Source organism: Solanum dulcamara, chromosome 10 (genome assembly GCF_947179165.1).
Source record: "Solanum dulcamara chromosome 10, daSolDulc1.2, whole genome shotgun sequence".
Classification (NCBI taxonomy): domain Eukaryota; kingdom Viridiplantae; phylum Streptophyta; class Magnoliopsida; order Solanales; family Solanaceae; genus Solanum; species Solanum dulcamara.
In genome coordinates this window covers 67,516,002-67,588,090 of record NC_077246.1, presented here as the reverse complement: position 1 = coordinate 67,588,090, position 72,089 = coordinate 67,516,002, and the positions used below count along the sequence as shown (strand labels likewise).

The following is a 72,089-nucleotide window of genomic DNA, read 5'->3' as shown; positions in this document are numbered from 1 at the left end:
ATCAACATAAACGGCGAGTATAACAAACTCTGATTTCATTTTTTTAATAAAAACACATGGACAAATGACATCATTTATGTAGCCTTCACTTATCAAGTACTCAGTAAGACGATTATACCACATGCGCCCTGATTGTTTTAGACCATATAATGATCTTTGCAATTTCATTGAGTACATCTCCCAGGACTTATTACATTTTTCAGGCAATTTTAATCCTTCTGAGATTTTCATGTAAATTTCATTATCAAGTGAACCATAAAGGTAAGCTGTAACAACATCCATTAAATGTATTTTAAGATTGTTATGTACAACTAAACTGATGAGATATCAAAAAGTTATTCCGTCCATAATAGGTGAATATGTGTCTTCATAGTTAACTCTGAGTCTTTGAGAGAATCCTTGTGCAACAAGGCGTGCCTTGTATCTTATAATTTCATTTCTCTCATTTCGTTTTTGGACAAATACCCATTTATAGCCAACTGGTTTTACACTTTCAGGGGTTTGGAATACAGGTCCAAAAAACCTCACGTTTAGCAAGTGAGTCTAATTCTGATTGAATTGTCTTTTGTCATTATGTCAAATCACATCTACGTCGACATTCTTCGACGGATTTAGGCTCAAGACTTTCACTATCTTGCATGAGGTTAAGTGCAACATTATATGCAAAAATATTATCAACCGTGATTTTCAATCGATCTAAATTTATATCATCACCGGTAGAACTTATTGAAAGTTCTTCATTCACTTGAGTCTCAAATTCACTGATTTCTTCAGGAATATCAGGATTACTCAAATCTTGACCTTCTTCGAGAGATTCTTGTGTTGTATCATCTTTATAATTCCTCACGTTTCTCTTTCTAGGATTTTTATCCTTTGAATTCAATGGTCTACCACGCTTCAGGCGTGTTTGAGATTCAGAAGCTATGATACTAGTAGATGTTCCTTTGGGGACATTAATTCGGATATGCACATTCACTACAGGGGCATATGACTTAGTTATCCGTTTCAAATCAATAAATGCATCTGGCATTTGATTTGCTATTTTCTGTAAGTGGATGATCTTCTGGATCTGTTGCTCACATGTGCGGGTACGTAGATCAAAATGAGATAGTGATGAAACTTTTCACGCAATTTCTCTTGCGGGTTCCTTTATCTCTCCCCCTAATGATAGGAAAGTTGTTTCATCAAACCGACAATCTGCAAATCGAGAAGTGAATAAGTCTTCAATCAACGGTTCAAGGTATCGAATTATGGAGGGTGATCAAACCCAACATAGATGTCCAACCTTCGCTGAGGGCCCATCTTTATATGTTGTGGTGGTGCTACAGGCACGTATACTGCACAACCACAAATTCATAAATGGGCTATATTTGGCTCATGACCAAATACTACTTGTGACGAAGAGTATTTATTATAATGTGTCGATCTGAGACGTATAAGTGCTACTGCATGTAAGATAGCATGACCCCAAATAGTAATTGACAATTTTATTTTCATTAGTAAAGGTCTGGCTGTCAATTGTAGGCGCTTAATAAATGACTCTGCAAGGCTATTTTGAGTATGAACATGAGCAAAACCAAGTTCAATTTTTATCCCAATTAATAAGCAATAATCATCAAAAACTTGGGATATAAATTCTCTAGCATTATCAAAGCGAATGGCCTTAATTGGATAATCTGGAAATTGCGCCTTTAACTTTATTATTTGTGCTAACAACTTCGCAAACGTCATGCTGCGAGATGATAAGAGGCACACATGAGACCATCTAGACGATACATCTATTAAAACCATAAAATATCTAAACAATCCACTAGGTGGATGAATAGGTCTACATATATCTTCGTGTATAGCCAGGAGATTCGATGCCAACCTTCAGGGTCGATGGTCTGGCAATTAATTTGCCTTGATAACAAGCAGCACATGAAAATTCATCATTCGTAAGAATCTTCTGTTTTTTAACGGATGTCCAGTTGAATTTTCAAGGATTCATATCATTATTGATCCAGGATGACCTATTCGATTATGCCATAACACAAATGTATTTAGATCAGTAAACTTCTGGTTTACGATCATATGTGCTTTAATTGCACTAATTTTTGCATAATATAGGCCAAACGACAAAGTTGGTAATTTTTCCAAAATTTATTTCTGGCCTGAGACACTCTTGGTTATACCAAGATATTCAGTATTCATTTCATTTAGTGTCTCAACATGATATCTATTTCTGCGGATATCTTTAAAACTTAACAATTTTCTTTAGGATTTAGAAGAGAATAGTGCATCTTCTATAATAATTTTTGTCCCCTTAAGCAAAAATATAGTAGCTCTTCCGGAACCTTCAATCATATTTGAATTATCAGAAATTGTAGTAACATTTGCTTTAAGCAAGTTGGAAAAATATTTCTCGTCTTTAAAAATGGCCCTAGTTGTTTCACTATCAATTACACAAATATCCTCGTGATTGATCATTGATCCAAATAAAATTTGAGGCATATCCATACTTTTTTCTTCAACAAGAAATAAAGAAGTAAAAATTATCATTAAAACATGGTCCATTACACAAATTATATTTATTTACATGGACTAGAAAAATACAAACATAATATTTAGTACAGAGAAATAAAAAAAATATTTAAATATTATTAGGCTTATCAATATTCATATTGTCTTCTATAAAATTAAAAAAACCAGCTACATCCAGATGCATAGGCTCAATATTATCTTCAGAGATAAAGTTTGTCTCTGAATTATTTTCTGCTCTCATCAAGGATGTCTGATATAGTTGAACCAGACGTTTTGATAACCGGCATGTCCGTGACCAGTGCCCATACCTCCACATCTATGATATGTACTTTCTAAATTTTTCTTTGGTAAAGTTTATGGCTTTTCACTCTTTTTTTGTATTGCTGATCATTTATCGGTGCTAGCCGAGCATCATGATTATAATTTTTTCTTCGATCATGATCACGACCACAACCACGATTGGGCCATGATCTATTTCTCGTTGGTTATAATTTGTCTGATTCACTTCAGGGAGTGGCAAAGAACCAACGGGCCGACTATCATGATTTCTCATTAATAGTTCATTGTGACGTTCAGCAATCAAAAGGTGAGAAAGTAATTCAGAATATTTCTTAAACTCTTTTTTGCGATTATTTATTTTATTGAATTTTCGATTTTCTAAAAGGAAAAAAGGCAAAATAGTAGATTATCTCTTTTTCTAACAGATAAAAGAATCTAAAGGAGCATATTCGCGGGTGAAAATGTGGAGTATGTTTTTTCAACTTTGTCTCGCTCAATGATTTCTTCTCCGCATAAATTCATTTGAGCTATAATTCTAAACAAGGCAGAATTATATTTAGTTATATTTTTAAAAATCCATTAATCTCAGATTTAGCCAATCATGACGTGCTTGTGGAAGGATGACCAACTTCAGATGGTCATATCTTTCTTTAAGATTCTTCCACAGTTTAAGGGGGTCCTTTAATGTAAGGTACTGTAATTTTAATCCCTTGTCAAGATAATGGTGGAGAAATATCATGACTTTGGCACAGTCTTGACTAGATACCGTATTGTCATCTTTGATGGTGTCTGTCAGACCTATCGATTCTACATGTATTTCGACATCTAGTGCCATGATTAGTAGCCTTTTCTAAAAATATCAAGAGCAACAAATTCAAGTTTTGAGATATTAGACATTTTAAGAAAATAAAATTCTTACCTTTTTTTGGTACCTTCCTAAAAATAACTCAAAGTGATGGAGGCTCGTGCTGATAATGTGTTGTAAAGTAAACTAACTTAGCAATTTAAGAAGGAGAAAATAAGAGAAAGAGAGAATAGAAAAAGATGAGAGAAACGTATGTATCTATGTGTATATTTTTTTTCATTGCAAAACATTATCTATTTATAGCCAAATAAAGAGTACAAATTAAATGCAAATTGCTTAAGTGGGTCCACAACAATGGACATCCACTACTACTTTTCATAATAAGATATAGTATAGAGAAACAAACAAATCAAACCAAGTCTCCATAGTTGACTCATCTGCTTTTTGTTAGGCGCTCGACTCCATATTTTTTTTAATATATGCTTCAATATAATTCACAGATATAATTAATAATTTAAGAATTAACGATTCATTCATTCAACGGCTATGATATATTGATTCATATATTATATTTAGGAGATAGGAATTGAGGAAAGGTAAATAAAACAAAATTCTGAAAAAATTCAAACTTGAAAATGATTTTCCTTATTCTTAAAAAAAATGAGGGGACAAAGTGATTGATTATTTAAAGAAATAAGTTAGATAAAAAGTTTTATAAACTACATCTTTTTTTAAAAAAATTAAAATGTTTAATAATAAAAATGTGGAAGGAGAAAAAAAACGTTACTCCCTCGGTCCATATTATATAATGTTTTTAATTTTTATATTTAATTCAAAATAAATATTTTTTTACATAATTGAAAAATTAAGTTTACCCTTATTTAGATATATGAGTTTTTACATAATTTTTTTTAAAAACATATTAAACTTGTACTATTTAATTAAGAATATTTAGAGATGGGATGGTGAATTTTTTAAGGGGTGTATCTAAGCTAAAAATACCATATAATATGAACACTAGAGAGTATGATTAATATAACTAAAGTGGATGATGCAATTCTTCCACACATCTAATTCAATGAGTCTTATGATTAATATAAATAACGTGGATGATGAAATTCTTCCACACATCTAATTCAATGAATCTTATGATTAATATAAATAACGTGGAAGATGCAATTCTTCCACACATCTAATTCAATGAATCTATGTACTTTATTCAATATTCCATCAAAAAATTGTGACTAATTTCCAATGGTTCTTGACTTCTTAAACCCTATAAAAGGTGTTATTTGCCCCGTTTCAAATTACCTGTCATGATTTTTTTTGAATTATTTGTCAGGATTTAAAAAAAATTATCGCAAATTTAAAAGTTCAAAACCTTTTTTTTTATCGATAGACTTAGTTATTATTGTACTTGACGACTACAAGCACCTCAATTATGGATGAGGTTATGATTATTCAAATACCAATAAAAATAAAATAGAACCTCTCCCAATTAGTAATATTTCAAAGGACGTGTAAAAGAAAATCACAATAAATAATTTGAGACAGAAAAAATACTATTATTCTTCACATTTTAAATAACACACTTGAATTAGACAATATCCATAGTCTTACTTCCATATTTCTTGTCTTCATTTTTATATTATTCCATATTATTCTATTTTACTAACGTTTAATTCCTTGAATAGTATCAACGTTATTGTGTAAAGTGGAGTAATTTCAAGTGTCAAATATTTTTTTTTTGCTATGATTCAATCATTTAAAAGTATGCTTAGTATAAAGGATTATAGCTATAACTTTATGCAATTTATTCGTACTGTCGACTTCTCTTTTAATAAATATAAATTTAATAGTTGAACTAAATGTATTAAATCCGAATTTCAAAAATCGTTGTTTTAACTATTCTTTCCACCCAAAAAGGTGTCCACATTTTCTACATCTTAAACGACTTTTGGTATTTGAGTACAATTTGAACAATTCACTAATGATTTGAAATAAACATAAATCATCTTTATCAAGTCATCCAAACTTTTGGATCGTCAACTAAAATACTTTCATCACTATATTGGAATCCTAAACCACTTCGATTCTTTAGTAACGATATAGTTGCAAGTCTTTTTTTTCATGATCTTATAGAGATTTCAATTCACAATTAGGATGACGAGCATTTATGTAGTGTTCTAATTTCATTAAATATCCATGTCTAAAAGTTTCATTATCTCCTCTCCAACCATTAACACACAATTCTTTTAATCCATCTATAAGAGTGAGTTCCTCTTCTGGAGTCCATACCGTTCGAGACGAAGGTGTTGATTTTCTTGCCCTCTTTTTGGACATGTTAGACATTGTAGCTGTGGGACTAGCCATTTCAATATGCAAAATTATAAATAAAATCACAATTAATACTAACTTACAACTTACTAGTAAACTATTTTAATTATAACCAAGAAAACTGTAATACAACTAGATTGTTCTGGAAAAAAAATAATGTGACACATATACACAAATTCACTACTTATATATTCAAAAATATATAGATATACATTGAGATTCACTACTTGTCTCTACAAACAACAATGCGAGACATACAAAAAGAGATCATTCGTTTTCACAAAGTAATTAAAGCTATTACATTTTAGAGTGAACGAAAATCAAAAACAAAAGTGCATGAGCACGACAAAAATAACCACATAGCTTAAAATTATAAAGATTGATTTCCAGATCTTTCATTCCACATAGAATGAGCTAGTTCACCCCTCCAAGCGGTCCACTCATGGATGTTTCAACTGTGTTAATATTTTCATGTTCATGTTGATTCTCCATGTGAAATTTCATTTCCACATCTAAGGGGTCAGCTTTCATCTCTCTTCGAATGAAATTGTGTATCAAACAACATGCACTAATAATTCTATTATGAACCTTAATTGAGTACTACGAAGAACTTCTAAGAATTTTCCAATGTCCTTTTAATAGACCAAATACTCTTTCAATAACATTGCGCGCCCTAGCATGCTTCAGATTAAAGAGCTCTTATCGACATCGAGGTGATGGATTCTCACCCTGCCAATCCTTTAGCCAGTATCTATATCCTCGGTAGGGAGACACAAAACCATTTCTATTTGTATATCCTCCATCGCATAGATAGTAATTGCCTAAAAATGTAAACAATGATATAATTATTTTAAAATATTATTCTATTTTTAAAAGTTCTGGAAATAGACAAGTGTTTGTGGTTTTAGCATACTTTGGGGTACTTTCAATCCATTTCTTCATACAACAGCATCTCGCAATATGCGACCATCAATGGCTGATCCCTCCCAACTAGGTAATACATAAATACAACAACAATCCAGTGAAATCCCACAACGTGGGGTCTGAGGTAATACATAAATGAAGTTGAGATTTATATCACAAACCCCCAAGACATTAGTTGCTATATTTTGTTTTCATGTTCTGTACCTTAGCTTATATATTGCTTCAACTCTAATGGAAATGTAAGTACCATCCAATGCACCAAGACAACCATATAAGATAAATTCAACTCTAAATACTAAAGGACAATCAAAAATAAAAATACTTTCATCATAATATTTCAAGTCTTTTTTGTAGTAAATCAAATGTTAGATGAAAATTTACCCACTTTAAAACCATTTCAATCGATCATCAATATCATCTTCGGGCACCAGATTAGATTTAACAAGTAACACTGGAGTTAGTTTAAAAATAGCTCTTAGACATTCATTAAAGGCTCGACTTACACTCCACCCCAATGTAACAACCCCTAAAATGTTGTATGTCGGTATTTCAATTCTCGATGAAAATAATACAGCCTCTGTATTTTGGGCATAACTTTTCATATATTGGTCCAAATTAGGTGATTCAAATTTCTGAGTAACCACAACATCATTACCTACAACTTTTATGAATAACATATCTTAAGATTCAGAGTATAAGTAGATCAAATAAATTAATCTTTGCAAGATATAATGTTGTGACGGAATTAAGTGTTTATAGAAAAAAATTCATATCTCACTATAGGATACTCCAAATTGGTTGATTCTTAAACGATATGAAACTAGACTTCCATATCTACAATTATTATGAAGAAACCAAATCCTAATAAGGAATTTATCTTATTCAAACGCAGCTCCGAAAAAGAGTATTCTGTTAAAAAGAACTCATCTTACCTACCATGGAAAGATCTAGATACATTTGACATCATTCATGACATAAATTTTCCTCCATTTAACATCATCCATGACATCAATATATTCTATTAAATTTTCAGATTTCTTTATAATTATTTTATTTATTGTTAGGTCCCTTTTTTCCACCTATAAATACCCATCTTATTTTCTCATTTTATTCATCAAGCTTTCTAAAACATTTCTTCTCTCTATATACTTCTTCTCAAATATAATCAAGAGAGGTTGAGGACTGCTCAAAGTCGTCAGAAATCCTACACTGATGTTAGAAGAAGAGATTTAGAGTTCGAAGTGTACGATTGGGTATACTTGAAAGAGTCCTAGGGTGTCTATGAAGTCGTGTCTAGTAGAGTCTTGCCTATAGGTGTGTCGTGCACCACACTTATAATCAGGAGGCTATAGGACATTAGGAATTATTTCACTTCTTTCATAATCTGAGTTCGTGCGATAGAGTTTAACTCTATAAAAGCTTCATTTCTAATTCGTGCGTTTACACGTTTCAGATATGCCTCCTAAACGTTCAGCTAGTCAGAGGAACACTGCCAGCACTGAGGTTCCACAATTAGTGATGCCTCCATGGAGAACTAGGGGCCGACCTGCAAGGTCTACTGAGGTACCCCAAGTACCTACTGTTCAGACCACTCCTATTTCTGAGGAAGATTTTCGAGGAGCGATTGCTATGCTCACCCAGTTGGTGGCTGCTCGAAATAGTAGCCAGAGTTCACCAACTCCTAGCTCTAGTTATCAAGAGTCATCTGCTGCCACGAGGATTAGAGATTTTATGAGAATGAATCCGCCAGTCTTCACGGGTTCCAAGGTTGATGAAGACCCCTAAAATTTCATTGATGAGATGTGGAAGATACTAAAAGCGATGCATGCTACAAAGATCGAGGGGGTTGAGTTGGTGTCTTATCAGCTCAAGGATGTGGCAAATGTTTGGTATAACCAGTGGGAAGAAAGTAGAGGTGAGGATGCGAAGCCTGCTCTTTGGGATGAGTTTGAAAGAGCATTCCTTGATAACTTCTTTCCCCAAGAGCTACGTAAAGCAAAGATTGAGAAGTTTGTGAACCTCAAGCAGGAAAGTATGACTGTGAAAGAGTATAGTTTGAAGTTTATTCAGTTGTCCAAATATGCCCCAGAAATGATTCCTCATATGAGGTCTAAGATGAGGAAGTTTGTCTCTGGCGTAGGCAAACATGTAAAGAAAGAATGTAAGGCAATGCTAATGATTTCTGACATGGATTTTTCTAGATTGATGGTGTATGCTCAACAGGTTGAGGATGATAAGAAAAAAGACCGAGAGGAACACCTAAGCAAAAAGGCTAAGTCTGCTGGGCATGAGAATGAGCAGAAGCAAGGGAAGGGAAACAAGTCTTTCTTTCAGAAAAGGTCTTCCAATTATGCACCTTCCCCAACAAATGCTTCTACACCTAATACCAGGTATGATCAGAGATCGCTAAGTCACCAAAACTTCTGAGCTCAGAGTTCTCAGTCCCAATTAAGTGTGGCTCAAGGTTCTAGAGGGAAACCATCATGTGCTAGATGTGGGAGGCTCTATTTGGGAGAGTGTTGTGTGGGCACCAATGCTTGCTACGGATGTGGAAAGACAGGTCACTTCCAGAATGAGTGTCCTTCAAAAAGACAGGGAGATGGAAGTAGTAGAGCTCAGTTTTCTTCTACAGCTCCACAGAATAGAGGTAATCATAGAGGTGCAGCTTCAAGTACAGGTAGGGGAACCAACCATCTGTATGCTATGGGTAGTCGCCAAGACCAAGAGAATGCACCCGATGTTGTTACTAGTATGCTCCGAGTCCTTTCTTTTGATGTGTATGTATTACTTGATCTGGGTGCTATGTTATATTTTGTGACTCCTTACTTGGCTAGTAAATTTGAGATCCTTCCTGAGTGTCTTCTTGAGCCTTTCAGCGTGTCTACTCCTGTTGGTGAGTCTATCTTAGCTGAGAGGGTCTATAGAGATTGTACTGTGTCAATCTATCATAGGGATACCATGGCTGACTTAGTTAAGTTAGACATGGTTGATTTTGATGTGATTCTTGGCATGGACTGGCTTTATTCTTATTATGCTTCAGTGGATTGTAGGACCCGAATTGTCAAGTTTCAATTTCCAAACGAGCCTATCTTAGAGTGGAAGGGGAATTCTGTAGTACCTAGGGGTAAATTTATTTCCTACCTTAAGGCTAGAAAATTAATCTCTAAGGGATGTATATATCATATAGTCCGAGTCAAAAATATTAATGATTAGGCTCCATCTCTTGAGTCAGTTCCCATTGTGAATGAGTTTCCTGAAGTCTTTCCTGAGGATCTACCCGGAATCCCTCGTGATAGAAAGATAAACTTTGATATTGATGTCCTTCCTGATACATAACCTATCTCCATTCCTCCTTATAGGATGGATCCTGCTGAGTTGAAAGAGTTGAAATAACAACTGAAAGACCTCCTAGATAAGGGGTTTATTAGGCCAAGTATCTCACCTTGGGGCGCTCCTGTCCTATTCGTGCGAAAGAAAGATGGGTCCCTTAGAATGTGCATTGATTACCGACAACTAAATAAGGTTACCATTAAAAACAAGTACCCTCTCCCCATGATAGATGATTTATTTGACCAATTTCAGGGTGCCACATGCTTCTCTAAGATAGACCTCAAATCAGGCTATCACCAGTTGAAAATGAGAGAATGTGACATCCCGAAGATGGTTTTTCGAACCCGTTATGGTCATTTTGAGTTTCTTGTTATGTCCTTTGGATTGACAAATGCTCCAGCAACTTTTATGGACCTCATGAACTGAGTATTCAATCCATACCTAGATACGTTTGTAATTGTCTTCATTGATGATATTTTGATCTACTCTAGAAGTAAGAGTGAGCATGCTAATCACCTTAGGATTGTCCTTCAAACTCTTAAGGAGGAGGAGTTGTATGCTAAGTTTTCAAAGTGTGAGTTTTGGCTTGAGTCTGTAGCATTCCTAGGCCATATTATATCTGGGGATGGAATCCAAGTTGATACTCAAAAGATTGAGGCAGTTAAGAACTGGCTCCGACTCACCTCTCCAACCGACATAAGGAGTTTATTAGGTTTGGCTGGTTACTACATGAGGTTTGTTGAGGGATTTTCATCCATATCCTCACCATTAACTAAGCTGACTCAGAAGAAGGCTAAGTTTCAATGGTCTGATGCTTGTGATAAAAGTTTTCAAGAGTTGAAAGCTAGATTGACTACTGCTCCAGTACTATCCCTACCCGAAGGAACAAATGATTTTGTAATCTATTGTGATGCTTCAAGAGTTGGGTTGGGATGTGTATTGATGCAGAAAGGTAAGGTCATTGCCTATGCCTCCAGGCAGCTTAAGACTCATGAGAGAAACTACCCCACTCATGACCTTGAGTTGGCAGCTGTGGTATTTGCTCTTAAGATCTGGCGTCACTATCTTTATGGTGTACATGTGGATGTGTTCACAGACCATAAGAGCTTACAATATGTATTAAGCTAGAAGGAGCTGAATTTGAGGCAGAGAAGATGGCTAGAGTTGCTCAAGGATTATGACACGAGCATTCTCTACCACCCAGGTAAAGCAAATGTAGTTGTTGATGCTCTTAGCAGGTTATCTATGGGGAGTACAACCCATGTGGAAGAGGAAAAGAAGGAGTTGGCAAAGGAAGTGCATAGACTTGCGCGTTTGGGAGTTCAACTTATTGACTCTAGTGAGGGTGGCATAATAGTACGAAATAGAGCTAAATCATCTCTAGTTGCAGAGGTGAAAAAAAAGCAAGATCAGGATTCCATTCTTCTTCAACTAAAGGATGAGGTTCATAAGCAGAAGGTAATGGCTTTTACCAAAGGGGGAGATGGAGTGTTGAGATATCAAGAAAGATTATGTGTTCCAAGTATTGATGGTATTCGGGAGAGAATCATGAAAGAAGCACATAATTCTAAGTATTCCATCCATCCAGGTTCAACAAAGATGTATCATGACTTGAGAGAAGTATACTGGTGGAGTGGAATGAAGAGAGATATAATAGAGTTTGTGTCCAAGTGCCCGAATTGCCAACAAGTTAAAGTTGAGCACCAAAGTCCTTGTGGAGTAGCTCAGAATATAGAGATCCCGGAATGAAAGTGGGAAATGATCAATATAGACTTCATTACTGGTTTACCACGAACCCGCAAACAACATGATTCTATTTGGGTGATTGTGGATAGGATGACCAAATCAGCCCATTTCTTACCGGTTAAGACTACGAACACTGCAGAGGATTATGCCAAACTGTATCTTAGAGAGATTGTTAGACTGCATGGAGTTTCTTTGTCTATCATCTCTAATAGGGAAGCTCAATTTACTGCTCAGTTTTGGAAGTCATTTCAGAAGGGTTTGGGTTCAAGAGTTAACCTTAGTACTGCTTTTCATCCGCAAACAGATGGCCAGGCAGAGCGTACGATACAAACTTTGAAAGATATGTTAAGAGCCTGTGTCATTGACTTCAAATGTAATTGGGATGATCATTTACCTCTTATTGAGTTTGCATACAATAATAGTTTCCATTCGAGTATTCAAATGGCTCCTTATGAAGCTCTGTATGGAAGGAGATGTAGATCACCAATTGGTTGGTTCGAAGTTGGTGAAGCTGAGTTGATTGAACCAGACTTGGTTTACCAAGCTATGGAGAAGGTGAAAACCATACAAGAGAGGTTGAGGACTGCTCAAAGTCGCCAGAAATCCTACACTGATGTTAGAAGAAGAGATTTGGAGTTCGAAATGTACGATTGGGTATACTTGAAAGTTTCACCCATGAAGGGTGTGATGAGATTTGGAAAGAAAGGGAAGCTTAGTCCCTGCTACATTGGTCCTTATCAGATTATGAGAAGGGTAGGTAATGTAGCCTATGAATTGGAGTTGCCCCCAGAATTAGCTGTTATTCATCCCGTGTTTCACATCTCTATGCTTAAGAAGTGTTTGGGAGATCCTTCACTTGTTGTCCCATCTGAGAGAATTGGGGTGAAAGAGAGTTTGAGTTATGAAGAGATTCCAATTCAAATTCTTGATCGCCAGGTTCGCAAATTAAGAACTAAGGAAGTGGCATCTGTCAAAGTCCTATGGCGAAATCAATTTATTGAAGAGGCTACATGGAAAGCTGAGGAAGATATGAAGGCTAACTATCCTCATCTATCTGTGCCTTTTGATGACGATATTCAAGGTAATATTCCTTACTTTTACCTTTGAGTCGATGTTTATTCTTGAGTTTGAGTCATTGACCATTTGAGTATCGGAGTTTTTGAGAAATTGATGTATTGATGATATTCATTCTTTATATCTCCTATTTTCATCTTCATTCGAGGATGAATGATCCCAAGGGGGAGATATTGTAACAACCCCTAAAATGTTGTATGTCGGTATTTCAATTCTCGATGAAAATAATACAGCCTCTGTATTTTGGGCATAACTTTTCATATATTGGTCCAAATTAGGTGATTCAAATTTATGAGTAACCACAACATCATTACCTATAACTTTAATAATAACATATCTTAAGATTCAGAGTATAAGTAGATCAAATAAATTAATCTTTGCAAGATATAATGTTGTGACGGAATTGATTGTTTATAGAAGAAAATTCATATCTTACTATAGGATGCTCCAAATTGGTTGATTCTTGAACGATATGAAACTAGACTTCCATATCTACAATTCTTATGAAGAAACCAAATCCTAATAAGGAATTTATCTTATTCAAACGCAGCTCCAAAAAAGAGTATTCTGTTAAAAAGAACTCATCTTACCTACCATGGAAAGATCTAGATACATTTGACATCATTCATTACATAAATTTTCCTCCATTTAACATCATCCATGACATCAATATATTCCATTAAATTTTCAGATTTTTCTTTATAATTATTTTATTTATTGTTAGGTCCCTTTTTTCCACCTATAAATACCACCTTATTTTCTCATTTTATTCATCAAGCTTTCTTAAGCATTTCTTCTCTCTATATACTTCTTCTCAAATATAGTTTTAGTTTTAGTAGTATAGAAATACTACTTCGGTGATTCTTATACTCCGGGTAGAACACAAAACGCTCCGGCGAGAAGAAAAGGCTAGGGGTCCAAGAGTGTTCCAATTCGAAGTAAACCTTCGGATTTAAGGTATGTAAGGCTTTCATAGCATTGGATTGAGTTCGTCCATGCGCTCAATATTTAAATTCATTATAATTGAGTTATAGTTGAGTTTTATCCAAATCTTGAATTCTAAATGAATTAATTTTTCTTCTATTGGGTTAGATATATTTATGTATTAATATTATTATTATTATCTCTCATATTATTGGAATTATTGTTCATGGCTATTTTTCCATGAATCCTAATTGATTTGATGTTCATGAATATTTTTACACATGTTTTGAGTAAAGATGATGGCTTTTATTATTTTCATTGATAAAAAGAAAGTTATATGAATTAATACTATATATGTATTGGATGGATGTGGCAACGACATCACTTCGTTGTATCATCGCTAGCTCATAAGTGATGGTTGTCGGTTAGAGAAACTCCCAACTGAGTAAGCGTTGCTTATTACTATTATTTTTATTATTATATTTTAAACATGTATTACATATTGACGTTGAGATGATGTTGAGTTTTGAGCTGAGTTTTCTTGAGAGGAATTTATTGATATATATCCTTACCTTTCTGCCATTTTACATACTCGTACATTCCACGTACTGACGTCATTCGACCTGCATTATTTTATGATGCATCTATAGGTGTTATAGATCCTCAACAGGCGTTTCGTTGAAGATCAATATTTTTCAGTTATTTGGTGAGTCCTTCTTATATTCGGAGGAACTCTTTATCCTGTAATTATTGTTGAGTATTATGTTTCTTTTAAGGTAGCCATAGACATGTTATTGACACCATCTAAGAGTATTAGAGGCTTCATAGACAGAGTTTAATGATGTAATTGGAGTAGTTCTCCTTTGAAACTACTTCTTCTAAAAACTTCTTCTTTCATGAGATGTTGTTAATGGAGAGCCCATATAAGTATTCTTATTAATTCTTCCGCTGATGAACGAATAAGTGATGAGACTAAGTGGTTCTCTCAGAGGCCAGAGATGGTTTCTGAGTGCCGGCCACGCCTAGGGTACCCTCTCGGGGCGTGACACCCAATCTAATATAATCAACTTTGACAGATCTGTTCTTCTTGTGATGAGCCAAAATATTTAAGAAATTTGCTAATTTTTCGGTACTTGACATATTTTTACTGGCAGTCAACCCTCCAATATTCTTGGCCAAGGAGGCTAAAATGTGAAAGGCATTTCTGTCCATCCTAAGCTTGTCAATACATACTATATCATTGTCACGAATGTGAACATTCAAATGAGACACGATTTTAGGAATTCTAACACTCATACAATATCGAATGACCCGTCTATTTTTAGATTGTTTTCTTAATAACATGTTGTAAATAACCATAAAAAATAAATAAGGACAATATACGAGTACACCACAATCTCCTCAAGAATGATAAAGCATTCAACACCGCACAATTGCTGAGGATCCATAGACACCTATTTTACATTTAAAAATTGCAACATCGTTATCAAATTGTATTCCAAAAAAATAAGTATCAATCATGTTAACTATTTATTTTAAGAGTGTGTGGTAGAAAGGTAATAGATGGTTTCAAACAAGAATGTTCAATTTTATAGAAAAGAAAAAGTAATATTGAAAAACAGGGTAAAGTGTCCTATTTTTATTTGGCTTCAATAACTAGAATACTAAAACTATTTTGTCATAATTCAAATACATGTTCATTTCTTGCAGTTTTAGGAGCTAAAGAAACTAAAATTAATGAACCTCTTTTCAAAAAGAATGATCTTGGAACAAACAAAACCCATATCAAATTTGGATATACTCAAACTTCAACTTAACTAAAAAATATTGAGAAGATATCGAATTTCATTCGTATCTCAACATATTATAAAGAAGAAACAAGAGGAGAAGAAGAAGAAGAAAATAAAAAAAGATAAGCCAAGTTTAAAGTTTCAAAACTTCTAACCTCAAAGAAAGAACGCAAGATTAAAAGTTTTTTCAATCTATTTGCGTCTGGAGAAAGACGATTACTGCTATAGATGTTGTTTATGCGCTAGAGGCAAGGAAGAACTCCATGGATTTGGGGGTTTTAGGGTTTCTGGTATTAGGATATTTTTTTTGAGCTTGATGGTGTAATTCTTTGTTATATATTCAAGATATCGAAATTTACTTTAAAAAAATATGTAAATATTTGCTAAAAAGAAGTGGACTATATTTGATTGAGAGTGAAGGGTAAAATTGTCCATTTTTATTTTTATTCAGGTAATAGTTATTCATGTATAACTTATTCCATCTCCCACCCCGCATTAAATAATATATCGATTGACTCATAACTTATATATGTATTAGTTATGTGATTTTCTAATTTTCTAACCAAACATAGTATTATGTGTGTTGAATTTTATATACCTTACACAAAAATGCTACCAAACATGGTAAAACTTATGCAGCATTTTATACATGAATAACCCACCCTTATCCAGTAACCAAACGACCCCTAATTGTTTTCATTAAGGGATTTGTGTTCAATTAGGAGGAAGATATTTTTCATGAAAAAAAATATTCTTTAGGAAAATACCCGATTTACTTACTTATTTTTAGTGTTCGATAGATAAGTAAATATTATTATTTAAAGACATTAGAATATAATTTAAATAAAAAATATTATTCTAAAAATATTTATATGTAATTTAGATAAATATTATGAGCTGGAGGTGGGGAGATAGGGGTGTGGAATGGCAGGGATGAGAGTTATGTGCGTATGGGGTGAAGATAAGGTGTGTTTGGGGTGGGGATTGGGGATGATACAATAAATGTGAAATAACATTAGTAAAACTTTTTTTCCCTACTTTCATTAGCAAGATTATTTTCATAATTTTTAAGGAGCTTATTTTCTAGCTAGAGAAATAATTTTCAAAATATTTGACTGAACATCAAAAAATTGGATAACTTCATACTGAACCCACTATAAGATTAAAATGTTTGAATCTCAATTCACATATGAATATTAAGATGTGCCTTAAAATTTAGATGTTATATTAAAATCTGAATAATAAACAATTAAGATAATTTATTTTCTCAACATTTGAATTTATAAAATATGTCTCTCTTTAAAAGTTATTAGAATATAAAATTTGAATAATTACTAAATTAATTTAATAATATATTAATAAAATATTTTAAATTAATTATATGACAGTTAGAGATGATAATGACTAGCCATGAAGGTGGTGGATAGGGCTGGGCATAATATGGTTCAAACCGAAAAAACCGATCGAACCAAACTTTTTTTAAATTTCGGTTTGATTTGGTTTTAAATTTAAAAATTCAGTTATTTGGTTCGGTTTTCGATTTTTAGCTATTATAATTCGGTTAACCGAAAAAACCAAAAATTATTTGTATATTTTCCACAGTAGAGGCCTGAATCCTCTTGTCTAAGGTCACAAGCTGCAGCCTGTAGGAGGGTTGCGTGTGCACTGAATCTCTGTATATATATTCTTATTGCAATTCACTGGATATCTTTATAAATATTTTAAAGAAAATTTATTTTTGCTTCTGTCTATTTTACCCTTTTCCTTGTGTGAATATTTGTTGTGTGTGTATGCATGTTACATGTTTATCTTTGTGATTGAAACATACTAGCAGTGATATGTTTTTGAAAAATTCATATGAAGGATTGAAAGAGGTGAATTTGTTGAAATAATCTCACAAACCGAAAATCAAACCAAAATTGTGAAAATCGAACCAAACCAACCGAACGCCCATCCCTAGCGGTGGATGACGATTTGGACAATGGGACATTTGTGTTAGGGACAATTGTATTAAAAAGAAGTTTGTACCTCACAAAAGGTTAAGACAAAGGCAAAACAACGTAATAATTAGTGATGAAAACAATTTTATTTACTTGGCAAAAGATGAAAGACAACGAAAAAGGAAGAAAACAATTTTATCAAATTAAAAAAAATACGCAATTGAAAAATGTCGAATAACTATTTCTGATAAAAATTGATAATTAAATTATTTTTGGTTCACCAAAAAGGTAATAACATAAATATGTGCCAAAGAGTGGTTATTTTATCAAAATGTTTTTGGTTCTTTTTCGAAAAAAGAGTCGTTTTATACTACTTTTTTTCAAAAGTAATATACAAACCTCTTATGAATAGTCATAGTTACTTGTTTACGATATTAATTATTTATTTAATTTAAAATATTAAGAGATAATTTATTATTTTATATTTATTGTTAAGTATTATTTATTCTTTTAATATTAGAAATTTTATAATAATTATAGGTGACATAGTAAAATTATTATTTAATTTATTACTTTTTTATTTTAATTTATATAACATTATTTGACTTGATAAAAAATTTAAGAAAGAAATTAATAATATTGAAATTTGTATTCTGAAACACTTTTTGATTATTTATGTGGTTATAAATTATTTTATAAAAAAAAAATAAATTATTTTAACTATAGAAAATAATATTCTTTTTAAAACGTTTTTGTTTTAAGGTGTGCCACGTCGAAAATGGAAGTATAAATTTACTACTCTTTCGGTCTTTCAGTCTGCAATCAACTTTACGTGCAAATCAACACGCACCCTACTCTTTTTTACTTTGCCCTCAGGATTTTTTTTTGAATTGAGTGGGCCATGGATCGACAAACTGGACGGCATGACTCGTCGGCGGAGGCGGCTCCGGCGCAGTCGGATGAAGCCGTTGTGGTGGCGGTGCATGACGGCGATACCATGAACAATGACCAAAAGGTTCAGTGGTTCACTACATTCCACGTGCTCTGTATACCTATCTCTCTTTTTTTTCTCCTTAAAAACGGGACTTTGTGCTCTGTTTTGTTTGCATTCCATTTTTATACGCAAATCTCGTATCTTTTTTGTCAGTATTTGATTTCTCTGGAGAAAATAATTATTTGAAGGTAAGAGGAATTTACGTGCTACACTTGTATTCGGTATTTGCCATGAGGAGGTAGGATTACTCAACGGAATAGTCGGGAGTGCACACTAATTACTACTACTCTCTCAGTTTTACGTGATACAGTTAAAATTTCGAGATTTAAACTTTAAACTTTGATCCGTGAATTTGGACATACACAGGGGTGGAGCTAGTACTAACTTCCATGGAAATTTTAGATTGTGAGCCTATTTAATGAAAATTCTTGCTCAGCACACATAGAAGGCTTTAAGTCTTTTTTTGAAATAATATATACTTTCTCCATTTCAATTTATTTGTCTAGAATTTACTTGATACACAGTTTAAGAAATTAAAGAAAACTTTTGAATTGTGTGCCGTTAATCTAAAGATACGTGAAATGTATCAAAATATATCTTTAATCTTGTGGTTTTAGTCGAAATTAAAGTGTTGCCAAAAAAGTAGAGAGATATTCTTTTTGATACTGATTAAAAAGGGAAGTAAGACAACAAATTGAAGTAGAGGTAGTATTTGGAAACTATGTCAAAAATACTATATAAATCATAATAATTAGTAATATAAAATATTTAAAAGACATATAAAGAAAGTTTGGTAGAAGAAAAATATGGTTGACTCTTGAAATTCTAACGGTTTCACATATATCGTAACGGAGGGTGTATCTCAAAATAAATTAAATGAGAAATATTCATATAAACAGGCACAACTATATTTAATGGAGGTGAAGTTGTTGGTGATGATGGTATTTCCTTAATCCAATTCCTTCATTATGAATAGCTAGTTGTATCTTTCATTATATATAGCTAGTTGTATCTTTCAATTGAGGTGAAGTTGTTGATCATGATGGTTGATTCTACGAACAATTTTGCATTCAAAGTTAAGTTGTCTCTACTAGGATGTACTTTGACATTTGTTTTCACTCGGTTTCTTTCTTGGAAACTATATTGGTTTAGGACACTAGCCGATGGGGGACGTTGGTACTTGCATACAAGACCTTAGGAGTTGTTTTTGGGGGTCTTGTCACATCTCCACTCTATGTATATCCATCAATGCCATTAAAGTCTCCAACTGAGGATGATTATTTGGGGATCTACAGCATAATGTTTTGGACTCTCAGTCTAATTGGTGTTGTCAAATATGCTACCATAGCTCTCAATGCTGATGATCAGGGTGAAGGTATTGCTAATCTCTCTCTTTGTACTTTTGCTACTTACGATGAGGTGACTCAGGTTTCAAGAAACTGTTCCTTTGTATGCATATTAAAAATTAATCTTTTGGAGAATGTTGAGCAATGTCACTCGATCATTATCAAACGGACTGTAAGTAATGAGTATAACAGAACTAAGAGAAACCGAATAAACGCTGAAATAAGGAGAAGCTAGATAAATATATTCAAAATACACAAAATGAATCCCTCCCAGAACTTGGAAGTCACTAGTACAGAGCGGCTACCAAAATAAACGAATACAAGTCTCAAAAGTGGACCAAAATATATATACAACACTGACTAGTTTCAAAAGTACAATAAGACAGGTCATCCAAGCTAAAGGAGGCAGAAATGATCTCAAAACGGTAAGTGCTCACCTTGGTCTCCGGAACTGGCTGCAACAGGCTCGATCTATGGTGTTAAAGAAGGATGGTTATAATGTTGACTCCATTCCTAGTTTCCTTTATTTTTCGTTTGAAATTCCTTTTGGAAGCCACCACGGTGTTTTCTCATTTCGCTTTTGATGTAATCATTATAGAAACTTTTTTTCTGGAACATGGTCTTTTGTAGGTGGAACATTTGCTCTTTATTCATTACTCTGCAGAAATATAAATATTGGGATTCTTTCTTCCAAGAGTGCCAGTTTGAATTCAAGTAATTCATATGTTAACCAATCGAAAAAGCCAAGTAGGCTGGGTAAATTTTGTGAGAGGAGTTTGATTGCCAGAAGGGTACTGCTTTTCATTGCAATGTTGGGTATGTGCATGCTAATTGGCGATGGCATACTTACACCTGCCATCTCAGGTACATTAGCTTGTGTTGGGCCTTTTAGTTTACTTTCAGCAACCTTTTGAGTGCTTATGAGTTTTCTCTTACATTTTCAGTTTCATTAATTGTCCCTTCTTTCTGTTAGTGTTGTCTGCAATGGATGGCTTAAGAGCACGTTTTTCCTCAGTCAGTAAATGTAAGTATGATAGCATGCAGTATGGTACATATTGTTCTTTGCTTTCTCAGTCGAACTTGTTACACGGGGCTTGCCTATTGCGGTTTACTTCTCCTGTGTGGTTTGCGGGCTATTTCACTGGAGCGGGGTTTACCTTATGCACACCCGAAGGGTAGCAGCTGCGGGTTCCCTTGTCATAAAATTATTGTCTTTGTACAGAGAGGCCTTTATGATTTTGAGGGTAATTGGAAAGTGGTAGTGGAACAATTTTGATTCTTGTAATTTCTCGGGTTTTAAGGTATTGTGCTTATTAAAAGACGACCTTTCACAGATTTACATATTGATGTTACTTGAATCCTGATTCTTGAAACTAATTGAAACAACTTGAATCCTTATTCTTGTAATTATTTGAAGTAATTAAGTGATGATAGAAAACTTTTAAGGACGAAATGTCCCCTTTATCTAAACAGCTCTCTCTCTCACGATTTTCACAATTTCCCTATTTCCTACTTGCAGCGTTGGTCAAAGCTCTCTCAGCAATAGTTCTCATTGTTCTATTCCTCCTGCAGAAATTTGGTACTTCACGAGTGTGTTTCCTGTTCTCTCCTATCATGGGTGCATGGACTCTTACTACTCCTCTCGTTGGGATATACAGTATCATAAAACATTATCCGAGCATATACAAGGCAATATCACCCCATTACATAGTCCTTTTCTTCTTAAGAAATGGAAAGCAAGGATGGATATATCTTGGTGGTACTGTCCTCTGCATTACAGGTAAGCCTCGTTTGGTGTGGCCTGCAATATTTCTTCATTTAAGTTAAGATATAATCCATTTCCTCATGTTTGGTCAGCTTGTTTGGAAATTCTTCATCTAGTATGGGCACTGAATTATTAGAATCTTATGGTAGGGGTAGTAACTGTGAAATTGGGGAAACGTTTTTGCTTTATAGATAACTGGATTATGTGCTACGTCTGGCGGTGTATGACATAAGTAGAGATGAGCCTTGATCCTATCTTGCGGCAGCTCCATTTTGAGCCAGAGGTCATTGTTGCAATGTCTACCCATGGCGGGAAAAGCTCAAACCTGGTGTCTTACTCATTTCCGATCCATAGAAACTCTAAAGGAGATGAGTGGAGGAGGTGGAAAGTATAATGAAGAATATTTATAGTACAAACTACAAAAAGTCTTTTGGCCTTCTTTCTTGGGAGACTGCTGTTTCATCGATTGGTGTGGTTCGAGAGACCCAAAATGTGGAGGGTGTTCTAGATTAGTTAGCTCAGAGAGTTCCAACATTGACCATGGTGTTTTTCTCTCTAAGCTGTCAGATTCCTCACTCTTCTTTTCTTTTTGTGTAGTGGGGGTTGGAGGCTAGAGATAATTTCTGGACAAGATTTGGTAGTAGACATGGATGCTTATTCTCTTTTTCTTTCTTCAACTTTTGGAGAAATATAATGAAGATAGGATCCTTTAATAACTAAAAAGGAAATCTAATAAAATGGTAAAAGATTTGAATTCGTTGATCCTTCCAAAAGAAGATTATTAGGTAGAATCAAGATAAATGAAATAGGAAATTGTGTGGAGCGGAAACTCTAAACAAAAATGAAAAAATAAAATCCTATCCAGGAAAGTGAGATGGCTTCAGAAATTCACAAAAAGTGAATTATTAACACAATGTATCAGTCAAAAAGAAAAAAACATGGAAAACGTTTACAAGCTACCAATTGGAGCACTGACAAATGGTTGCTGCAAAATGTATTTTTAGCTTCACGCGCCTAAGAAAGTGAGAACAATTTCTATGTCATGTGTCCTATCCAGGTGCTATTAGATACAACAACATATTCAGTGTGATCCCACACTTGTGTCAGGGGAGGATAGAGTGTACCCAGACCTAATCCCGACCTTGTGAGGTAGATACAATTTGAACAAAATGTATGAGTGTGTGTGTGTACCGAATTGCCCAGAAAATTTATGAGTGTAACTGACTTCATGGACAAGTTCCAGGGGAAAATTATGACTTTTCCCTTTATTTTTTTCTACAGATGCTGGTCTTGTTTCCCACATCTTGGGAAGGCTACAAAGGTTTTTGAATTAGGCAAGAAGATCAGTAAAATATCCTTTGTTTAACAGTACATCGTATCATATTTTTCAGGTTCTGAAGCAATGTTTGCTGATCTTGGTCATTTCAACAGGAGTTCAATTCGGGTAAAATACATTCTACGTCTTGGAATTTCTCTTAGTCTCTTCTTCTTGCTTATTTTATATGATTTATGTATCCTTGTTTTCTGGCAGATAGCTTTTCTCTTTACTATATATCCATCATTAGTGCTGACATATGCGGGACAGACGGCATATCTGATCAGAAATCCCGATGACCATTTTGATGGATTTTACAAGTTTATACCATCTGCTGTGTACTGGCCAATTTTTGTTATAGCCACATTAGCTGCAATAGTAGCAAGTCAGTCGCTGGTTTCAGCCACCTTTTCTGTTATTAAGCAGTCAGTTGTGTTGGATTATTTTCCTCGGGTGAAGGTAGTTCACACATCCTCCAGCAAAGAAGGCGAGGTTTACTCACCAGAAGTTAACTACATCCTCATGATTCTCTGTGTTGCAGTCATACTAATTTTCGGAGATGGGCAAGACATCGGAAATGCCTTTGGTAAGAAGATTCTCTAAGCCCTGCTTTTAATCTCAAGTGAATTGATCCCTTTATGGAAGTTATCTTTCTCTAGTCTACTGTGGCCTGACATAGACTACTGACATTGTCTTGACCAAATTTACTGCCACTTGGTGATGATTTGTTTATTGTAAGGAGTAACTGGTGTAATGAACTGAGCTAAACAAATTCTAAATCTGGATTTTCTCATACTATTTGGTTCATTGTTTTCAGAAATTGTCGTCTTGCTTAGCATTGTCCAAAGAGAAATTTCACGTGTAGTGATAACGAACATATGTGTTTATATTAAGGTATAAATTGAGGTGGAGATCAGTCCTTTGGTTGGTGTTACTTCACACCCAGCATAAGGATACAAACTCCCCCATGTGAAATATTCATCTTCATAGGAGCATTTTGATAGTACTCGTGACTCGTGACCATCATTTGCTGCCAACGGCATTAGCAGACTGGGCTTTTCTCAAGGAAAAAGGGCCAAATATACCCTGAACTATTCAAAATGGGTCTGGTTTACCCTCCGTTACATTTTTGGCTCAAAAATACCTTTACCGTTACGTGTTTAGCTCAGAAATGCTCTCTAACTATCAAAATAGCTCAAAATACCCTTCTTACTAACGGTTGCTCCAAAACAAGGAAAAGTGGGTCAATATGGAATAATTGTGCTAAAGGACAGCTCATGATGGTCATGATTTACTATTCTTTCAACTGTTCAACTCTTTTCTATGGTCAGTGTGGTAAATATTGCATTAACTACTTAAAATGGATTCTCTAACAGGTGTTGTTGTTAGCATGGTTATGCTTATAACCACTGTATTGTTGACATTGGTTATGATCATTATTTGGAGAACTCCACCAGCTCTGGTTGCACTCTACTTCGTTGTATTTTTTGTGATGGAAAGTGTATATGTTAGTGCAATCTTCACAAAATTTCCAGAAGGTGGTTGGATTCCTTTTGCCATTTCTTTCATCCTTGCTTTCATTATGTTTGGTTGGTTCTATGGTAGACAGAGAAAACTCGGGTATGAATTGACACACAAGATAGATTTGGAGAGACTAAGGACACTGCTAATGGATCCAAGTCTTCAGAGAGTTCCCGGACTCTGCTTCTTCTACACAAATATCCAAGATGGTTTAACACCAATTTTAGGTCATTACATAAAGAACATGAGATCTCTTCACAAAGTTACTGTATTTACAACTCTTTGGTACTTGCTGGTTCCTAAAGTAGCACCAGGTGAAAGGATCGTTGTTAGTAAACTAGGTCTCAGAGGGGTTTATAGATGTGTGATTCGGTATGGTTATGCAGATAAGCTTAGTCTTGAAGGGGATGATTTGGTTAATCAAGTTATCCAGAGTTTACGAGCTCATGTGCTCCACTGCTCCAATTCATTGGAGGTAGACGGTGAAGTTTCCGAGTTGGAAGAGGCAAAGCTTGCTGGAGTGGTCCATATTCGGGGAAAGACGAGGTTTTATATTGGTAAGCACTGTGGATGGTTTGATAGAACAATGCTTGCTTTCTATGAAGTCTTGCACAGCAATTGCAGATCTGCATTGCCTGCTATGGGTGTACCATTACCTCAACGTATCGAGGTTGGAATGCTCTACGAGGCTTGACATGTTCTTACTGGTTTAACTACAAGGCACTGAAAAAGTTCCAAGAAGATTGATCACACCAATAACAGGTAAGATCAATTTATTCTACCTAGTTTCAATACATATATATATCTTTTCGTATTTCAAAAGTTAAGAATATGTATATTTTAGTGGGATATAGCATGTCTTAGGAAATCTCATGTGTGAATAAGGCATGCTGTAGTTGATATACTTAATAGAAAGCAATTGATAAATCTATGAAGGATCAATACAGAAGCTGAAAATATTGTTTAGTGGGAAACTTCTTTTCAATTTTTGTACATAGTGATTTTCACATGCTTCACTTTAAGCGAGGGTCCATCGGAAACAATCTCTATACTTTTACAAGATAGGAGTAAGATTGCGTATCCACCATCCTTTCTTTTGTGAGAAACATCATTGTTAGTATTTTCTCTTGCCAAAACAAAATGAGAAGAAAAGCCAAATTAGAAGTCTTAATGGGGGTTTGGGTTTTGAAATGCTTGTTCAAATTCAGGGTTTGTAGGTTTTGAAGTTTGAGATTCTTGTTCAAATTCAGAGATTTGTGGGTTTTAGGGTTTGAGATTCTTGCTCTAAGGTGTTCGTAGATTTTGAGGTTTGAGATTCTTGCTCAAAGGGGTTTGTGGATTTTGGGGTTTGAGATTCTTGTTTAAAGGGGTTTGTGGATTTTGGGGTTTGGGGTTAGGGATTCTTGTTCAACTCAGGAATTTGTCGGTACAGGGGTTTGGGGTTCTAGTTCAAATTCTTGATTAGCCTCTTTTTTTATTAGTTTGTCATTAATTAATTATAGAAGATCGTCATTGACATAGTAAAATAACAAGTTTATAAATAAAACTAAGAAACAATTGTATAGAAACATAAATTCAACACATAAATGGTGTTCTTGCATACATGTTCCCCCCAACAACAAAAAAAGCAAAAAGCTTTTATCAACCACTTTCACAAATGAAAGCGATGAAAGCTTTAGAAAGAACAAAAGTAAAAAATAACACACAAGAAAATGCTACGGGGATGGTGGAGGGGTAAGGAGGTCGTCATGCTCGATGTTGAGCCTCTCTAGTATCACCCGTATAAAACGGGTGATTCGCCTGAGATCCCTCTCTAGTCGTTCACGATCATCGGCGAGACCTCGAAACAACCTATCAAGGTCATTTCGGAGGAGAAGGAGGTCGTGGTGACGGTGATTGTAGTGGACGCTCCTCGTCGGTGGTGGTGCTTGAATACGTCTAGCCATTGTCGATGCTGGTGGTGAAGCTTATGAAGACTATGTTTATGCACAAAAACTGACAACTTTGATGATTTATAGACCTAGGAGAGTGAATATCTAAAAAAGATTTTGAGAAAGTAATCTCCAATTTTAGTATGAAAATGATTAACATTCCTTAAATAAAAAAAAATGGATTGTAACCTTCTTGAACTCTATCCACAGTCAGCTCGACTATAAGGTCACTAAAGTAAATTGCTTGAGGTCTCAATATTTTTTGGCCCCACTTTTTTTAAAAATGTGCTCCATATATTATTAAAATAAAATCTCATGTCTAGCTAACCGTGGATAGAGTTCAAGAAGGTTACAATCCAATATTTTTTGTTTAAGGAATGTCAATCATTTTCATACCAAACATGGAGATTACTTTCTCAAAATCTTTTTTCCCAAACTATTAGATATTCACTCCCCTGAGTCTATAAATAATCAAAGTTGTCGATTTTTATACATAAACATAACATTCATAAGCTTCATCACCAGCATCGACAATGGCTAGACGTATTCAAGCACCATCACCAACGAGGAGGGTCCACCACCACTACCGTCACCACGGCCTCCTTCTCCTCCGAAATGACGTTGATAGGTTGTTTCGGGGTCTCGCTGATGATCGTGAACGGCAACAGAGGGATCTCTGGCGAATCACCCCTTTTTTACGGGTGATATTTGAGAGGCTCAACATCGAGCATGACGACCTCCTTACCCCCCTCATCCCTGTAATGTTTTTTGTGTGTTGTTTTTTGCTTTTGTTCTTTGTAAAACTTTCATCACTTTCATTTGTGAAAGTGGTTGATAAAAATGTTTTTGCTCTTTTTGTTGTTGTTGGGGGGAAATGTATGCAAAAACACCATTTATATGTTAAATTTCCGTTTCTATACATTTGTTTCTTTGTTTTTATTTATGCATTTGTTATTTTTCTGTGTCGATGACGTTCTTCTATAATAAATTAATGACAAATTGATAAAAGAGAAGCTAATCTAGAATTTTAACCAGAACCTCAAATCCCTGAGTTGAACAAGAACCCACAACCCCTTTGAAGAAGAATCCCACAAACCCCTTTGAAGAAGAATTCCGAACCCACAAATCCTTTTAAACAAGAATTTCAAACCCACAAACTCCGTTGAGCAAGAATCTCGAACCCACAAACCTCTGAATTTAACAAGAATCTCAAATCCCAAAACCCTTCTTATAAGACCAAAATAAATTGTTTCAATCGGCCACTTGAATAATTAATTACAAACTACTATGATCTACAATTAACTCATATGATATTTTGATTAGAAACTGCTCCCTTTCACACTTGTTGAATTTTCACAAGTCTGACATATCTCAAAACCCTAAAATCTAAAATGAATTAGTATATACTAAATTGGTAAGTGTATAATAGACCAAAACCTTCATATATATAATCAAATCATCCTGTTAGTTAGTCTATAATCAATCTGAAGAATATATAGCTCACAAACACTAGAATATGGCTAAAAAGGCAATCATTAAATATCTTAAACATTATAATACTACTTGTTACATCATAGGGGTGTCCACATGATCAATTGAACATATAATCAAAAAGGTTTTAGAATGAGCAATCATTAAATATTTCAAACATTATAATACTACTTGTTACATCATATGGGTGTCCACATGATCAATTGAACATATAATCAAAAAGGTTTTAGAATGAGCAATTATGGTCTAATGTAGTCTTTGCAAGGAAAAACTATAACGAAAAACAGAAGCTTGTAAATGATTAGTGCTCAGTAAATTTATGAATCTTGAAAATGTAGTAATCCTCCATAAAATACAATTAGATCTCGCATCTAATTGCCACAAAAATTCACGGGTCCATAAAGAGAAGTCATGGTGAAAACAAAGTTAAGGTGGAAGATCATACTATATACGGTCGGATCATTTTATGACAGTTCTCTTGTATAATAATATTTTATTATAATGGTCAAGTTCTCATTTAAATTTATTTTTTCATGTTATATTATGTAGATGTTCTCTATAACATTATTTCACTATAGCAATAAAAAAAATATTATAAAGAGGTTCGGCGGTAATTCCAATTACAGACTAAAGGATGAAAATTATAATGAAAATAGAACTCAAGACAAAACAATACTTGACAAGAATATCTAAGGGTGTGATCTAGTGGTCAATGAAGTAGGTTGAGAACTACGAAGTTACAAGGTGATTTCTTCTGATAATTTGTCATAGATTTGGTGAACAAACCTGATATCCATTGCTGGTGGGAGATGACAGATATCCTGTGAATTTAACCCGAACACTAGTTTATAAAAGAAAAAACTAGACAAGAAAGCGTAAACATCAAAGAAGATGAAAACACAATAAGAAAACAAGAGAATACCTGAGCAGTGGTTTTTCTTTTGGATTTGGCAATTTCTGCAACAACATCACATTCCACAACTCTGTTGTCACCCCAAATTGTATTATTTGCTACCAAGGGACATTTCCTATATATCGAGAATCAAAATATCAATTCAAGGAGCAACTAAGCTGGTGCACTCATTTGTGTTTGCATTAGTGAAGTAGTCTTCCATCAGTGGTTACTGATATATGCAACATTTATTTATGACTTCTTAAGGTACGTAGATTTACTTCTTAAGGGAGAAGTCTGAAGTATTTGAGAAGTTTAAAAAGTTCCAACTCATTTTGAATAATGACATTGAAAATAAAATTAAATGTCTCTATATGGACAATGGAAAAAATACACACGAGATCAATGACTATCTTAAAAAGAAGATGATAAAGAGGCATTTGCCTTTCTCAAATACACTACGACTGTAGTTAAATGTTAGGAAAGAAGAGAACAAAAAACTTTGAGGTGTGAATAAATTTACTGTCCTTAAAAAATATTGCTCGTATATTCTTAGGGGGATACAAACAACTTTATTCGGGATTTCTCAAAGTCAAAATTGTTACTACAGAGTGACTAGTTATTGCAGGGATTGTGAGAATATATAAATGAGGAAGATACACTTGGTCAAAATTTGAAATTTACATTCACATAGTTTAAGGATTTTAATCCCATTCCTTCACAATGTATTTGTATTGCATCTCTATTTAATACTTTTCTAAGTCGATCTGCCATATTTTTTACGATATGATAAGTTAACATCACCGAGCTATATAATCGATTGGGCGATGAAGATATATGCATTACATATATACATGAAATTTACCATGGTTCTTCAGCTTCCATATGGTACGTCCGATATAGCAGTCAAGTTCCAGGTTGATTCTATTAGTTATTTTCTAATTGCAGCCTTCCATATGTTTTCATGCCTTACATACCAGTATATTGTATCGTACTGATGCCTCTTTTTCTGAGAGCTAGAGATTCTTGCTTGACAGACTGTACTTCTTTCGGAGCTATGGAGTAAGAGGTTTGATGTGAGTCATGTTATGCATAGTTGATGGGTAGATCTAGGCCTTTCTCGACCATATGTAAAAGGTCATATTCTGAGGGGCTTGTAGACTTGTGTGGTATGTTGATATGTTTTGAATATTAGACAATCAATAGTCTCAGAGATGTAAGTTATGGTTAGTATGCCCGGTCAAGTAAAGTCTCACCTCCCTAGATTTGGGGCGTGACAATGGCTGAATTTCTCTAATTATATTTTCATATTAAATCTAAGGAATGATGGAGTGTTCATCAATAATGTTTTCATATTTAATCTTTGTTAGGGAGCCAACCCCTTCTTAGCCTTTTATTGAACATGTGGGGAAGAAAAACACATAAATGAATTGAAACATCAATATTAATGATTAGGGGTGTACATGGACCGGGTTGGTTCGGATTTTTTACAAATCAAACCAAACTATTTGTGTCGGGTTATTAAATTTATAAATCAAACTAAATCAGTAAAAGTCGGATATTTCGATATCAATTTTCCTCGGGTTTTTTCGAGTTTTTCGGGTTTTTTCATAGTATCTAATAAAAAGCACAGAGCAGTGCTTCTTAAAAAGAGTTTTAGTACAAAATATCAAGGGTAAATTACCCTTTTACACATATTCCCCTAATATATTTACTTTTATTCCCATATACATCAAAAAATTTCCAAATTCCCTCTTTTTCCTTTCTCTCTCTATACCTCACTGATACATCCGCCTCTTCCTTCATCCTTGCCCTAATTTGCTCTAGTTAATTTGTTATTCTTCAACTGTTAATCAATCTCAAGGTTCCAAATAAGGTATATTTCAATCTTCCCTTATATGGAATTTTACTTCATTCTCATTCAATCTGATTTCTCCTAAAATTTGTATATTTTGATTTCTTCTGAAAATCTTTGAAAAATCTTCTAAATTTTTATCATTTGCTTTCTTCTGTAAATCTTTCTATTTTTGTTTCTCATACCTTCAATGATACATATGGAATCCGTTCATGGTCTCAAAAAGTCCAATAAAAATCAACGAATTCTTGTTTCTCCTGGTTTTGATTCGTCTTGGGAAGGTTACGACGAAGTTAGATCCAAACATCGTAACGATCCAGCAGTGATGAATAAGCTACGTGAGAAATTGAAGTCGAAAGCTACAGTTAAACATGCACCCAAAGAAATAGACAACAAGATTGAAGGGGTTACAACATGCCCTAATCTCCCAAAGGTATGTGTTCAATTAAATTTTTGTTTTAGAATGAAAATTTTGTGAAGGTTTTAATGATTCTGATACATATCATTTATGTATCAGACACATAATGTCTTTTTAAAAGGAATTTTTTTGGAGATTTTCTATTTCTGATACATCATGTTTAAGTGTCAGTTTCTGTTGTTTTAATTTTTAATGATTCTGATACATATACATTTATGTATCAGATACATAATGTCTTTTTCAAATATAATTTTTTGGAGATTTACTATTTCTGATACATCATGTTTAAGTGTTATTTTATGTTGTTTCAAGTTTTAATGAAGCTGATACATATCATTTATGTATCAGATACATAATGTCTTTTTCAAATGCAATTATTTGAAATTTACTATTTCTGATACATTATGTTTAAGTCTCAATTTCTGTTATTTCAAGTTTAATGATTCTGATACATCTACATTTATGTATCAGATACATAATGTCTGTTTCAAATGCAATTTTTTGAGAATTACTATTTCTGATACATCATCTTTAAGTCTCAGTATTTGTTATTTCAAGTTTTAATGATTCTGATACATATATATTTATGTATCAGATACATAATATTTTTTCAAATGCAATTTTTTGGAGATTTACCATTTCTGATACATTATGTGTAAGTGTCATTTTTTGATGTTTCAAGTTTTAATGATTCTGATACTTCTACATTTATGTATCAGAATATAATATATAACTGTTTCTGATACATCTTCTGTATGTATCAGAATCTCATCTCATGGTTTAGATATTTTAATGCATATGATACATCGTATTTATGTATAAAGTTCAAGTTGTATTTAACCATTTTCATGCCAATGCAGGAAATGAAATACGTCATCAAGAAGATCCCGTCCCACCCATTGAGATTCGGAACGGCATATGGGGCTAATTTTCTTGATGATTTTGAATCATCAATAGGTGAAGAAGGTATAAAGTTATTTAGGATGGAATTTCTATTCCAAATACTGGACTACATGCCGAATTCTTCCGTTCAAGATATGCCACACTATTGTGGAATTTTGGTTGTCGAAAGGCCAAGGATGGTTATGTTAGCGATACCGAAGATCCTAAAAATCTAAGAGAGATTTCATATCTTCTAGTCAAGGAGAACCGATGGACGTCGAGTAGTTTTTTTTTGAATTTTGTATTAGAAGAATGTACAATTACCAGACTTTTAAGTTTTTCTCATGTATGAAACTCTAATATAAGATGAAAGTTTATATATCATATTATCAAGCATCAAACTTGACTGCTTCTTGATTCTGATACATACTATTAATGTATCATATTCTAATGTATAAAACTTGACTGCTTCTGATACATATTGTTAATGTATCATATTCTAATGTATAAAACTTGACTGCTTCTGATACATACTGTTAATGTATCATATTCTAATTTATCAAACTTGATTGTTTCTGATACATACTGTTAATGTATCAGATTCTAATTTATCAAACTTGAATTCTTCTGATATTGTATATGTATCAGCATCTCATGTATCAAGATTTAGTGATTCTGATACATCTTATTTATGTATCAGAATCTCATTTATCAGCTTTAATGAATTTGATTCATCTTGATTATATATCAGATTATCATGTATCAATATTTAATGTTTCTGATACATCTTGTCTATGTATCAACACCTCACGTATCAACCTTTAATGTGTCTGATACATCTTGTTTATGTATTAAAATTCTCATGTATCAAAATATAATGATTCTGATACATCATGTTTATGTATCAGATTCTGATACATCTCATGATTCTGATTGAATTTTTTTTTCGCACTGATGCTCTGTTTTTAGAATTTTCCTTGATCTTCATAACTATTTTGTTCTTAAAAGGATTCTTTACCTTATTTAGCACTTTAATTGATTGAAACAATCAATCATAACTTAAATTACGTTACTATCCATAAATAACTCACAAGCATTAATTATTTTACACCCAAAAACTGATGTATCAGGAAGGTGAGTAATGTATCAGAAATTTGAAAAAAAAAGGGAAATCGGGTAATTTAAGAAAAATGAGGGATACATTGTAATTGAGCTTTTTCACTATGGGATTTAGGTAAAGTTTACAAATATCAACATATAAGATGGAGGCAGAACACTATTTGAAGTTTTAACTTTATAAGATGAGCTTTTTTTGTATATTATTTAGATGGCTTCTCAAGTTCAAATCTAAATGTAAGAAAGAAAACAAAAATTATGAAAAATTTTAAAAATATATTTATAAATTACATTTTAATAAATATTTTTATGTATAACATAATTTAAAAGTAGTATATCTATAATCGGGTCGGTTTGAGTTTGGTTTGACTTTTTTTTAGTTAAAATCAAACCAACCCTATAATGGTTGGGTTTTTTTTTCAAACACCAAACTAAGTCAAACCAAACCACTAGTCGGATTTTTTTTCCGATTTGATGCGGTTTATCAGTTTGTCCTGTACAGCCCTCTGTTAATGATGGTATGTATTTTTGAACTTCTCTTTATTTTCCATTTTTCTAAAAGAGAACTTCATACTCAACAAAGAAATGGAGGTCTGCATTGGGCATTTTGGTAAATATAAAATACAAACATTCACGATAAGCGAAAAAGTTAGTTTCAATGACTAATCTAACACACTTAAACTAATTAAAGGTTAAATGCGTTTGATCGAATAACACAAGGATGAAAATCACAATATAACAATAACTTGGGGACTAAAATTACTATATATTTCCTTAAAAGTAAAGGTAACCAACAAGAAATGACATCCATCGATATCGTGATAACACTATTGAGTATTTATTCGATGCAAAATCTAGTCAATCAAACTTATTTTGAGTTGAACTATTTAATGACTTTTTAAATTAAATTTTGAAATCGAGCCTGAATTGAAATGTAATCTTCCATGAAAAAGCAATTAGATCTCTGCATCTAATTGCAACAAAATATCATGAGGTCCAAAAAGAGAAGCCATGGTGAAACCTTTGTGCTGTGGAAGTTCACTTATTTTTTCCAAGTCTTGTTGGTTGAGTGACCAATCAAATATTTGAAGGTTTTGTTTCATTCTCTCTTTGTTGAAACTTTTTACAACAAGACTCACCCCTTGCTCATAAATCCACTTCAGTGCTACCTGCACGGAGAGATAGATTCAAAATTTAAATATTTATTAATTTTATAATCACAAAGATATTTATTTTTAAATTCAGACAATTATTTAAATTTTATATACTGATAGATTAGAAGAATTTTTATACTTTACATTATATCACATTAAAGATAAATATATGTACCTACCTTTGTGGATTCAATATTCTTAAAAATAACACAAACAAATGACTATGTACAAAAGGTCAAATTCATACTAATATAACATCCCAAAATATAATAAACAAAACAAAACTTAGTCAAATGAAATTTCTTCCTCTGCTTTTTTGTACCTTTTTCACTATAGTCGCATTGGACTTTGAATAATTTGGATTTTCGTTGTCTAAGGCTTATTGCATGGCAAAATTTCTAATAGAATTTTTCATATTCAGAGCTCGAACTAGAAACTTCTAACTAAGGACGAAGAATCTTATCCATACCACCATAACTTTTATTGGTCAAAAGATAATCTAACCAACACCAAGTTTCACTTCAAGTTTTACTGTGCAAAAAAGATTATTTACCCCCTTTGTTATACTATTCGTTCCACCACAACCCCTAACATTTCAAAATTGTTACAAAAATACCCCAACACCGTTAGAATCCTCCACCCTAGCCAACTCCATTCGACATGGCTTTACATTTCATTGAGGTAGATGCCATGTTCATGCCACCTTCATCACCCTAACCTCATTTAACAAGAGTATTATATTACATATTTCTCTATCTTTTTCATATTTGAATATCTTTGTCTATTTAGTTAGTTGACAACCAATATTTTATAAAGAAAATTTAAGATCATAGTAAATCTCTTACTATAAGAGCAATTCTCTGGAATCAGAAGGAGAAATATTGAAAGACTAAATTATCAACTGAAAAGATCGAGAAGGTTAGTGTCCTCTTTAGAAGAAGTAAAGATATAAAAGATCATACTATGTAGAATTTCTTGAAAAAAAGCAAACTAGACAAGAAAGAAGATGAAAACACAAACAAGAAACCAAGAGAATACCTGAGCAGTGGTTTTCCCTTTGGATTTGGCAATTTCAGTTAGAACATCACATTTCATAACTCTGTTGTCACCCCAAATTGTATTATATGAACCCAAGGGAGAATAAGCAATTATGTGAATTCCCTTTGCCTTGCAAAATTCCCTCAGTTCCTTTTGTTGCCAAATTGGGTTCATCTCCACCTCAACAAAACAAAATTAGGCATCTATGAGACAAACATTGCAATGTCATATTTCTAATAAACAAAATTACTAGCATTTTTAAATGTAAAGATAATCCTTGAGAATAGAGGCATATCCAAAATTTTAAGTTTCATTATCTTAGATATAGAAGAGATATAGTTTTCGATTTTAAAAATATTTCATTTGTATTAATTTTGAGTAGAAGGTTATGGGTACGGCCAAACTCGTAGCCAAATATGTGCATCTACTCCTAAGGGTTTTGCAGGTTAAGAGGATGTTTGAATAAACTTTTTTTTTCTTCCAAATCCAACAGTGATGGAGGGGTTTAGGCATGACCCTGACCTGTGCATTGCTTCAAAAGTTCACGATTACAAAAGAAGAGAGTAGATATTTGTTCAGGACCCCTTGAGTTACATAGAGGATGTAGATTTTCTCTTTGTACAAAATATGTCCCCTACTCTTACTTGATTACGGTGGGCAGGTTGTTGTATTCACAAGTGGATGGTGCTTGGACATACAGAGGGAATGGGTGATTCATCAAGCTGGTATGCACTTCCAGTCCACCCAGACCGGTAGTAGCAGCAAACCTACTTCTTATTGCACTTGAAGAAGGAATAAGACCAAAAAGAAGGAGAACTAACGACGGAAAGAGAAGATAGTTAGTTTCTAAAGGCTGGACCAATCAAACCATATCGTATCGAACCATAGTGGGAGCGAGGAGCACGGGAATTGAAATAAAAACATATGAAATTCGTCAAGGACACTTCCTTTACAATGTTAATTCTATTAGACACTAGAAAATTAACTACTAAATATACTAAACTCTTGTTATAGTCAACCATGATCAAAAGAGAAGTTTTTTTGTTTGAGCTCTAAGGTTGGTATTTCTTTGATCTCGTTCTTCACAAGATTTTTAACTCTCATAGTGGTCAAATTAACTTGTAAACACATTTTAACTTATTTATGCATTTAGTAAACACCAAAAATGATTATGAGTGACAAATAGTAAATTAATCACCTCCAACTTATGACTTTTTAACTAATAAATACTTTTGATTTGATCAAGTTATCATTTTATTCCTAATATCTTATTCAATTCTCAAACTACTCTTTCCAAATAAAACTTCAACTCCCTCTCCATTACATTTTTTTTGGTAAATAACATATAGAACATATTAGCCATTTTAAAAGAAAAATTATTGATTAGTTCTTTATTAAATACATCAAGTGCTTATTATTAGTTTCAATACTTCTAGCTATAGCTATCTAAACACACAACAATTTATTTTTAAAATTAATCGAAAAATTTGACTTACTTGATTGATAGCAGGAGGAATTTTAGCAATGGAAAGGAGTTCCTCAAGTTTTTTGCAAGTGAAATTACTAACACCAATTCCCTTTGTGAGTCCAAGATTCTTGCATTCTTCCATACCTTCCCACACACCCTTCATATCCAATGGATGAATTATTTCTTTTGGAACTGGGAATTTTTGTATTGTTTCACTTATTCTCAGAGGATGGTGAATTAGATACATATCCACATAATCCAATTGCAATTCTCTACACCAAAAAAATAAACACAAATTAAATTTGTGAATTAAATATATCGACTAGATAGATTTTGAGATATATTTGAACTTTTATTTACAATAAAACTTTAAATAATTGAATCGAAAACAGAAAAGTTGAGTAAATTAAAAAAAAAAAGTGGTTCTCATGGCTAATATAAGAGGAAAGATGTCTGAATAACAGTGATTTTGAAATGTACTAATTGTGACTGAAACAGGTTAATTGTGCTAAGCACTCCTATGATATGATATCAAATACTTATAATTAGGGGTGTTCACGGCTTGGGTAAAAACCAATTCAAATCGAAAAATCAAATCAAACTGATCAAATAAACCGATTTTTATTTGGTTTGGTTTTACATTTTTACAAACCGATAATATTTGGTTTAGTTTTGATTTTGTTCAAGAAAATCAAAAAAATAATCGAACCGAACCAATAAATTATATACATATTTTTTTATAATTATATATACATTGTATATTTTTTTTATGAACATTTTTCTATACAAAAATGCAGTACACTAATTTAAAAAGTAATGTATGATACATTTTTTTATTTGTACAACAATATCACTAGCTTATGCATTATTCATAAGTTTATGTTGCTTAATACATTTGATTGGCTAACAATATAATAAGTAGGAGTTAAACATAATTGAAGTTCTGGTATAAGAATTATAAAATTCAAAATGACACGAAGAATTTTTTTTTTCTTGAAAGAGCTGTTGTCTTTTTTTTCTCTTTTGAATGAATCGTTTATTTTATTTTTGTGTATGGTTAATAATCGAATAACCGAACCAAACCAAACCGAAACCGATAACAACCAAACCGATGAATGTATATTTTATTTGGTTTGGTTTGGTTTGATTTAAATAATTTTTAAGCCAATAAAATTGATGGTTTGATTTTAATTTAGACCAATAATCCACCCAAACCAATCCGTGAACACCCTACTTATAACCCTATACCATAGAAATTCTAAACTTACAACCTCTACGAGATATATCCTTCTAAGTGTATGAAAAAATGAATTAAATTTATTAGTATAGAATTTTGCATAAAAAAAAAGGTTAATTGCAATAAACACCACTATAACATGATTTAATTTCGGATACATGTATCTTCTCTATTTTTAAATCAAACACTTATACTTCTATATGCAAGATAGTCAAATACTACAAAACATTTTTTGAATGCGTAGTCAAAAAGGGAGGTGCAATACGCGAATTTTATGCGTTTCTAGTTTCCTATAAATAGAGGGCATCTTGCCCTCATTTAGATTATCCCACAAAAAAAAATACAATCCAAAAAAATAAGAACACAAGAGAGAAGTCTTGAATGTGTGAGTTGTTCCTTTTACAAGAGAGAAGTGTTAATTGTTGTTTTCTCCTTGTATTTGAGAGCAGTGTACTCTCATATTATCATTGTAAGATCCATAAACCCTGTGGTTTTTCCCCTCTATCTGTTTGAGGGGTTTTCACGTAAAATTTTTGTGTCCAATTTATTTTAATTATTTATTATCATATCAAACTTTAGTTGTAGTACTTCTTCCCTCCAACAGTGGTATCAGAGCCCACAGTTATTCTGTCTATTTTATGCGAAGGTACTATCTGTGAATAGTAAATTTTTGTGAATAGTAAAATTCGATGAAAAGTATTATTCATGTAAATAGTAAATTTTGGTGACAGTACAGTTTGTCACGATTGTTCGCAAAAATATTTAGAAACAATCTAGACGGATGTGAAGCAAATAACAATGTCGAGTACAACAAAGTTTGACGTTGAGAAATTCAATGGGACTAATTTCTCATTGTGAAAAATGAAAATAAGAACGATATTGAGAAAAGACAATTGCTTAGCTACAATTGAAGGCAGACCCATAGACTTTACTGATGACAGCAAGTGGAACGACATAGACAACAACACAGTTGATGATCTACACTTGGCACTAGTTGATCAAGTGTTGTCTAGTGTGGTTGAAAAACGGACGGCGAAGGAAATATGAGATACTTTTACGGGATTGTATGAGGCCAAGCCTTTGCATAATAAAATCTTCTTAAAGAGAAGATTATATACTCTTCGAATGGCTGAGTCCATGTCAGTTTTTGAACACATCAATACTTTGAATACTCTATTTTCACAACTTACAACAATGGGTTGCAAAATAAAGGGGACTGAACGTGCGAAACTTCTACTTCAAAGTCTGCCTGACTCGTATGATCAACTCATCATCAACCTGACAAATAATATGGATAGTTTAGTTTTTGATGAAATTGCAGCTGCTGTCTTAGAAGAAGAAAATCGGCGCAAAATAAGAAAAAAAGACAAGCAAATTCACAGCAAGCTGAAGCTTTGATGATGGTGGGAGGAAGACCAATGGAACGTGGCACCAGTGGGAGTCACAATCATGGTAGATCTCAATCAAGAAGTAAGAAGAATATTAAGTGTTACAACTATGGCAAGAAAGGACACTTCAAGAAAGATTGTCGGTTCAAGAAGAATAGTGAACACCCTGAGTCATCAAATACTCGAGGGAATATTGCAAGTACCTCGGATAATGACGATATTTTATATAGTGAAGCAATATTAAATAATGAAGGCAGAAAATGTTTCACTGATGTCTGGATCATGGACCAAGAGCAACATGACACATGACTTCTCGGAGAAAATGGTTCCATCTATATAATTCTATCTCAGGAGGGTCTATGTTCATGGAAGACGATTATGCTTTAAATTTTATTGATATTGGGTCCATCAAAATAAAAATGTATGATGGCACGGTACACACCATCCAGGAGGTACGACATATGAAAGACTTGAGAAAGAATCTATTGTCTTTGAGACAATTAGATGATAATGGATGTTCATATAAGACTCATAGTGGAGTCATGAAAATATCAAAAGGAGCACTTGTAGTGATGAAAGCAGAAAAACTTGCTGCAAATATATATGTGCTTAAATGTGAAATACACCAAGAAGGAGAAGCATCAACCGCGTCAACAAGTTCATTTGAAGAATCAATGATGATGTGGCATCGTAAACTTGGCCATATGTCAGAACGAGGTTTGAAGATTCTTGCTGAGCAAAAGCTTCTTCCAGGGCTCAAAAAGGTTTCACTACCTTTTTGTGAGCATTGTGTTACCAGTAAGCAACATAGACTGAAGTTTAGCAGTTTCTCTGTTAAATGCAAGGAAATATTAGATCTAGTCCACTCTGATGTCTGGCAAGCACCGGTGGAGTCCCTAGGAGGAGAAAAATATTTTGTGTCATTTATCGATAATTACTTCAAGAGAAGTTGGGTGTATCCAATCAAAACAAAGGCAAATGTTTTTTCGGTTTTCAAAGAGTTCAAAGCGCAGGTGAAACTTGAATCTGAGAAAAAGATCAAGTGTTTGAGGACAGATAATGGAGGATAATACACTGGTGATGAATTTGATAACTTCTGGCACAAGAAGGTATTAAAAGACAGTTCACGATGGCATATACTCCACAACAAAATAGAATAGCAGAGCGGATGAACAGAACCTTGTTGGAACGGACAAGAGCTATGTTGGCAACTGCAGAGTTGAAAAAACCATTCTGGGCAGAAGCAGTCAAAACTGACTGTTATGTAATCAGTCGGTCACCATCAACCATAATTGATCTGAAAACGCTAATGAAGGTGTGGACAGGAAAATCAGCTGATTATTCTCAATTATATATATTCGGAAGTCCTACTTATGTTATGTACAACACCCAAGAAAAATCAAAGTTGGATCCGAAATTAAGGAAATGCATTTTCTTAGGGTATGCTGATGGAGTCAAGGGGTATCGCTTATGGGATTCCACTGCCCGCAAGGTGGTAATCAGCAGGGATGTTGTGTTTGTTGAAAACAAGATACAAGGAAAATAAGGCAGCACTTCAAAAGAAAAATCAAAGACTACTACAGTTGAAGTTGAAGAAATAGAAGAAGCTCTAGTTTCTTCTGAGGCAGCACCAGAGCACGAAGAACAAGAGTAAGCTGAGATCAGAACTCCATAAGTTCGACGGTTAACTAGGGAGAGAAGAGAATCAGCTTGGCGCTCAAATTATTCTATGGAGGGAAATATTGCATATTGTCTATTAACAGAAGATGGAAAGCCTTCAACTTTTCACGAGGCTATGAAAGGCAAAGAATCATCTCTGTGGATGGTAGCAATGCGAGAAGAAATTAAAGCTCTTCATAAAAATAAAACATGGGATCTTGTTCAATTTTCACACGGAAGGAAGGCCATTGGAAAAAAATAGGTCTACAAGATCAAACGCAATGGTAATGATCAAGTAGAGAAGTATCGTGCAAGATTTGTGGTGAAAAAATTCGCTCAGAAAAAAGGTATAGACTTCAATGAGATATTTTCTCCGGTGGTTTGACTCACAACAATTTGAGTGGTCCTGACAATGTGTGCTACATTTGACTTGTACTTGGAGCAGTTAGATGTCAAAACTGCATTTCTTCATAGAGAGCATGAAGAAGAAATTTACATGCTCCAACCAGAAGGTTTTGTAGAACAGGAAAAAAAGAACTTGGTTTGCAGGTTAAAAAAATCTCTATACGGTCTCAAATAGGCGATGAGATGTTGGTATAAGAGATTTGATTCCTTCATTATAAGCCTTGGATACAACAGACATATTTCAAATCCTTGTGTTTATTACAAGAGATTTGGTGATGATGATTTTGTTATTTTGCTATTGTATGTTGATGACATGTTGGTAGCAGGCCCCAACAAAGATCGTCTCACAAATTTAAAGGCAAAGTTGGCTAGGGAGTTTGAAATGAAGGACTTGGGACAAGTAAACAAGATTCTAGGGATGCAAATTCACCGAGACAGAAATAATAGGAAGATTTGGCTTTCTCAAAAGAACTACTCGAAGAAAATCTTGCGACGGTTCAAGATGCAAGATTGTATGTAAATTTCTACCCACTCCTATTAATTTCAAGTTATCCTCAAGAATGAGTCCTAGCAATGAAGCAGAGAGGATGGAGGTGTCTCGAGTACCATATGCATCAGCAGTAGGAAGTTTAATGTTCGCCATGGTATGTACAAGACCTGACATTGCACAAGCAATGGGAGTGGTTCGTCGATACATGGCTAATCCTAGTAGAGAGTATTGGAATACTGTTAAGAGGATCCTGAGATATGTCGAGGGTACCTCAGATGTTGCAATGTGTTATGGAGGATCAGACTTTACTGTTAAATGTTATGTTGATTCAAATTATGCAGGTGATCTTGATAAAAAGCAAGTTCACCACAGGTTATGTGTTTACTCTTACTGGAGCAGCTGTAAGTTGGGTTTCAAAACTACAATCTATCGTGGCTACATCTACGACGGAAGCAAAATATGTAGCAGCTACACAAGCTAGCAAAGAGGCAATATGGATGCAGATGTTATTGGAGGAGCTCGGGCACAAACAAGAGAAGGTTGCTCTATTTTATTATAGTTAGAGCGCTTTGAATCTTGCAAAGAATCCGATATTTCATTCAAGGACAAAGTACATATGAGTTCAGTATCACTTTGTTCGTGAGAAGGTGGAAGAAGGCAGTGTAGATATTCAGAAAATTCACACTAATGACAACCTAACAGATATGCTTACGAAGCAAATCAACAGTAACAAGTTTGTATGGTGTTGATCTTCTGTTGGCATAGCAGAAACGTAACATTGCAGTAATTGGGTAGAAAGGATGGTGTAAAGACTTAATTGATTCTCAATTAAATCTTCAAGTGGGAGAATGCAAGATAGTCAAATACTACAAAACGCGTTTTGAACGCGTAGTCAAAAAGTGAACACAATGTGTTTTGAACGCGTAGTCAAAAAGGGAGGTGCAATACGCGGATTTTACGCGTTTCTAGTTTCTTATAAATAGAGGACCTCTTGCACTTATTTAGATTATCCCACAAAAAAATACAATCCAAAAGAGTAAGAACACAAAGAGAGTTATACACCAAGATAAATATTGTAGTTTTGAGTGTCCTTTATAGTGAGTTGTTCCTTTTACAAGAGAGAAATGTTAATTGTTATTTTCTCCTTATTTTTTAGAGCAGTGTACTCCCATATTATCATAGTAAGATTCTTCTATCCCGTGGTTTTTCCCCTCTATCTGTTTAAGGGTTTCCACGTAAAATTCTCGTGTCCAATTTATTTTTATTATTTATTATCATATCAAAATTTAGTTGTAGTGCTTCCTCCCCCAACACTATATACCAAAGAAATTCTACACTTACATAACACCAACCCCCCCTCCACCCCGAGATATATTTGTAACTAAATGTATAAAAATAATTCAAAGTTATAAGTGAAAAAAATTTCATAATATAAAAGTTATAAGGATTTGGTTTTAAAATATTGGTAAATATGTATCCAAAACTGAAATATATTACTGGAGAATTTAGTGTAATTAATCAAAATAATAAATCGTTTCGACTCTTGGAACAATAATGTTGCCACATAAATCAGAACAACATAGTCTGTATTCACTTACCCAAGACTGAGTTTACAAGCACTAACGACTTGGTCACGTTGAGTAAAAGTGCACCATAACTTTGTAGTAATGAAAAGCTCATCCCTTGACTTAATAAGGCCAAGATTAAGAGCCTCAACAATGGCTTCTCCTAGAGGCTTTTCCGATTGATAAATAAAAGCCGTATCGAAATGGCGGTAGCCGGCTTTTATGGCCTCCAATAGGGCGGATTTCATCTTCTCCGATGGGTCCGCCCCCGGCCGAGATGAAGGAACGGTTCCCATGCCAATCGCCGGCATGGCCTTGTCACAATTGTTCAATGTCACTTGTTGCATTTTTATTTTTGTTGGCCGGCCTGTGGTGAAATGTTTTGATCGTGGAGATAGGAAAGAGCACTTATTTATAGATAGAGTCAGAATCGTCTTAATAAGATTTGAGGCCAAAAATTAAAATTTCATCTGAAATGGATAGAAAATTTATTTAAATAAGATGGAGAAGGTATGAAATTTAAGTTTTATACTTTTATAGTGTAAAAAATATTTATAGAAGAATCAAATTACTGATTAAGTAATAAATTAGATATAAATATCTTGATGTGTATAACTAATCTGATAAGTAATAATTTGATATTATTACTGTTTAAGGGTTTCTGCATGGATTGCCTCTATTTTGGATGGTCTTTAATTTTTTTCTTAAAATTGATGATCTATAATTTTTGCACATGTTTTTTATTTAATGAAAATTTGTAGGTCAAAGTATCCTTAACAATGACGTAATTTCCAACATAAATTGTGTAGTATTTAATTCGCAAGACATAAGTTTAAAGAATTTTTGTCTTGTCCCGCAAAAGTTTAGAAAACTAAGAGGCTTAACTTTGTGGATTTTGAAACTAAACTTATGTCTTGCGAATTTTGTTAATGTTTGCCTTGTCCGGATAAGAGGTTCAAACTATTAAAATATTATTAAAATTTTGTCCTTTCTAAGATTTTAATAGTTTTGAACCCCTTTCGATCATAATTTATTACTTGAAGTGTTGAAGGACAAAAATGAACGATCACTTGAAAATAGGAGATAAGATATTTTAGGTGTGTAACGACCTGTTAAATCGTTTTGAGTACGTTTCTTATTTTATAAAAGACTCTTTCAGTAAATTCTTAATAGATATTTTGAATATTCGATAATTATTGTTATTTAGTTGATGAATAAATTTAGATAATTAATTTAAATTAATAAGATAAATTAATTATTTATTTAATGCCCTATGCTATGTACTATATTTTTTATTAAAATAAATTAGCAGGCGGACGGACGGAAGAGCAATCATAGCTCATGTTTCAGATAAAGAAACAAATAGTACTCTCTAATCTTTATTAAATTGTTTTTCGTAATTTGTTTTGTGTATTTGATTTCTATGTTGGCGAGAATTTACGTGTTACGAGGTGGATAGAGTTAGTCGGTGTCTATAGTATTAGTAAAGAGGATGTAAGTATTCAATGGAACAGTCAAGGTGCACAGAAACTTCTACTACTCTCTTTGTGGTTTATGTGATAACTGTTGAAATTTTGAAATTCAAACTTTTAAATTTTACAGTGAATTGAAAAAATTAGTAGTAAAAGTACTAGATTAGAAGAGTTAGATATACCTTAAAATCTTAATTTATTAAATAAATGGACTATTTCAAAAGTTGATACTAAAATTATTTATGATTATAGCTTGTTTGATAAATTTTCTTCTAAGCAGTTAATAAAAACAACTCAACAATCTTTGGCTCTTAATTCAAATGAGCAAACCATCTGTTTATTAAATAAATGAGATATTGATTCATATAGATTTAGATTCAACTTTATGCATATCGGCATGGTTCAAATTGCTTCAAAGCCTCTAACTCTTAAGGGTTACCTGAAACCTTTCTAGTTGCTTTACGATATGCTAGAAATCTGAATTTTAGACAATCATTGATGAGCTCGATTGAATTTATGTGGCTTATGGTCCGATTTATTTCAATACATAACATAATCTTCAATTATCTTTAGCTGATGTTTTTATTCTTGATGTTTTAACATTAAATGTTAAAACGCACGGTTATAACTATGATCCGGGTTTTGAACTAATATGTTTATCTTATAGAATTTATTTTAAATTATTGTCTAACCTGAATCGTAGATGTAAATTATATGATACATCAAATCAGACTATTTTGGTGGAAACTAATTTCACAAGGTCTAAGGTCACCACTAGAAGACCTATTAAGTGGGAAGAAATTAATTTTTCAACTACATAGACTTTGGATTCGATTATATCCCCAAGTCAAGTCACAAATGATTTGACTAATAGTGAATATTCTCATATTACTCAAAATCCTGATGGTAGGATGTGTATTCAATTTGCTGATAAATTCTCAATTTATAAATCTCCTGTTTATAACAGACGATCCTTTTCTGGATATAGATTTTTGCCTGAGATTTAACATATTTTCCCGATTGCCCCTGATGTTCCAGTTATGGTCCAGCATGAAATAGAGCTTTATCTTTGCATACTTTAAGTGATACTTTGAGTGAAAAAGTTGTTGAAAGAGTCAAGATTGACCATACTACTAATATTGTACAGGCTACTGATAAACTGTCTAATATAGAACCTACTGCATCCGAAATGGATTTTGACCTCAATGAGGTGTCTGACAGGAATAAGATTTGATTTAATTATGATAATGCATCAAATCGATTTTAGCCCAGGTTCCTTGGCTCATCATCATATTCAAAAGAAATTTCGTCAAGAAAAATGGAACAAGTTTAAGACTTGATTTTTTGAGGCTTATAGCCAAGATGATTTAAATAATATTTCTCAAGAATTTTATGAAATTTGTGCATTGCATAATCAAATTATGTACTTTGTTTCTTGGTTTATAATCACTTATTTACCTTTATACATAAAGATTTTAGCACAAAGAACCTTTAAAGATGGAAGTGGTAATCTTACTAAAGCAGTTTACCCTCCTCAGAGTCCTTTTATTTTGCCTAATAATACGGGTCTTACTTTCTCAGCTTTTCAAAGATTCATTGATAATGATATCGTTAAAATTAGCATTAAAGAGATAAATAATTTGATTGCTCAAAATAATTATTTGAGTTTATATGTTAAAGTTATAGAAGAACATATTAGTTCTCTAGATACAAAACTCGATGAGTTAATTATCCTAAAATCTACGAGTATGAGCAAAGCAACTGATATTGCCTCCACCTCTGAGAGTAAATCGGTTCTTAATATCCCTACTCATATTCAACGACCGATTGAAGTAAAGGGTTTTAAGTCTAATTCGTTAACTGATTTAGAAATGCTTTTTGATAAAAAAAACTAGCTAATTTAAATGCTAAACTCATTGATATGATAGATAGTTCTCCAATTATCAATGATATTTCTGAAGTCAATCACATAAAGTATCGAGGAGAACGAGAGAGAACTATAAAGCATGGCAAGTATGCTACCAAATTAGTCATGATGACTTATTATTAGCCTCGTTCCACTCCTCAAAATGTGTTGATTAAAAAATGAGACTGGATCCAATCCAATATTGCTTATAGCGGTGATCAAATTTATGAGTGGAATCTTGATGGCTTAACTGATAGACAAGTCTCCATTCTCGTACATCGAATGTTGATGTATGCTACTATTTGTAAATCTACTAACCATAACTCAGATCATACTACTTGCACAATAATTGTTGCAGGATTTATCGGTCAACTTCGTGGCTGGTGGATAATTTCTTGTCTGCTGAGGCTAAAAAGTCCATTTCTACTTATGTGGTACAAGAAGTAGCAGGGGAAGCAGTAGTTGGCAAAGAAGGTACATCCGAACGGCTTGTAGAAAGCTATCGCCAAGATGCAGTTTAGACACTAATCCTCACTATTCTAGAACATTTTAATGGTAGATTTATCAATCAAAATGAAGCTTTGAGAACCTTGCTAAATGGAGTTAGATGTAAGCTTTTAGGAGAATTTAGGTGGTACAAAGACATCTTTGTAAGTCATATAATGGACTTACCAGAAAGTAATTTATCTTACTAGATATGAAAATTTATTGATGGACTTCCCCAATTATTTTCAGAAAGAGTTAGAAAAACTCTCAAGGGAAATAATCTGCTATTCCTTATGATCAATTTACTTATGGTCACCTAATTGACACTTGCACTCAAGAAAGATTAAATCTTTGTAACGAGCTTAAATTAGCTTAACAACTTAAGATCAATAAGAAAAAGGAGCGATCTCAGCTAGAAGATTTTTGTAACCAATTTTGTATAGCCGGTCCATCTAGCCAAGGAAAAAGGTCTCACAGGCACCGACGTTATAGAGAAGACTACCCTGATAAACCTTATAAGAAACATCGTCGTTCTCGACGGAGTAAAGACAAACGTGAGGCTAGAAAGGCTCACTGTAAATCTAATAGATTTACCAAACACTTTTCTAAAAAAGACCTTAGTAAAATTAAATGTTACAGGTTTGGTCAATATGGGCATATTGCTCCAAATTGTAAGCTTGAAAAGCTTAAATCTTTAAAACTTGAAGACGATCTTTATGGCAAAGTTTATGATTTATTGTACACTTCTGGTTCAGAATTTGATTATTACTCTGAGACAAAATCCAAGTCTGAAAGATCTGAAAGTGAGGTAGAATTTCTGGATTTTTCTGATAATAATAATATCATGCCCAATGACTGTGGTGCTACTTGTACATGTGATAATTGCCCATGCAAAACTGATGAGTTTTATAAGCTCCAATCACAATTTGAAGATTTAAGTATTAATACAATTACTTCTGAAAATGTGATTGAATTATTGATAGAAATTTCTGATGAAAGTATGAGGAGCAAAATTATTAATATGACTTCGGCATCCAGCTCCCAATTTTCTAAATCTTCTAAAATCTTAAATCAAAAATTGATTTTGATTCAAAATCCTATTCTATAAATGAAGTTTTTGCTCGTCTTGATAAAAAGACTGATACTATAGTGAAAGATACTTCCTTCAATGATTTAAAAATTAAAGTTAAAAAATTAAAAACTGAGATTAAAACTCTAAAACAGAATCAAATGATTCATGAACACAGGATTTCTCAATTAGAGAATGATGAGAAGGATGATTCTGCGTCAATACCTCCTATGAATAAAGGAAAAGGTAAAATTGACGATAAAGTTGAAGAACTTATTGATAGTTCTAAACAAAATTCCTTTTTAGGAATGCTGCAGATTGTAACTGCTCATAGATCGTATATTATATGTACTATTTTAATTAACAATGAGTTTATTATCACTAACACTGCAATGATCGATAATGGAGCAGATGTTAGTTGCATTCAAGAAGGGTTAATACCCTCTAAACTAAAATGAAAAAACTACGCATGTTGTTAAATCTGCATCTAGATATGTTAAATCTGATCTTTTGAAAAAAACTACTCATTTCTTTTTATTAGTAAAAGATCAGATGCATCCTCCAATCATACTTGGAACTCATTTCATAAATGCTATATATCCCTTTTCAAATATTGATTCAAAAGGATTTACTGCCAGTTATAAAGACAAAAAAATATCTTTTACATTTATAACTGAACTAGTTACTAGAGATATTAATATTTTAATTGATATGTAACAAAAACATGTTGATTCTTTACAACTTGAAATTTACAGTATGAGTATATTTGATACTCTACGTCCTGCTAAAGTACAGAAAAAAATTAAATTAATTCCTGAACAGCTGGCCGTTGATATTTGTGCCAATCAACCAAGTGCTTTTTGGAATAGGAAAAAGCATATTGTGACTTTTCACTATGAGGACAAATTTTACAAAGATAATATTCCCACTAAGTCACGTCCCTGTTAAATGAATGATGAGTTAGTAGAATTTTGCAAAAAAAAAATTGATAATCTCTTGCAAAAAGGTTTGATAAAACAATCCAAGTCGCCTTGGTCCTGCACTGCCTTTTATGTCAATAATGCAGCAGAAAAGGAGCATGGCGTTCCTCGATTGGTTATTAATTATAAACGTTTAAATAAATTTTTAAAATGGATTAGGTATCCTATTCCAAATAACAAAGATTTATTATCAAGATTATATGATGTCAATATATTTTCAAAATTTGATTTAAAATCAGGATATGGACAAATTCAGATTTTTAAAAAGTATACTTATATAACTGCCTTTAATGTTCCTTTTGGATAATATGAATGGAACGTTATGCCTTTTGGTGTAAAAAATGTCCCTTCTGAATTTCATAAAATAATGAATGATATTTTGAATCCATATTTAGATTTTATAATTATTTATATCGGTGATATTTTGGTTTACTCAAAAACTTTTGAAACACATATCAAGCATCTTGATATTTTCAAAATGATTGTTATACAAAACGGTTTGGTTATATCTAAATCAAAAATGAGTTTGTTTTAAATTGATGTCCGATTTCTTGGACATAATATTTGCCAAGGGAAGATTAATTCCATTCAAAGATCTATTGACTTTGCTTCAAAATTTTCTGATATTATAACAGATAGGACTATGCTTCAAAGATTTTTGGGAATTTTAAATTATATTTCTCACTTTTACAAAAATATATCTAGAGATTTATCCCCGCTATGCGAGAGATTAAAAAAGAATCATAAATCTCCTTGGACTGATAGTCTGACTGAATTAGTCAAATCTATTAAACAACGTGTTAAATCTTTACCGTGTTTAACGCTTGCTAACCCTGCTTGGCAAAAATATATTGAAACATATGCTTCTAATATTGGTTATGGAGGAATACTCAAACAAATTAATCTCCATGACAAATGTGAATATCTTATACGATTAAATTTAGGAAAATGGATTGAGACCCAGAGAAAATATGCTACTGTGGCTCATGAAATGCTATGCAATGTTAAGTGTATTTTAAAATTTCAGGATGATCTATATAATCAACGGTTTCTGATTAAAACAGATGCTCAATCAGTCAAATATATTTGACAAAGACTTTAAACATGATGCCTCTAAATTAATCTTTGCTAGTTGGCAGGCCCAATTGGCCTCATTTGATTTCGATATCCAGTATAAAAAGAGAATTGATAATTCTCTACCTGACTTCCTATCTAGGAAATATTTGAGCACCTAATTATGCATTATTTTGCAGGTTTCTTTGAAGATAAAGAACTTATTACCATTTTAAAGGCAATTCCTTTAAGACAAGATATTCAGACAATAATTCTGTTAAATTAATCGTCAAAATTATTAGAGAAGCAATGGAAACCCCTCACTTCTCTATTCATTCTTATGAGGATGATGACAGTCCTTATTATCTTGATACAGAAGATTATTTTGAATTTCATTAACATGATTTGTTACATCTGCAGAATGGCAGACCCTCAATGGTCTATAATACGAGGAAAAGGCAATATAGCCAGAGGCATGGAAGGATTAACCCATCACAAAGGTCGTCATACGGCTCTTCATCCTCATCTAATAATTTTACGATTGGGAAACAAGAACTTGATAAACTCAAAATTAGGCGAAACATCATCTTCGTCAGCCCCAAAGGATGATACTCCTACAATAAATCTGAAAGATATTCCAGAATATAGTCCATTGTATGGGCAACTGAAGGCATATTTGGAATCTCAAAAGCAAAAAGATACTTTTACTTCTATGGTCAAAGAAGTCAATGACAATAACTGTTATGAAGAAGGACCTACCAAAGAAATTATATTTCTTCTTAGATAACTCTGATATTTAGAGAAGTGATGAACCATGGAAAATATTCCAAAGGTATTTGGTAAGGGGATTATACTTCCCTGGGGAGTCATATAAGACTTGCACTTATTATGAAACAATCCTAATCATTCCAACACTTCACAACAAAAGAGAATGTTTATAATTTCTCTAAGGTCATTATCAAGTAGATTATATCTGTGGAAGAGTGGGGAATCTCCACCATGAATGAACGACAAGTTTGCGTAAATAAAATGAACATAAACCTGACTTATTGGGATTATATTCAGGCTTTTAAAAAGGTTTTTTATTATAATAATGATAAACATAAGCACACTTGATTTATAAAAAAATGTACTAAAGTATTTAATGGACCAATTCCAAACTGGTTCATAAGATGGTGGACTTTCCATGGACCCTCGATAAAAAATTTGTCGTATGAATATTTAAACTTATATAAAGAATGGACTAAAGTTTCTCCATTCCTCACAGAGTTATACCTCTCAGATCATGTTTGTAATTTAGACAAAATTGCTCAGATTTTTTTTATTGAATTCTCTATTCCATGGATCCATAAATGGCTTTCCGAAGTCGGGTTCACCCTTGACGAAAAGATTCCTTGTTTATACCAAGTTTATTATAATAACTTATGGGACAAATTAACTAGGAAAGACCCAAAAACTAAACAAACATATGGACAAGATCTCGTAGACAATTTTCGAGCAAAAATACAAGATTATACAAAACTACCACAAAAGAAATTGGTAGCAAATAATTCTGTCAAACATATTGCTCGAAGAATTTTAGTGCAACAAGGCAATAAAAGCGAGATGATAAATGAATATCTCGAAGAAGTAAAAAGGAATTTGCTTCAAATTCTAACAAAGTATGATAAATCTGACACTCCAATGAAAAGTGAAGCAAGCAATGATGATATCGCAGATGCACAGTTTGATGGACCAAGACCGATGTTATCAGAAATCGAGCTAGAAAAGGTGAAAGATTTCCTCCAATCCCTACAAGACAAAGAAGAATTCCTCAAAACAGTTGTCAAAGGAAAAGGAAAAGCAGAATGAGAAAATCACTCCAGACCCTTAAAAGATTGAAAAGACTTCGGGCCATGAGAGGCTATAATCAAAGCAAGATAAGAATGAAGATGATAATCTTCTTAACAGTAGAAACACTGTATCAACATTAGATATACTGTACTAGGGACCCATATAAGGGACCATTTTTATTCCTTATGTTTCTTATGTTCGCTTATATAAAAGGCAATTGTTTTACGTTTCTAGGTAGAAGTTTTCGAGTACTCTCTCTCCCCCTAGTAAAAACTCTCTCTCTTGTAAAAACTCTCTTTGTGAATAAAGAATCAAGTTTGGCAAAGCTTTCGTGTTCTTAAGGTGTATTTTTTTTAATTTTTATCTTTTCTCCATAGCCGTGACTTTGTCCGGCTAGAAACTTCATATCTATGCTAGGTATCTAAGTTCTATTACATATTTATTATAAAAGGCCAGACTCAGTTGAAATATACGGGATTTTTATAGTTTTTTGATTTGGTTCTGAGATGATGGTACATCGATTATGACACTACTTTATTGATTTAACCTAGCAAGCAGTAGTGTCCTCGATGAAGAAGAAAATAAATACGGGCAGTATTTCCCACTGTTAGAACTGTATCAGAATATCTTACAGGCCCATATGCACACCCAAAGAATAACAATTGCGGATTTCCTTGTCACAAAAAAATTTATCTTTGTACGGAGACCTCTTTATGATTTTTGAGGGTAATTGGGAAGTGGTAGAGGAACAATTTTGATTCTTGTAATTTGTGGGATTTTAAGGTATTGTGCTTGTTAAAAGACGACCTTTCACAGATTTACATATTGATGTTACTTGAATCTTGATTCTTGAAACTAATTGAAATAACTTGAATCTTTATTCATGTAATTATTTGAAGTAATTAAGTGATGATAGAAAACTTTTAAGGTGGAAAAATGTTTATTGTCCACAACTCTCTCTCTCTCTCTCTCTCTCTCTCACGATATTCACAATTTCTCTATTTGCTACTTGCAGCGTTGGTCGAAGTTCTCTCTGCGATAGTTCTCATTGTTCTATTCCTCCTGCAGAAATTTGGTACCACTCCTCTTTTGGATGTACAGTATTATTCAAGGCGATATCACCCCATTACATAGTCCTCTTCTTCTTAAGAAATGGAAAGCAAGGATGGATATATCTTGGTGGTACTGTCATCTGCATTACAGGTAAGCCTCGTTGTTGGTATGGCCTGCAATATTTCTTCAATTAAGTTAAGATCTAAATCCATTTCCTCATGTTTGGAAATTCACATGCTTCATCTAGTATGGGCATTGAATTATTATGTTAGGGGCAGTAACTGTGAAATTGGGGAAACGTTTTTGCTTTATAGATAACTGGATTATGTGCTACGTCTGGCGGCGTATGACCTAAGTAGAGATGGTCTTTAAATATCTGCATTTTAAAACTTCATTTGGCTTGACTGCATTAGTCACTGTTCATTTTTAGGTTTGTTTTTGGAATCCCTGAACTAGTTCCCAAATGTCAGTCACTTAAATTTTGCGAGTGACCTAATCTTCCCATTTTCTTGTCCAAAGTGTATCTATGCCTCCCCGAGTGGTGATGTGATAGATATAAGTATAACCAGATGAGAAAAGGGGAAGTTTATGCATGCACTGCTACGATTTTACCTCTAATTTTTGTTCACTCCTTTTCCCTTTCACAATATTTTTCTCTTTTTCCATAAGAAGAAAGGTGGAGTTTTTTTTTTTTTACTTTCTTTCCCTTTTACTTTGCAATTAAGGTTGGGGAAAATTTGGACCAGTTATCATGTGTACAATGTCTAGCCATGGCGGGAAAAGCTCAAACCCGGTGTCTTACTCATTTCCAATCCTTAGAAACTCGAAAGGAGATGAGTGGAGGAGGTGGAAAGTATTACGAAGAATATTTATAGTACAAACTACAAAAAGTCTTTTGACTTTCTTTCTTGGGTGACTGCTGTTTCATCGATTGGTGTGGTTCGAGAGACCCAAAATGTGGAGGGTGTTCTAGATTAGTTAGCTCAGAGAGTTCCGACGTCGACCATGGTGTTTTTCTCGCTAAGTTTTCAGATTCCTCGCACTCCTTTTTTTTTGGGTGTAGTGGGGGTTTATGGGCTAGTGAAAAAGGAAGGATGGAAGGGGTTAGGGGGTGGTGAGTACCTTTCTCCGAAAAATATTGGTTTGCTAGAGTTAATTTCTGGACAAGATCTGGTAGTAGACATAGATGCTTTTCGGTATCTTGTCCTATTTACTCTTCAAATATTTTTGTGGTTGGCCTCCCTTATTCTCTTTTTCTTTCTTCAACAAGGTACCAATTTATGTAGAAATATAATGAAGATGGGATCCTTTTATAACTAAAAAGGAAATCTCATAAAATGGTAAAAGATTTGAATTCGTTGATCCTTCCAAAAGAAGATTATTAGGTAGAATCAAGATAAATGAATTAGGAAATTGTGTGGAGCGGAAACTCTAAACTAAAATGAAAAAATAAAATCCTATCCAGGAAAGTGAGATGGCTTCACAAATTCACAAAAAGTGAATTATTAACACAATGCATCAGTCAAAAAGAAAAAAAATGGAACACGCTTTCTAGCTACTAATTGGAGCTCTGACAAATGGTTGCTGCAAAATGTTATATTTAGCTCCACGCCCCTAAGGAAAGTGAGAACAATTTCTTTGACATGTGTCCTATCCAGGTGGTATTAGATACAACAACATATTCAGTGTGATCCCACTTGTGTCTGGGGAGGATAGAGTGTACGCACACCTCACCCCTGTGAGGTAGATAGGCAGGTGGTATTAGATACAATTTGAACAAAATGTATGAGTGTGTGTGTGTATACCAAATTGCCCAAATAATTTATGTGTGTAACTTGACTTCTTGGACAAGTTCTAGGGGAAAATTATGACTTTTCCCTTTACTTATTTTCAACAGATGCTGGTCTTGTTTCCCTCATATTGGGAAGGCTACAAAGATGTTTGGATTTAGGCAAGAAGATATGTAAAATATCCTCTGTTTAACAGTACATCATATCATATTTTTCAGGTTCTGAAGCAATGTTTGCTGATCTTGGTCATTTCAACAGGAGTTCAATTCGGGTAAAATACATACTACGTCTTGGAATTTTTCTTAGTCTCTTCTTCTTGCTTGTTTTATAGGATTTACGTATCCTTGTTTTCTGGCAGATAGCTTTTCTCTTTACTATATATCCATTATTAGTGCTGACATATGCGGGACAGACGGCATATCTGATCAGAACTCCCGACGACCATTTTGATGGATTTTACAAGTTTATACCATCTGCTGTGTACTGGCCAATTTTTGTTATAGCCACATTAGCTGCAATAGTAGCAAATCAGTCGCTGATTTCAGCCACCTTTTCTGTTATCAAGCAATCAGTTGTGTTGGATTATTTTCCTCGGGTGAAGGTAGTTCACACATACTCCTGCAAAGAAGGCGAGGTTTACTCACCAGAAGTTAAATACATCCTCATGATTCTCTGTGTTGCAGTCATACTAATTTTCGGAGATGGGCAAGACAACGGAAATGCCTTTGGTAAGAAGATTCTCTAAGCCCTCCTTTTAATATTTCATTCTTGATGATTTTTGTTCTTAGTGACTATGTCAAATGAATTGATCCCTTTATGGAAGTTATCTTTTGCTAGTCTACTATGGCCTGACATCGACTACTGACATTTTCTTGATCTAATTTACTGCCATTTGGTGATGACTTGTTTATTGTAAGGAGTAACTGGTGTAATGAAATGAGTTAAACAAATTCTGAAGCTTATTTTTCTCATACTATTTGGTTCATTGTTTTCAGAAATTGTCTTGTCTTGCTTAGCATTGTCCAAAGAGAAATTTCACGAGTAGTGATAACGAACATATATGTTTATATTAAGGTATAAATTGCAGTCTCTATTTTGAGGTGGAGATCAGTTCTTCGGTTGGTGTTACTTCACACCCAGCATAAGGATACAAACTTCCCCATGTGAAATATTCATCTTCATAGGAGCATTTTCATAGTACTCGTGACTCGTGACCATGTTTTGCATCCAACGGCATTAGAAAACTGGGCTTTTCTCAAGGAAAAAGGGCCAAATAAACCTTGAACTATTCAAAATGGGTCTGGTTTACCGTCCGTTACATTTTTGGCTCAAAAATACCTTTACCGTTACGTGTTTGGCTAAGAAATACCCTCCAACTATCAAAATAGCTCAAAATACCCTTCTCACTAACGGTTGCTCCAAAACAAGGAAAAATGGGTCATAATTGTGCTAAAGGACATCTCATGATGGTCATGATTTACTATTCTTACAACTCTTCAACTCTTTTTGAAAACTGGTAACATACTGCTGTTCAACTCTTTTCTATCGTCAGTGTGGTAAATATTGCATTAACTACTTAAAATGGATTCTTTAACAGGTGTTGTTGTTAGCATGGTTATACTTATAACCACTGTATTGTTGACATTGGTTATGATCATTATTTGGAGAAGTCCACCAGCTCTGTTCGCGCTCTACTTTGTTGTATTTTTTGTGATGGAAAGTGTATATGTTAGTGCAATCTTCACAAAAAATCCAGAAGGTGGTTGGATTCCTTTTGCCATTTCTTTCATCCTTGCTTTCATTATGTTTTTTTGGTTCTATGGTAGGCCGAGAAAACTCGAGTATGAATTGACACACAAGATAGACTTGGAGAGAATAAGGCCACTGCTAACGGATCTAGGTCTTCGGAGAGTTCCCGGACTCTGCTTCTTCTACACGAATATCCAAGATGGTTTAACCCCAATTTTAGGTCATTACATAAAGAATATGAAGGGGAGCCTTGGAGTAACTGCTAAAGTTATTGCCATGTGACAATCTCTGGCAGAAATGCAAGGTAAGGCTGCGTACAATAGACTCTTGCGGTCAGGTCCTTCCCCGGACCCTGGGCATAGTGGGAGCATAGTGTACCAGGCTTCCCCCCCCCCCAAGTAGCACCAGGTGAAAGGGTTGTTATTATTAAACTAGGTCTCAGAGGGGTTTATAGATGTGTGATTCGGTATGGTTATGCAGATAAGCTTAGTTTTGAAGGGGATGATTTGGTTAATCAAGTTAACCAGAGTTTACGGGTTCATGTGCTCCACTGCTCCAATTCATCGGAGGTAGATGATGAAGTTTCCGAATTGGAAGAGGCAAAGCTTGCTGGGGTGGTCCATATTCAGGGAAAGACAAGGCTTTATATCGGTAAGTGTTGTAGATGGTTTGATAGTACAATGCTTGCTTTTCTATGAAGTTTTGCATAGCAATTGCAGATCTGCCCTGCCTGCTATGGGTGTACCATTACCCCAATGTATCGAGGTCAGAATGCTCTACAAGGCTTGACTTGTTCTTATTGGCTTAACTACAAGGCACTGAAAAAGTTCCAAGAAGATTGATTACAACAATAACAGGTAAGATCAATTTGTTCTACCTAGTTTCAATACATATATATATCTTTTCATATTTCAAAAGTCAAGAAGATGTATATTTTAGTGGGATATAGCATGTCTTAGGAAATCTCAAATGTGAATAAGGCATGCTGTAGTTGATATACTCATTAGAAAGCAATTGATAAAAGCTATGGAGGATCAATACAGAAGTTGAAAATATTTTTTTCAAATTTTTTACATAGTGATTTTGATATGCTTCACTTTAAGCCGAGGGTCCATTGGAAACAGTCTCTATACTTCAACAAGATAAGAGTAAGATTGCATACATATCATCTTTTTGTTTTGTGACAAACATCATTGTTGGTATTTCTCTTACCAAAACAAAATGAGAAGAAAAACCAAATTAGAAGTCCTAACAGAGGTTTAGGTTTTTAAATTCTTGTTCAAATTCAGGGTTTGTGGGTTTTGAACTTTGAAATTCTTGTTCAAATTCAGAGATTTATGGGTTTTCGGGTTTGAGATTCTTGCTCCAAGGGGTTTGTGGATTTTGGGGTTTGAGATTCTTGCTCAAAGGGGTTTGTGGATTTTGGGGTTTGAGATTCTTGTTTAAAGGGGTTTGTGGATTTTGGGGTTTGAGATACTTGTTCAAAGGGGTTTGTGGGGTTTGGGGTTAGGGGTTCTTGTTCAACTCAAGAATTTGTCAGTACATGGGTTTGGGGTTCTAGTTCAAATTCTTGATTAGTCTCTGTTTTATTAGTTTGTCTTTAATTAATTATAGAAGAACGTCATTAACATAGTAAAATAACAAGTGCATAAATAAAAACTGAGAAACAAATGTATAGAAACGGAAATTTAGCATATAGATGGTGTTCTTGCATACGGCAACAAAAAGAGCAAAAAAGCTTTTATCAACCACTTTCACAAATGAAAGCGATGAAAGCTTTACAAAGAACAAAAGTAAAAAATAACACACAAAAAAAGGCTACGGGGATGGTGGAGGGGTAAGGAGGTCGTCATGCTCGATGTTGAGCCTCTGAAGTATCACCCGTATAAAACGGGTGATTCTCCTGAGATCCCTCTCTAGCCGTTCACGATCCTCAGCGAGACCCCGAAACAACCTATCGAGGTCATTTCGGAGGAGAAGGAGGTCGTGGTGACGGTAATGGTGGTGGACACTCCTTGGTGGTGGTGGTGCTTGAATATGTCTAGCCATTGTCGATGCTGGTGGTGAAGCTTATGAAATTATGTTTATGCATAAAAACTGACAATTTTGATGATTTATAGACCTAGGAGAGTGAATATCTAATAATTTAGGATTTTTTTGAGAAAGTAATCTCCAATTTTGGTATGAAAATGATTATTATTCCTTAAACCAAATTTTTTTTGGATTGGAACCTTCTTGAACACTATCCACGGTCAACTTGACTATAAGGTTACTAAACTAAATTGCTTGAGGTTTCAATTATCTAAAAACTATTCCTATTCTCTTTTTAAATTTAACTGTATTGTGATTCTTTTTAACAATTTATATAGAATACATTTAAAAAAAAGTGGGGGCCCCAAAAAAATTAAGGCCTCAAGCAATTTACTTTAGTGACCTTGTAGTCTAGCTGACCGTGGATAGAGTTCAAGAAGGTTACAATCCAATAATTTTTGTTTAACGAATGTCAATCATTTTCATACCAAAGTTGGAGATTACTTTCTCAAATATTTTTTCCTAAACTATTAGATATTCAGTACCCTGAGTCTATAAATCATCAAAGTTGTCGATTTTTATGCATAAACATAGGCTTCTCCACCAGTATCGACAACGGCTAGACGTATTCAAGCACCATCACCAACAAGGAGGGTCCACCACCGTTATCGTCACCACGACCTCCTCCTCCTCCAAAATGACCTTGATAGGTTGTTTCGGGGTCTCGCCAATGATCGTGAACGGCGGGAGAGGGATCTCCGGCTAATCACTAGTTTTTTACGGGTGATACTTGAAAGGCTCAACATCGAGCATGAAGACCTCCTTACGGCCCACCATCCCCATAGCGTTTTTTTGTGTGTTATTTTTTGCTTTTCTTCTTTGTAAAGCTTTCATCACTTTCATTTGTGAAAGTGGTTGATAAAAGTTTTTGTTGCTGTTTGGGGGGGAATGTATGCAAGAATACCAGTTATATGTTAAATTTTTGTTTTTATACATTTGTTTCTCTGTTTTTATTTGTGCACTTATTATTTTACTATGCCAGTGACGATCTTCTAAAATAAATTAATGACAACCTAATAAAACAGAGGCTAATCTATAATTTTAACTAAAACCTCAAATCCTGTATTGGCAAATCCCTGAGTTGAACAAGAACCGACAAACCCCTTTGAATAAGAATCTCCAAACCCACAAACCCCTTTGGAGAAGAATCCCAAACCCACAAATCCCTTTAAACAAGAATCTCAATGGATAGAGTTTGTCGGTGCCTATAGTATTAGTAAAGAGTATGTAAGTACTCAATGGAATAGTCAGGGTGCACACAAACTACTACTTCTTTCTTTCTGGTTTATGTGATACTGTTGAAATTTAGAGATTCAAACTTCTAAACTTGACATTGAATTCGCCAATTCGGACATAGAAGGCTTAAAGTGTTATTGAAAGAATATATACTTTATTTGTTTTGATTTAAATAAACTTTTGAATGTACAAAAATGTCCATGTCATGAAAGTTGAAATTAAAATGTTGGCAAAAAAATAAAGAGGCATTCTTTTTTAAACAAATAAAAAAGGAAATTAAGACAACAAACAGAAATAGAGGTAGTATTTGGAAACTATCGTCAAAACTACTATATAAATCACAGTAATTAATAATATAAAATATTTAAAAGACATATAAAGAAAGTTTGGTCGAAGAAAAACATTGGTGACTTTCGAAATTTCAACTGTTCCTCATATATTGTGACAGAGGAAATAAATTAAATGAAAAAGATTCCTATAAACAAGCACATATAAATTTGAATTGAGGTTAAGTTGTTGGTGATGGTATTTCCTTTATCCAATTCCTTCATTATATATAGCTGTATCTTTCATTATATATAGTTGTATCTTTCAATTGAGGTGAAGTTGTTGATGATGATGGTTGACTCTACGAACAATTTTGCATTCAAAATTAAGTTGTCTCTACTAGGATGTACTTTGACATTTGTTTTCACTCAGTTTCTTTCTTGGAAACTATATCGGATTAGGACACTAGCCGATGGGGGACGTTGATACTTGCATACAAGACCTTAGGAGTTGTTTTTGGGGGTCTTGTCACATCTCCACTCTATGTATATCCATCAATGCCGTTAAATTGTCCAACTGAAGATGATTATTTGGGGATCTACTGCATAATGTTTTGGACCCTCAGTTTAATAGGTGTTGTCAAATATGCTACCATAGCTCTCAAAGCTGATGATCAGGGCGAAGGTATTACTGATCTCTCTCTCTCTCTCTTTGTACTTTTGCTACTTACGATCGAGGTGACTCAGGTTTCCAGAAACTGTTCCTTTGTATTCATACTAAAAATTAATCTTTTGGAGAATGTTGAAGGTTTTAAAGAAGGATGGTTATAATGCTGACTCCATTCCTAGTTTCCTTTATTTTTCGTTTGAAATTCCTTTTGAAAGCCACCACGGTGTTTTTTTCATATCGCTTTTGATGTAATCATTATAGAAACTTTAGTTCTGGAACATGGTCTTTTGAAGGTGGAACATTTGCTCTTTATTCATTACTCTGCAGAAATATAAATATTGGGATTCTTTCTTCCAAGAGTGCCAGTTTGAATTCAAGTTTATTCCTATGTTAACCAATCGAAAAAGCCAAGTACGTTGGGTAATTTTGTGAAAGGAGTTTGATTGCGAGAAGGGTACTGCTTTTCATTGCAATGTTGGGTATGTGCATGCTAATTGGCGATGGCATGCTTACACCTGCCATCTCAGGTATGTTAGCTTATGTTGAGCCTTTTAGTTAACTTCCGGCATCCTTTTGAGTACTCCTCAGTTTTCCTCTTTCATCTTCAGTTTCATTAATTGTACCTTCTTTCTGTTAGTGTTGTCTTCAATGGATGGCTTAAGAGCACGTTTTCCCTCCGTCAATAAATGTAAGTTTGACAGCATGCAGTACGATACATATTGTTCTTTGCTTTCTCAGTCGAGCTCCTTGCACGGGGCTTGCCTAGTGCAGTTTACCTCTCTTGTGTGGTTTGCGGGCTATTACATTGAAGCGGGGTTTACCCTATGCGCACCCGAAGGATAGTAACTGCTGGTTCCCGTGTCATAAAAAATATTGTCTTCGTATGGAGAGGCCTTAATGATTTTAAGGGTAATTGGGAGGTGATAGAGGAACAATTATGATTCTTGTAATTTCTTGGGTTTTAAGGTATTGTGCTTGTTAGCTCAGTTCTTAGTCTCTTCTTCTTGCTTGTTTTATATGATTTACATATCCTTGTTTTCTGGCAGATAGCTTTTCTCTTTACTATATATCTATCTTTAGTGCTGACATATGCGGGACAGATGGCATATCTGATCAGAAATCCCAATGACCATTTTGATGGATTTTACAAGTTTATACCATCTGCTGTGTACTGGCCAATTTTTGTTATAGCCACATTAGCTGCAATAGTAGCAAGTCAGTCGCTGATTTCAGCCACCTTTTCTGTTATTAAGCAATCAGTTGGGTTGCATTATTTTCCTCGGGTGAAGGTAGTTCCCACATCCTCCAGCAAAGAAGGCGAGGTTTACTCACCAGAAGTTAACTACATCCTCATGATTCTCTGTGTTGCAGTCATACTAGTTTTCAGAGATGGGCAAGACATCCGTAACGCCTTCTGTAAGATTTTCTAAGCCTTGGCATTAGTCTTTCATTCTTGGTGACTGTCTTACCTGAATTGATTCCTATATGGAAGCTATCTTTCATAGATTCCTCTTCATTGGAGGGTGGTCGTTACTGTGGCCTGACATCGACTACTGGTGTAATTTAACGCTACTTGTTGATGACTTGTTTATTTTAAGGAGCAACTGGTGTAATGAACTGAGCTAAATAATTTTGAACCTGAATTTTCACATACCATTTGGTTCATTGTTTTCAGAAATTGTCTTTTCTTGTTTAGCCTTGTCCAAATAGAAATTTCACGAGTAGTGATAACACACACATATGTGGTGAAAATCAAGTTCAACTAAACTGTCTTGTCTTGTTTAGCATTGTTTCAAATAAAATTACATAGTATAATCTTGTATGTTTATATTAAAGTATAAATGCATTTTTTCTTGCAACTGTTCAACTCTTTCATATTGTCAGCATAGTAAATATTGCATTAACTACTTAAAATGGATTCTCCAACAGGTGGTGTTGTTAGCATGGTTATGCTTATAACCACTATATTGCTGATATTGGTTATGATCATTATTTGGAGAAGTCCACCAGCTCTGGTCGCACTCTACTTCGTTGTATTTGTTGTGATGGAAAGTGTATATGTTAGTGCAACCTTCACAAATATTCCCGAAGGTGATTGGACTCCTTTTGTCATCTCTTTCATCCTTGCTTTCATTATGTTCGGCTGGTTCTATGGTAGGCCGAGAAAACTCGAGTATGAATTGACACACAAGATAGACTTGGAGAGAATAAGGCCACTGCTAACGGATCTAGGTCTTCGGAGAGTTCCCGGACTCTGCTTCTTCTACACGAATATCCAAGATGGTTTAACCCCAATTTTAGGTCATTACATAAAGAACATGAGATCTCTTCACAAAGTTACTGTATTTACAACTCTTCGGTACTTGCTGGTTCCTAAAGTAGCACCAGGTGAAAGGATCGTTGTTAGTAAACTAGGTCTCAGAGGGGTTTATAGATGTGTGATTCGGTATGGTTATGCAGTTAAGTTTAGTCTTGAAGGGGATGATTTGGTTAATCAAGTTATCCAGTGTTTACGAGCTCATGTGCTCCACTGCTCCAATTCATTGGAGGTAGATGATGAAGTTTCCGAGTTGGAAGAGGCAAAGCTTGCTGGAGTGGTCCATATTCGGAGAAAGACGAGGTTTTATATTGGCAAGCGCTGTGGATGTTTTGATAGAACAATGCTTGTTTTCTATGAAGTCTTGCACAGCAATTGCAGATCTGCATTGCCTTCTATGGGTATACCATTACCTCAACGTATCGAGGTTGGAATGCTCTACGAGGCTTTACATGTTCTTACTGCTTTAACTACAAGGCACTGAAAAAGTTCCAAGAAGATTGATCACATCATTAACAGGTAAGATCAATTTGTTCTACCTAGTTTCAATACATACATATATATATATATATATCTTCATATTTCAAAAGTTAAGAAGATGTATATTTTAGTGGGATATAGCATGTCTTAGGAAATCTCAGGTGTGAATAAGGCATGCTGTATTTGATATACTTATTAGAAAGCAATTGATAAAAGCTATGGAGGATCAATACAGAAGCTGAAAATATTGTTTAGTGGGAAACTTTTTTTCAAATTTTTTACATAGTGATTTTGATATGCTTCACTTTAAGCCGAGGGTCCATTGGAAACAGTCTCTATACTTCAACAAGATAAGAGTAAGATTGCATACATATCATCCTTTTGTTTTGTGACAAACATCATTGTTGGTATTTCTCTTACCAAAATAAAATGAGAAGAAAAACCAAATTAGAAGTCCTAACAAAGGTTTAGGTTTTTAAATTCTTGTTCAAATTCAGGGTTTGTGGGTTTTGAAGTTTGAAATTCTTGTTCAAATTCAGAGATTTATGGGTTTTCGGGTTTGAGATTCTTGCTCCAAGGGGTTTGTGGATTTTGGGGTTTGAGATTCTTGCTCAAAGGGGTTTGTGGATTTTGGGGTTTGAGATTCTTGCTCCAAGGGGTTTGTGGATTTTGGGGTTTGAGATTCTTGCTCCAAGGGGTTTGTGGATTTTGGGGTTTGAGATTCTTGCTCAAAGGGGTTTGTGGATTTTGGGGTTTGAGATTCTTGTTTAAAGGGGTTTGTGGATTTTGGGGTTTGAGATACTTGTTCAAAGGGGTTTGTGGGGTTTGGGGTTAGGGGTTCTAGTTGAAATTCTTGATTAGTCTCTTTTTTATTAGTTTGTCCTTAATTAATTATAGAAGATCGTCATTAACATAGTAAAATAACAAGTGCATCAATAAAAACTGAGAAACAAATGTATAGAAACGGAAATTTAGCATATAGATGGTGTTCTTGCATACGGCAACAAAAAGAGCAAAAAAGCTTTTATCAACCACTTTCACAAATGAAAGCGATGAAAGCTTTACAAAGAACAAAAGTAAAAAATAACACATTAAAAGGCTACGGGGATGGTGGAGGGGTAAGGAGGTCGTCATGCTCGATGTTGAGCCTCTGAAGTATCACCCGTATAAAACGGGTGATTCTCCTGAGATCCCTCTCTAGCCGTTCACGATCCTCAGCGAGACCCCGAAACAACCTATCGAGGTCATTTCGGAGGAGAAGGAGGTCGTGGTGACGGTAATGGTGGTGGACACTCCTTGGTGGTGGTGGTGCTTGAATACGTCTAGCCATTGTCGATGCTGGTGGTGAAGCTTATGAAATTATGTTTATGCATAAAAACTGACAATTTTGATGATTTATAGACCTAGGAGAGTGAATATCTAATAATTTAGGATTTTTTTTTGAGAAAGTAATCTCCAATTTTGGTATGAAAATGATTATTATTCCTTAAACCAAAAAAATGGGATTGTAACCTTCTTGAACTCTATCCACGGTCAGCTCGACTATAAGGTCACTAAAGTAAATTGCTTGAGGTCTCAATATTTTTTGGCCCAACTTTTAAAAAAAAATGTGTTCCATATATTATTAAAATACCTCATGTATGGTTAAATTTTAAAAAAATCTCATGTCTAGTTGACCTTGGATAGAGTTCAAGACGGTTACAATCCAATATTTTTTGTTTAAGGAATGTCAATCATTTTTATACCAAAGATGGAGATTACTTTCGCAAAATCTTTTTTCCTAAACTATTAGATATTCAATCCGCTGAGTCTATAAATCATCAAAGTTGTCGATTTTTATGCATAAACATAAGCTTCACCACTAGCATTGACTATGGCTAAACGTATTCAAGCACCATCACCAACGAGGAGGGTCCACCACCATTACCTTCACCACGACCTCCTTCTTCTCCGAAATGACCTTGATAGGTTGTTTCGGGTTCTCGCCGATGATCGTGAACGGTGGGAGAGGGATCTCTGGCGAATCACCCATTTTTTACGGGTGATACTTGAGAGGCTTGACATCGAGCACGACAACCTCCTTACCTCCCCACCATCCCCGTAACATTTTTTGTGTGTTGCTTTTGTTCTTTGTAAAACTTTCATCACTTTCATATGTGAAAGTGGTTGATAAAAGCTTTTTTGCTGTTTGGGGGCAAATATATGCAAGAACACCAATTATATGTTAAATTTTTGTTTTTATACATTTGTTTCTCTGTTTTTATTTGTGCACTTATTATTTTACTATGCCAGTGACGATCTTCTATAATAAATTAATAAAAGAGAGGCTAATCTATAATTTGAATTAGAACCTCAAATTCCTGAGTTGAACAAGAACCCACAAACCCCTTTGAATAAGAATTTCAAACCCATAAATCCCTTTAAACAAAAATCTCAAACCCTCGAACCCACAAACTCCTTTGAACAAGAATCTCAAACCCCAAAATTTGAACAAGAATCTCAAATCCCAAACCCTTGTTATAAGACCAAAATAAATTATTTCAATCGATCACTTGAATAATTAATTATAGACTAGTATGTTTTACAATTAATCCATATGATATTTTGATTATTGTTGCATATTAATGGATGTCACTATCATCCTTTATGTTGCCACTAGTGGTTGTCTCCAAGTTGAAGACTCAATTTGTACATGATTTTGGCTATAAAAGGAGCCATCAGATATAGGAATTGTGATATACACGGATATAAATTTCCTTTCAGTCTCTCTTTCTCTTATTCTCTCCGCCTTAATTTGCTAAGTTATTTTATTTTATAACACGTAATCAACACGAAACTCTAATTTTTTTTCACAAAATTAACTTCTATATCAGGTATATCTACTGAAAAAATTTAATTTTAGTTGTCTTTATTATTTTTAAATTAATTTTCATCATGTCAAACTTGGAGTTTATGGCACTTGATATTTCTGGCAAAATTTATTTGTCATGGTACTTGATGCTAAAATCCACCTTACCGCTAAGAGTCTTGGTGATGCTATAATCGAAGGAAATAAAGCATCAAGTCAGGATAAAGCGAAGGCTATGATTTTCCTTCGTCATCATCTAGATGAAAGCCTGAAGGTTGACTACTTGACAGTGAAAGATCCACTTGAATTGTGGAAAGATTTAAAAGGGAGGTATGACCACCTCAGGGCAACGGTATTGCCAAGGGCTCGTTATGAGTGAATGCATTTACGATTTCAAGATTTTAAAACTGTAATTCTGTTGTATTTAGAATAACTTTCCAATTAAAATTATGTGGGGAAATTATAAATGATGAGGACATGCTGGAAAGACACTAACTACTTTTCATGCCTCTAATGTGATATTACAGCAGCAATACCGCGAAAAAGGTTTTCAAAAATACTCTAAATTGATCCCATGCCTTCTGGTGGCTGAGCAACATAATGCTCTTTTAATGAAAAATCATGAAGTCCGTCCCACTAGAACTGCTCCGTTATCGGAAGCAAATGTGGTAGAAACACATGGCCAGTCTGAAAGAAGACAAAATAAAAATCAAGGCTACAATAATGTTCGTGGACGTGGCAATGACAGAAGACGATATAATAATCGCCGTGGTGGTGGTCAACATAAAAGGGAGAACAATATGAGTTGTCAAAGTGGCCCTTCAAGAAATAACTGTCATCGTTATGGCATGAAAGGCCACTGAAAAAATGAACGTCGGACGCCTAAGCATTTTGTAAGGCTTTATCCAAATTCCTTCAAAAGAAAGGCAAATACAGGTGATGCCTCTTCTTCTAATGTTTGGATAGAGTCACACTTGACGTTTGAAAATAATGTTGAGGCAAGACCTTCGCATAATGATAATATTACAGCAAATATGGCTTTGAAGGATGACGATTTTAATGACCTCAATGATATTACTCATTTGGAGGTTGAAGACTTCTTTAGGGATTATAATTGATGTTTAATTTCATTATATGATTTACAATATGTTGTCGTTTTTATGTACTTTTGATTATCATGTTTTTACGTTTATCGTGCATAATTTTCTTCTCCGTATTTATTGTAGTAATATAAAAGTATTCAACCTTTCTTTCATTTGCAGTCACAATATGATAGCCATTTTGGCAAATAACCTTGAAACTTAACAAGTTTCTTTGAGACATACTACAATATAATGCATTATAAATTACCAATATCGTTCTTTTAGTTAGTAATAACGCCTCTCTTTCAGAGCCTTCAATCAATTTTGTACTACCGAATATTGTATTGACATAGGCCTTTTTCATAATCAAATGACAGAAATATTTTTTTTTAATATCGTATGAGTTGTGGTACTATCTAAAGGTCACATATCTCCATTACTCATCTTGGATCCAATTGAAGACTGACAAAATTTATTTATCTTCTAAAATAAAAATACATTATAAGAGATAAAATAAGTAATAATATTGCTAGAAAAACATAAGTCATTTTTTCTTCTTTTCTTTTAAATAGATAAACGTAAAAACATGATAATCAAAAGTACATAAAAACGACAACATATTGTAAATCATATAATGAAATTAAACATCAATTATAATCCCTAAAGAAGTCTTCAACCTCCAAATGAGTAATATCATTGAGGTCATTAAAATCGTCATCTTTCAAAGCCATATTTGCTGTAATATTATCATTATGCGAAGGTCTTGCCTCAACATTATTTTCAAACGTCAAGTGTGACTCTATCCAAACATTAGAAGAAGAGGCATCACCTGTATTTGCCTTTCTTTTGAAGGAATTTGGATAAAGCCTTACAAAATGCTTAGGCGTCCGACGTTCATTTTTTCAGTGGCCTTTCATGCCATAACGATGACAGTTATTTCTTGAAGGGCCACTTTGACAACTCATATTGTTCTCCCTTTTATGTTGACCACCACCACGGCGATTATTATATCGTCTTCTGTCATTGCCACGTCCACGAACATTATTGTAGCCTTGATTTTTATTTTGTCTTCTTTCAGACTGGCCATGTGTTTCTACCACATTTGCTTCCGATAACGGAGCAGTTCTAGTGGGACGGACTTCATGATTTTTCATTAAAAGAGCATTATGTTGCTCAGCCACCAGAAGGCATGGGATCAATTTAGAGTATTTTTGAAAACCTTTTTCGCGGTATTGCTGCTGTAATATCACATTAGAGGCATGAAAAGTAGTTAGTGTCTTTCCAGCATTTCCTCATCATTTATAATTTCCCCACATAATTTTAATTGGAAAGTTATTCTAAATACAACAGAATTACAGTTTTAAAATCTTGAAATCGTAAATGCATTCACTCATAACGAGCCCTTGGCAATACCGTTGCCCTGAGGTGGTCATACCTCCCTTTTAAATCTTTCCACAATTCAAGTGGATCTTTCACTGTCAAGTAGTCAACCTTCAGGCTTTCATCTAGATGATGACGAAGGAAAATCATAGCCTTCGCTTTATCCTGATTTGATGCTTTATTTCCTTCGATTATAGCATCACCAAGACCCTTAGCGGTAAGGTGGATTTTAGCATCAAGTACCATGACAAATAAATTTTGCCAGAAATATCAAGTGCCATAAACTCCAAGTTTGACATGATGAAAATTAATTTAAAAATAATAAAGACAACTAAAATTAAATTTTTTCAGTAGATATACCTGATATAGAAGTTAATTTTGTGAAAAAAATTAGAGTTTCGTGCTGATTACGTGTTATAAAATAAAATAACTTAGCAAATTAAGGCGGAGAGAATAAGAGAAAGAGACTGAAAGAAAATTTATATCCGTGTATATCACAATTCCTATATCTGATGGCTCCTTTTATAGATATTCAATCCCCTGAGTCTATAAATCATCAAAGTTGTCGATTTTTATGCATAAACGTAAGCTTCACCACCAACATTGACTATGGATAAACATATTCAAGTACCATCACCAACGAGGAGGGTCTACCACCATTACCGTCACCACGACCTCCTTCTCCTCCAAAATGACCTTGATAGATTATTTCGGGTTCTCTCCGATGATCATGAACGGTGGGAGAGGAATGTCCAGCGAATCACCCATTTTTTACGGGTGGTACTTCAGAGGCTTGACATCGAGCATGACAACCTCCCCACCATCCCCATAACGTTTTTTGTGTGTTGCTTTAGTTCTTTGTAAAGCTTTCATCACTTTCATATGTGAAAGTGGTTGATAAAAACTTTTTTGCTGTTTGGGGGCAAATATATGCAAGAACACCATTTATATCTTACATTTCCGTTTTTATACAATTATTTCTCTATTTTTATTTGTGCATTTATTATTTTACGATGCCAGTGACGATTTTCTATAATAAATTAATAAAAGAGAGGCTAATCTATAATTTTAATTAGAAACTCAAATTCCTGAGTTGAACAAGAACCCACAAACCCCTTTGAATAAGAATCTCAAACCCATAAATCCCTTTAAACAAGAATCTCAAACCCACAAACTCCTTTGAATAGGAATCTCGAACCCACAAACTCCTTTAAACAAGAATCTCGAATCCACAAACCTCTGAATTTGAACAAGAATCTCAAATATCAAACCCTTGTTATAAGACCAAAGTAAATTATTTCAATCGATCACTGGAATAATTAATTATAGACTAGTATGTTCTACAATTAATCCATGTGATATTTTGATTATAAATAGTCTCCTTTTAGGCTTGTTGAATTTTCACAAGTCAGGCATATCCCAAAACCCTAAAATCTAAAATGAATTAGTATATACTAAATTGGTTAGTGTATAATAGACCAAAACCTTCATATATATAATCAACCTGTTAGTCTACAATCAATCTGACGAATATATAGCTCACAAACATTAGAATATGGCTAAAAAGGCAATCATTAAATATATTAAATTATTTAATTGGTATATTATATTTCAAACATTATAATACTACTTGCTAGTTGCTACATCATAGGCGTGTCCATGATCAACTCAACATACAATCAAAAGGTTTTAGAATGAGCAATTATGGTCTAATGTAGTCTTTGAAAGGAAAACTTTAATGAAAAAAAAGAAGCTTGTAAATGATTAGTGCTCAGTAACTTTATGAATCTTTAAAATGTAGTAATCCTGCATGAAATACAATTAGACCTTGCATCTAATTGCCACAAAAATTCACGCGGTCCATAAAGAGAAGTCATGGTGAAAACAAAGTTAAGGTGGAGGATCATACTATATACGGTCAGATCTCTTTATAATGGTCCTCTGGTGTAATAATAGTTAATTATAATGGTCAAGTTCTCATTTAAACTTATTTTTTCATGTTATATGCACTCATTGTATATCAACTTCGTCGTCTATATCTCGTCTCTTTCGTCCGCCATTGATTTTCTAACCCTTTGTCACATTCTCAAGAACAAAAGGCAAAGTTTTCTGTTAAGTTTTGTTTGTCGGAGTGCTGCTCGGTGATCAGAATCCCAGTTGTCTGAGGAACTAGCGACTGCCTGTGATTTGAGAGGATTACTCTTCTGGGTCAGCTGTGTTCTGAAGCATTAGGCGATTGTTCAGGGCTGGAATTTGAGCTAGAGCTGAAGCATTTCATAGAACTCAGAAGTAGGGGCATAAGGTGTTTGACAAAAGTCCAAAGAGAAAAAGACAGATTCCATCATCAACAAGCTTCTCGCTCGTAACTCCGTCGTGAATAGTATTTTTCGGCGGCAACCAGGTTCATTTCAATTGGAGTTGGTACCTCCGGTTTCCATATCTTTCCATATTTATTCTTTGCTTATACAGTTGTAGTTACATTTTGCTGACTTTAGACCTTTGAATAATTTATTAGTTCATATGCGTTTTCATGGCTTTGGATAGTGATGGTAGACTAGGATCATGTTCTCGCTCAGGGACAGGGACGGGGATGAGGGTAAGAAGGAGTAAGTGGGTTAAAGGAGCGTTTAGACTGAGAGTACGTTCTTGGAACATTGGGACGTTAACGGGAAAATCCATAGAGCTAGTTAAGATTCTAAAGAAGAGGATGATTAACATAGCTTGTG

General features: G+C 34.0%; 5 protein-coding genes across 5 annotated transcripts; 4 read left to right on the top strand and 1 right to left on the bottom strand.

The window, feature by feature from the left end:
• Positions 1 to 18,501: 18,501 nt before the first annotated feature.
• On the top strand, positions 18,502 to 30,247 carry LOC129870146 (probable potassium transporter 17). The gene is made up of 9 exons (XM_055944765.1): positions 18,502 to 18,687; positions 19,819 to 20,041; positions 20,643 to 20,876; positions 20,986 to 21,036; positions 21,532 to 21,792; positions 23,169 to 23,221; positions 23,309 to 23,678; positions 24,469 to 25,375; positions 29,965 to 30,247. The coding sequence occupies exons 1-8, from the start codon at positions 18,574 to 18,576 to the stop codon at positions 25,305 to 25,307; spliced, it is 2,145 nt and encodes a 714-aa protein (XP_055800740.1). The 5' UTR covers positions 18,502 to 18,573; the 3' UTR covers positions 25,308 to 25,375; positions 29,965 to 30,247.
• A 61-nt stretch (positions 30,248 to 30,308) lies between these two features.
• LOC129870147 (uncharacterized) lies at positions 30,309 to 32,765 on the top strand. The gene is made up of 2 exons (XM_055944766.1): positions 30,309 to 31,215; positions 32,061 to 32,765. The coding sequence occupies exons 1-2, from the start codon at positions 30,973 to 30,975 to the stop codon at positions 32,316 to 32,318; spliced, it is 501 nt and encodes a 166-aa protein (XP_055800741.1). The 5' UTR covers positions 30,309 to 30,972; the 3' UTR covers positions 32,319 to 32,765.
• Positions 32,766 to 34,154: 1,389 nt separating this feature from the next.
• Positions 34,155 to 43,949, bottom strand: LOC129869902 (D-galacturonate reductase-like). Its single transcript, XM_055944474.1, has 4 exons — positions 43,636 to 43,949; positions 36,887 to 37,130; positions 35,391 to 35,570; positions 34,155 to 34,367 (listed from the first exon to the last, which is right to left on the bottom strand). The coding sequence occupies exons 1-4, from the start codon at positions 43,947 to 43,949 to the stop codon at positions 34,155 to 34,157; spliced, it is 951 nt and encodes a 316-aa protein (XP_055800449.1).
• Positions 43,950 to 53,137: 9,188 nt separating this feature from the next.
• LOC129871463 (probable potassium transporter 17) lies at positions 53,138 to 62,655 on the top strand. Its single transcript, XM_055946374.1, has 9 exons — positions 53,138 to 53,184; positions 53,417 to 53,604; positions 55,463 to 55,515; positions 55,603 to 55,972; positions 56,842 to 57,297; positions 57,474 to 57,850; positions 61,020 to 61,271; positions 61,584 to 61,783; positions 61,894 to 62,655. The coding sequence occupies exons 3-5, from the start codon at positions 55,474 to 55,476 to the stop codon at positions 57,273 to 57,275; spliced, it is 846 nt and encodes a 281-aa protein (XP_055802349.1). The 5' UTR covers positions 53,138 to 53,184; positions 53,417 to 53,604; positions 55,463 to 55,473; the 3' UTR covers positions 57,276 to 57,297; positions 57,474 to 57,850; positions 61,020 to 61,271; positions 61,584 to 61,783; positions 61,894 to 62,655.
• Positions 62,656 to 63,169: 514 nt separating this feature from the next.
• Positions 63,170 to 64,824, top strand: LOC129869901 (probable potassium transporter 17). Its single transcript, XM_055944473.1, has 2 exons — positions 63,170 to 64,050; positions 64,593 to 64,824. The coding sequence occupies exons 1-2, from the start codon at positions 63,170 to 63,172 to the stop codon at positions 64,822 to 64,824; spliced, it is 1,113 nt and encodes a 370-aa protein (XP_055800448.1).
• Positions 64,825 to 72,089: the final 7,265 nt, after the last annotated feature.

Excerpts from the sequence above, each read along its gene's own strand:
- LOC129869901 (XM_055944473.1), top strand. The coding sequence starts at position 63,170 with ATGGATTCTCCAACAGGTGGTGTTGTTAGCATGGTTATGCTTATAACC. Across the intron at positions 64,051-64,592 it reads CTTACTGCTTTAACTACAAG|AGATTTATGGGTTTTCGGGT; the intron begins GCACTGAAAAAG and ends GTTCAAATTCAG.
- LOC129870146 (XM_055944765.1), top strand. The coding sequence starts at position 18,574 with ATGGATCGACAAACTGGACGGCATGACTCGTCGGCGGAGGCGGCTCCG. Across the intron at positions 23,222-23,308 it reads TCAACAGGAGTTCAATTCGG|ATAGCTTTTCTCTTTACTAT; the intron begins GTAAAATACATT and ends GTTTTCTGGCAG. Across the intron at positions 23,679-24,468 it reads AGACATCGGAAATGCCTTTG|GTGTTGTTGTTAGCATGGTT; the intron begins GTAAGAAGATTC and ends ATTCTCTAACAG.
- LOC129871463 (XM_055946374.1), top strand. The coding sequence starts at position 55,474 with ATGTTTGCTGATCTTGGTCATTTCAACAGGAGTTCAATTCGG. Across the intron at positions 55,516-55,602 it reads TCAACAGGAGTTCAATTCGG|ATAGCTTTTCTCTTTACTAT; the intron begins GTAAAATACATA and ends GTTTTCTGGCAG. Across the intron at positions 55,973-56,841 it reads AGACAACGGAAATGCCTTTG|GTGTTGTTGTTAGCATGGTT; the intron begins GTAAGAAGATTC and ends ATTCTTTAACAG.
- LOC129870147 (XM_055944766.1), top strand. The coding sequence starts at position 30,973 with ATGATACATATGGAATCCGTTCATGGTCTCAAAAAGTCCAATAAAAAT. Across the intron at positions 31,216-32,060 it reads CATGCCCTAATCTCCCAAAG|GAAATGAAATACGTCATCAA; the intron begins GTATGTGTTCAA and ends ATGCCAATGCAG.
- LOC129869902 (XM_055944474.1), bottom strand. The coding sequence starts at position 43,949 with ATGCAACAAGTGACATTGAACAATTGTGACAAGGCCATGCCGGCGATT. Across the intron at positions 35,571-36,886 it reads TTCCTCCTGCTATCAATCAA|GTGGAGATGAACCCAATTTG; the intron begins GTAAGTCAAATT and ends TGTTTTGTTGAG. Across the intron at positions 34,368-35,390 it reads AAGGGAAAACCACTGCTCAG|GTAGCACTGAAGTGGATTTA; the intron begins GTATTCTCTTGG and ends CTCTCCGTGCAG.